Below are 72,089 nucleotides of genomic sequence, written 5' to 3' on the forward strand. Positions count from 1 at the left end.
GACCATTTTCATCGAAGATATCCTAAATGAGACTTGCTTAACCCCCAGCCACTCCAGGAGCTCTGCAAAGTTGCTGAAGCTGCAATGCATAAAGAATATCAAAACTGATAATGAAAGGAGCTTCAATAAACACACAAGCCTTCCTTCTTTATGCTGAGCAGTAGGAAGCTGAAACGAAAAAAAATATAAGAAGATATTTTTGAGAGAGGTGGCTGCTTCCAGACAGTTCTTCCTCACGAATACGGGGCATCTTTTCTTGCAGCAAGTCACGGTACAAATATTGGCAATCATTGAGGTAGTAAAGGCTCAACAATGACACCACAAAACTGCAACCCTTCTGCTCAAGATTATGACACTTATGAATTGGATAGCCCTCATTAAGTCAAATTACAGGTTGTCATAACGAAGATATACTGTATTGGTTGTTTGGACAGGGCTTGACACTGAAAAGCTACTGTTGCTTGATTTGGCTACATGTGAATAATGCATTAATTCTCCTAAGGTGAAACATCTAATTTGATGAGGGGATTTTTTTTTTTTTTTTTTTTTTTTTGTCAAATAATCATTTTATTTTAGAGGATAATTTTCTTGGAACAAATTAAGATGGAAAAACAATATTAACCATATAATCTTAAACATGATCATCATATTTCATTTTGCTATAAGAACACAAAAAGATGGCCTTCTCTGAATAAACGAAGACCTTTTTTTAATGGCTCACTGCTCTAAATCTCTAAATCTTCCTCCTTGTTACAGCTCTGTTTCTGCTCAAAAAGCCTGGCAATAAATGAACGCAGCCCTTCAAGCATATGCAGCTGCCAATGCTGTTTCCACACAAAAACACACAGAGACATAGATTATTTGTTTGGCTCACTCTTGACTGTCACAGCTTTCTCTCTTGCTCAGCAAACAATCCAACCCTGCAATAAATGTTGGACAGAACTCTTAACAACACAAAAAAACTAGAAAAAGTACAAAAAATAAAGAGATAAAATCTACTTCAATTCATCTTCAGATGAAAAAAGAAAGGAGACTCTGGACTGGAATCATCATCCACTGAAAGACTTATCAATTCTACTTTATAAATCAGAAACATATCTGCTATAGGGTGTGACCACTGTCCTGATCTGGAACTCTAAAACACTATCTATCAATTCTATTTGTTTTTGCACTAGCTCTCAGGTCATGTTTTTTATAAATCAAAATAAAAAAAAATAGTATAAAAAAGAAGAGTTGTATTGTACTGCTTATGTGAAAGATTTAATGCCACACAAGTCATCAATTGGACAAATAAACAGGTTTTATAAATGTCTGGTCTGCCACGCTCGCATCCATCAATCCATACATGCACACAAAAATCCAACATCTCTACTTTTTATTTTTTCAATAAATACTTTAAAGAGAACACTTTTGGTTTTATAGCACAATCTGAAAAGCATACCAAGACAGGATTGGTCTCCAGCTGATGGCTGGATTTTCAAAACAGCAACTGTCTATTCCTATGCTTTATGGGGGACTTATTAACTCTTCAGAAGCCTTTGAAATATTTTGAGAAGCATGTCTCTACTGAAGCACCCCTCTCCACCCTCCACACACACACACACACACACACACACCTTCTCATGTCACTTATCAGGAAGCCACAAAGTCAAATTCAGGGCTGGTAAGGAGTAAGACGTTGAAGTTGCATTATTCTTGTTACAGATAAATATTGCCGTGTCTGTGCCAGGCATTTTATTTCTTGAAAATGTCTGTATTCTGAACAGCGATGCCAGGGGCAGTAGTTCAGCTGTCATTTGAGGTGTTATGATAGGGTTTGTCTGGGCCAACAGGTCACAGGATCCATGTTCAGTAGAAATGCTGTATTAATGTATTGTATATGCACATTCAAAAGAGTAAACGAGTGGAGTCCCCACACTCGTTGGCATCATTTTAACATGCTGCTAAAATGTCAATTTCCTAAGTCATCAATAGCTGCATTTGCATTATAAACGTGTGCAAAATTTTGTCAATATTCCGCTAATGTCGAAAGAACATAATGTCACATTTGGACATTCCATTCCATTAATTAAGAAACACAATTAAAGTCACAAATGAATAAGTTTGTTAACACAATAAGTCATTAAAAAACGTGCTCTTCTACTTACTTCCCTGTTGTGCTGTTCGTTGTGGTTTACGACATTGGCAACCTCCAGTTGTTGATTGTGTGAGTTTCCATTGCAGTTACTAAGTGACTTCTAAACAGCAGCAGTTGACTTCAATTTAGGTGTATCAGATTTATAGGGAATCGAATTTGTGGAAAAATTTAGAAATGTATTTCATATCATAATTTTACAGCTTTGAGCTACTCTGTGTTGGCCTACAGCCTAACAAAATAATAGAATACATTGAAATTTGTAGTAATGGTAAAAAATGTTCAAAGGATATGGCTACGTTTGCAAGGTACGGTAATTATACTTCAGTACAAAGCCAAAAGAAAGACAAAGATGTAATCTTCCTTTAATATTTCACACCAATGATATCTAAAAATATTTGTTGACAGTTACTTAAAGAAAGGAAACCCAGTGCAGTTGATTATTGCATAAGTGACGGCAGTTACAAAACTCTCTGACCCCCATCTGAATACATTACACACACTACCTACTACTCCAACATGGAAGTTCCAGTGCCTAGGTACCATTTTGCCCTTGAGCCACTCTCAACCTAAGGTTTCCCAGAGAAAGGCTAGGCGGCCACAACTGCCTGCCGCAATGCACTAGGTGACATTGAGAGGCCCCCCAAGTCTCGGTGGATTTGGGGTATCCATACAGCTGCCCACGCACAAATAAATAATGCAATGGCCAGCTAATGCAATGGGCCCTGACGCAGTGGCTGACGTTGCCTGCAGCTACCTTTGGGCTGGAAAATAATTACCATGCAAAAGAAGGGGAGAAAGGCCCCCACATACAGTGTAATGGGTGAAAATTGGGTGATACAATGCAACTGACCTCCATTCTTCGTTGCCTTTTCTCTCCTGCTCAATATCTCTGACACTCTATATCCCTCACTCTCTTCTTTTCTGTAAACAGCACATTCATTTTCCCTCATCCTCTGAGGAGCACTGGGACATGAATGCTTGTTAGTTGGCATTGCTCTGATAGTCATGGGTCTGTGATTTCTAATGTTTAAATACCACATGTACCATAGTAGACCCTAACCACAGACATGTAAGTTCAGTTTTTTTTTGTAAACTAAACATGTGAAATGATCTAAAATTAGAAAAGGCCTGTATTTTGTCATAATCTCAGCTACAAAATAAAATTCAGTCACAGGTGGAAGTCTCGAGCCCCATGCAACCATGTCCCAACAGTCTGTTGTATTCTAATTAGGCTTTGGCATTGACATTGGCCTCAGTTTAGAGTGGTGCAAACAGACAGGTTGTTGACTAATCCAGTGCAGGCACAGACACGCTGATCATAAATAAAGAACTGATCAATGTTCTGCTGTTTGCACAAGCCCAACAGTGTTTACCAAGACACCTTCAAACACAACCCTCTCTGCTCACATGAATCTGCAGGGGTGCATGACCTGAGACAATGGTGTAATTTAGCTTTTAAAATATACTTGCTTAGTTGTCATTTTAAGGTAATCAGAAATTCATTTGTAAACTGAGTATTTTATCTAAATGTATATGTCATTATATATTTATTATGCCGTATTTGGAGATTATTAAGCATTTATGTTTTTATTGTAACTGTGTCTTACAATTTATAGTATTTTTTTAACAATTCAAAGATATTGTAATGAAGTTGAGCTACAGTCGAAAATATAAAAGTTCACAAATCAGTCTACAGAACAAAGGCTATTTGTTTCCAATCACAGTAAAATAAGGACCAGGATTTTTCTGCACGTCTCAGAATTAGTTTTTGAAGTCAACACAAAACATTACACTTTATTAAAATTGGGAAAACTAACAAGATCTGATCATTACTAAAGCTTGTGAGGGAAGACTTTATTTTCCCACAGACAAGAGAAAAAAGTTTTTACCTTTGTATACTTATGAAACATACAAAATGACAATAAATTCCTTTTTACTCCTTTATCTTTACAAAGTTTCCTGTCTGTTTCGACCACACTTTGATTGCCCAACCACAGCAAATAGTTCATGATAATCGCTCTGAACCAATAAATATAGCTTCCACCTAGCAATGCACTGTTGTTTCAGCAGAGCTAATTGGTTTCTCTTAATTATTAGCAATTATCAGGCTCAGCGAGTATCATGTTTCCACAAAAATGTTCAAAGAGCAATGTCCTTCACATCATTGGTTCAAACATAATACACCATAAAACACTCGGCCTTTCCACACATCTTGACCCTCTATTTTTACAGTCCTGTTTCGGATGTATATAGTGGGGTGTGGGTAAGCGCCAGGGAGACATCCTGGCATCCTGGGACTGGGGTATGCCGCCTGCCACCAGGTCCATTTCACTCTAAGCATCTGCCAGTCAAAACGGTCGGAGAACTTCCCTTTGAAGGTCTGTGAACTCTCTGGAGTGTTTCTTTGCCCCAGTCTCAGCCTCCGCCACCTATTCCCTGACCCATATAGGCTCCACACCTCTCCTTTTTTCCCCCTTGCTGCCCATTCATTCCCCTTGTGACATCCACTTGAAATCCGCTCTCCTCTGTCCCCAAAAACTTATCCTCTCATCCCCCCTTATCTTTGTCTCAAGCTTTGAAATCCAAAAATTGAACTTCGAGAAAAAGGGGCTGAACTGAAAGAGCTTAGTTTTACTTTTGCAAACCAAATAAGGTTTAAAATGGTAAGGCGTCATGAGGGAGTAAGTCTCAAGCCTTGAGACAGACACGCAGGGTGATTCCCTACAGTTCGCTTGGTTCTGTCATTACCGACACTCACAGCTCTGACGTATTTTCCTTTTTTTTTAAAAAAAACTAGACGGGAAGATATATGAAGCTCCATTTAATACTGGCACATACTTCTTGGTAAAGCTGATGAAGACACACATTTTATATGGCTCAAGTGGCAGCAACCAAAACTGCAGCAGATGTTGGTGTGTATCAATTAGGATGTTGTTGGTTTTACAAACACGTATCACAAAAATGATAAATTTGACTTATCAGCAGCACTTTTTTTCCAGTAGATGTATGATCCTCGAGTGTGAGAGGAGCGTGCTAAGTGCTGATGTTTAAGAAAACGGTTTGAAGGTGTATGTATCAAAGACTGCAGTTCTCATGCTGGAGCATTTGACTTGCTGATGGCTTGTTTAAGAAGTGATGAAATGCGTATTAGATTTGTTGCGACTCAAACAGCTGTGTTCACACCTCACCCAAGCTTGTTAGTGTCACCAGTGGATTTCAGGCAACTGATCATTGATGTCTTGGTTACTTACTGTAGCAATATTAGGCTCAATTAAATTACTTCACAAAGCAATCAGTCTGATATTCTTTCAGAATAAACATGAAGAACAACTGCTTTGCTTTTCCAGAGAGTAGTCTTTGTTGTATAAGAGTCATCAAGAGGTTTCTGTATTTTTTATCAGGTTAAAATTTATGCACAATCAACACAAAGTTTAAATAATACATCAATTGAAAATTAAATATTGATAAAAGCTGTTTATTAAAACCAACAATTACATTTATAGCCAGTAAAACAATGTCTATCAACTACAGTTTAATTAAAAAGAAACAAACAAAAATAACACTAAAATAATTAATCCACACACAAATTGAAGAAAGACTAGGGGACGGTCAAAACTATCTAGTACAAACTTTACACAGAATAGAAGAAATATGATAGAATTATCCAACTTTCCTTAGATCTAGTTTATATAATTATTTACATGTAGGAGAGCACACTTGATCATATTGTTGCAAAAGCTTTTTCTGGCCAGCCATCAGGGAGGGATGAAGTATAATTTTTTCTTATTTGTCTTTTGATTGTATCTAGTCAAGTGATTGTGGTTGAGCAAACAGTGCAGACCTGAAGGCACTGATTTTCTTAAGTAACAATATCCATAAAAGAAAACTTTAACATGTATCATCACACACAAGCAAACAAGGTCATATATGGACTCCTAGTGTTTACATGACCTTGGAATGCCACCTGCATGGCCCTCACATCCATGCAGAAGGCCGCCCTCTCATCACTACACTAAAGAAAAAATAATGGGTGTGTATCTACAATGCACGTGTTTATACAAGATCGGTCTTTAAAGTATAATGCGTCACTTCTAAAGGACTTAATTAAAAAATGGTGGCTGAATCCTTGGCCTGTTGAATATGATGTCTGATTTAAACAGAATTCAGGTGAGGTGAAGCCAAAAGAGAACAATTTAACCTTTTTATTCTAGGAGAAGCCTTGAGTCCTGTTCATTAAGAGTGAGCACAGTTGACAGTTGTAACCAACCAGCATAAAAACCTCTGTTTCTGGAAACCCAATGGTAAATCAGATCTTTAAGTAACATTTGATTTCATTTACAGCAAGGCTTTGCACAACTTTAAAATGAAATATTTGCTATTTGTGATGTCATCCAATCAATTTTCAGGGATAAATGTGGCCATTAGAAAAATGACAATGATCCCTCAAGTGGTTGGCTCCATGGTGGTAAGTCATCTGAAACATACAGGGAGGTATTGTGCACCTGACCCTGGGAGCTGATTCCACTTGATGGCTTTTCTCGAGCTCGTGCCTTTGAGGTGTCGCCCCGCTTTTCAGACATGCGGCTGGTAGGGCCGCTCATGGCCACAGGGTCCGCTACTTTGAATAACGGCAGGTTACGACATAATCATCCTCAGCAAGAAGAAGATTCACTTTGACCTCATCACCTTTCTCTCTTCATTCGCAAGCCCTCAGAGAGAGAGAGAGAGAGAGAGAGAGAGAGAGAGAGAGAGAGAGAGAGTCAGAGGCTCAGCAAGAGAGAACGAAAGAGGATGAGAGGAAAGATAGAGCAAATTACAGTGTGAACCCAGAGGCCAAAAAGAGACAGAGGGAGCGATTGAGGGTGAGGGTAGTTAGTCCTTGCCTTTGATGCTTAACTCTCGTCGACAGTGCAAAGACTGAGAATCAGAGAGATGTGCAGCGAAAAGCCTCTCTGTGGGTTGCCACACTACAACCCCCAAGGCTGCACAATCATTCTCACATGTTAATGGGCTGCCATTTGGCTACTAAATCAACTAGGGGCTGGAGACTGAAGTGAGGCAAGCATAAGATAAATATCAAATTCATTATAGGAAGCCAGTAGAGAAAACATTAAAAAATTACGACTGTAAAACTTTCATATAATAAACAGACATTTTCATCAGGCAACATCCGTCCATTGTAGCCACATGAACTGTGAAAGCTCCAATGAAATCACACAAATAGGCAAGCATGTGGCATAAAGGGGTACACATGAGGGAGGGCCACTGCAATTGATGAAGAAAAATTCTTCTCATGCACCTCGTCCCAGTTTTAGCCTTCAAATTCTGTCTCATGCTCTATCTCACTCTCTCTTCCTCTCTATTACTCTCTGGTCCACTAACCCAGTTTAAAAGCAAGTGGCCAGACACCTCCTCCTGCAGTTTGTCTGGGACAGTAGACAGTCCTTATACTGGGAATATGCTCTAATGAGTACACTTCAGCTGTATACATGTCATGTTCGTGAATGTACTGGTCATTGATTGAAACTTTTGTATCTTTACAAGTAGTATTATAAAGCAAAGAAAAAACATTTTTCATTCATGACACTTTATGAACTGTCATGATGGACATATAAATAAGTACTGTTAGGATCTGATAATTTTTAGTTATTGTTTTTAAAAGTGCAACAATTATTCATGTAGTCCTAACAGGTTTTAAAAACAAGATTTATAGATTTAAATTTAATGTTTATCTTCGGCGTTAACCCCTTTAAAAACATCATGTTTTACAACCTTTTTTTACAGAATAAATAACTATACTAATATAACTCCACTCTATCATTGGTTTGAACATGTCCTTTTCAATTTATGATTTATGCCTTTATGTATTTTTTGACTCTGTGGGTTTTATTGGAAATCTGCAACAAATCAAAACTGATAAAAACAATTTTATCACAAACTTTATATTTTGTATGTGAAAGGAAATAATTGAAAATTCCCAAAGATAACAATAAATTCATTTCCATGTGGGATCATTTAAATATTTTGTGTTAGAAAAATCCCCACATCTAAACTGTTTTTGTGTTGACTGCTCTCTAAATGTTGTTAACTACTAAGTGCTGCTTAACAAACCTAATGAGTTCTGCATCCACGAGACATCCGAGTTGTAAATGATTTGAACATAATTGCTTGACTTGCAAATTGTAAAGAAGTATTAAAATTTGGTTGGTCGAATGAGCCTTTAACCATTCACAGAGAGAAGCACTTCTTTCTCCCATGAATATATACCAGCTAAGCAGCACTTAGGATTCAGTAGACTTTCTAGTTCTCAGCAAGATAGTCAGCTAACCTGAAGCACAAAAGCTTTATATGCTTTAGTTACAGAAGACAAAGTCATTATTGCACAATTCTAGGTCACTTATTTAGTGATGTACAAACACAGTCACCTATGCAAACATGTGGTTACCCACTGATGAGGAACAATTTTTAAGTTAATTGATTTTTATCCACTTATTAATTTCCTCAGCCTTCCTTATCGCTCCGTCTCTCTGGCCTCATCAGCAGTCTGTCAATAGGCTTGGAGCTGCGCTCAATCTTTTATCGCCTCAGTAACGCCTCAATCAAATTCCAATCAGTCACTCATGCCGCCGATCAGCACCCAGCTCTTGCTGAGCTCTAACACAAACACAGATGCAAATGATGGATGAAGTATGTAAATCCAAAACACATTTTGGCCTCATACACTTTTGCTATTACTGAGCTCCCACTGGCCGATCAATAAGACTAGAGATCATACACTCATTAGTCTTAATTACAGTAAATAGATTTAATATATTTAACAGAGTGAAGAAAAATAATGGGTTAAACAAGAAGAATAAAAGTAATACGTCTATATATCATAAGTTTATTTACATAAATATTTTTTTAAAAATACATCTGTATTTTAGTCTAAAACAAAGCTCAAAAGTGTGAAAAATAGCTCAAAAATAGCTCATTCCTGTGGAGGGTGGCTGCCTGTATAGGTATTTAAGACACTTTTTCTTCATATGTCATGATAAGGTATCATGAGTTTGATCATCATCATGTTTTATTCAAATGCTCCTTTTTAATCTTCTTCAGTGCAACAGGATCCATTTAGTATAATTTATAAGGTCAATCAATACATTTTTGCTCCACACTGACACATTTAAAATGTCCTACACATGAAACGCATAGATCATTTAATGTCATGTGGTGTCTGGATGCTCATTAACTTGCTACAGCATGACAAAGTTTTGCTGAACTTCCAACATACCTGGACATTTAAAGTTCATAAAGTACAAGTCAGAGGGCATGATGACAATTGAGCTTTTCTTTTAATTTTTTAATATATTTTTTTTTATCTTGAATTACAAGGTTTCTACAATTCACACTTCATGAACAAGTGAAAGAATCAAATACTGTGCCAGACATTTTTAAGTATACATTTGTATCCTACAGCTTTGTAATATTTATATATATATATATATATAATATATATATATATATATATATATATATATATATATATATATATATATATATATATATATATATATATATATATATATATTCATGAACTCTTCTGTTCTCTCCAGTTTCATTATGAAATAAATAAATTTGGCCTGCAGACTTTGGGAGCATTCATCCCTCTCCCTTGCTTGTTCCCTCACACCTACCCTCCCTCCTTTGACTGGTTTCCCCCTCATTCTGAATGTATCCCACAGATCAGCCCCACCCATGTCCAGCTTGCAGCGCTCTCTGGCATCCACCAGTGCTGTTTTGTCATCATTATACCTCCCCTGCTTGCCCTGCTTTCCTTAATATATGTCACCTGCATGGGGTTTGCCATCACCAGCAGTGGAGGGGTTAACTTTATTTTGTCCTGGACCTTATGGCACTGTGTGAATATGCAAGCATGCGATTGCACGAGCATCCCTGCCCCGCTTTGTGTACATGTCCGCACAGGCATGTGTTCCTATCTGTGTGTGCCTGTTTGTGTGTATATCCACGCAGGACATTGGACTATTCTGTGTGTGTGTGTGTGTGTGAGTATGTAAAGGAGAAATTTGCCTGTCCTTGCCTAAGTGAATGGCTAGGATTAAGCTGACAGCCCACCTTAGTGATGGCGAAATAATTGGTTGTTCAGCTCTGTCCTTGTCAGAGCGCTGACAGTTCTGCAGATGTCCTGTGCAGTTCTCCAAAGGTTAGGCTCAGCTGGGGCCGCCATTCATTAATCATTCCGCTCTGACAGTGCACCGAGCAGCCTGCAGCTGCCACCCCGTCCCCCTCAATTTCTGTCACCGCCTTGCACCACCACAGCCAGTACCCTCCACCACAACAATCCCCCTTCTAGATCTCGCCTCCCCCAACCACACCCCCCCGTGAGAGTGTGTGTTTGTGCTCTTCTTCGGACACACAAACAAGTACACTTAAACATAAATTTGCATGAGAACTCAGTGGATTTACACAAGCAACATCATGCCCTGTACATAAAAGGTTTGAACTGGACAAGGTGTACGGTAAGAATGTAAACAAAAACACAAGCTAACAAGGAAATCTCGCAGGCTGCTACTTTTTCATACGTAAAGCTCAGAACCTATACCAGGTTCTGAGCTGGTATAGGACCTGGTATAGGTCCTATACCAGGTCCTAACTCTTGCAAGCTCAAAAATATTGTGCTTTGTAAATAGAACACTGACATGACCCATCCCACTTCTCTCAAGGTATAAATCAAAATATCTGAGTCTCCTAAACAAAGTTACTTTTTATAAAACAGTTTAGCTCCAGCATTAAATGGATGGGCAACAGATGTCTTATAAATATGAATAAGGCCCATATGTTTTTACCAAATGTGTCAACCTATTCCATTCAAAGCCAAGCTGAAAATTACTTTACAATCACAGTCTGTTTAAGGTGGGACTGACAGTATAATATTGCCAAAGCACCATCACCTCTGATCATGTGTGCAGCGTAGCTCTGACCCCTTTCGCTTGTTCACTGGCTAACGAGCCTCCTTCACCCTATTTTGTTACTCATTACAACTGTTCTCTACCTTTACACTTTTGTAGGAGCATTTCTCTTTCCAGTTGAAAAACAAATAAATGTAAGAAGTTACAGAAAGTAGAATATGCGCAGTGTAACGCTGGGACAGAAACTACTCATTTGGGTTATGTTGGGAACCCATTTACTGGGTTGATTTAATAAAAATCAAGTTAGTTTTATGGGTTTGATTTAGCATGCTAAACTAGATTAATGAAAAAAATAGGTTAAAGTGCCTGATAAATGAGTAATATGTGGGTTTGAATCCGTGAATGTTTTATCCATCCATCCATTTACTATACCCACTTTTGTCACAATGAGGCTGGTGACAATCTGCTGCTGCAACTTCTGAAGTTGTGTAACATAAGTTGTGGTAGACCTTGTGAAAGAAACATCACAGAAACATAGGGAAAACCTCTATCTAAACATTCATAGCACAACACATTTTAGACTGAACAAGATTGTATGTTTTTGGATCAGAACTATGTGATTGCGTCACAGTAAATGTTTCATCCGGTAAAAATTATCTCCCCTCTTTTTAGTTCATAGTTTTTGTAGAGGATTCAAGTACACAAATCAGATTATTTATCTCAGTATCACAATAAACTGATGCCCTGAGATCTGTCAGAAAGCATCTCTTAATGTAAATCCAGGATTTTTTGTGTTGAAAGTTGTTTTCGGTTGATATCACCATCTAGTTGGTGGTAATTAAAAATTTAGTTTGAGGCAGGAGATGAAATGGTGCTAAGCACGGGTATCAGTTTTGCACTGGAACGGATTGGGTGGATAAAACCCTAAGATGGGCCAGTCTTATGGCTTGTCGAGAGCTGGCCAACTCACAACATTAACCATCCTCATCACACATTAAGCAGCCAGAATAGTTGAAATGGTTTTGTTTTAACAATAGTTTATCTCTCTTTTCTGTTTCACCCTACAATGAGTGGTTGGTTGGTGTAAGCAGAGGATGAATGACTGTTGGTCTGTGGCAGTGTAAGCCTCATCTTATACGTCATCCGCTTTTAGTTAATAGATCAGCAGCAGCAAGTTTTCTGGCTTCATCAATCATGGGCTGGCACTGGCACACTCAGCTTTGCATATATTGAAAACAGCATCTTACAACAGCAACCCCAACACTTTACAGTATCTACATAGATGAAATCTGAGATTGAAATCCTGCACACTTGTTATGAAAGCAACACTGCTAATGTTTATACCACTTTGAAGCTCTTAATTTATTTTCAGCCTAATTCTTCTAATTCTAAAGATAACAATAAAAGGTTAGATATACATATATAGGCAACAACCTAACATTTTTGTATTTTATAAAGAAACAATTGGATTCTTGTTTGTTTATAAAACTGTTTTGAAAAATTGAATAGTGTATCTTATATGAACATCACAGATATACTTGGCCAGGTTACCACATGGCTTAGTGTGAATTAAATAGGAACCACAGTGCACTGCATAGTTGTCACTGGTTCAATTCCTGGTCCAGAAGCATTTACTGCATACCTTCCCCTTCTTCTTGCCCAGCTACTGTTGAATAAAGACCACTGGTCCCATAAAAATCCCTAAAAAATGTTCCTGATCAAACAAAGTCACATCCTGGCAAAAAATTGATGGTGCTTTGTGAGACACTTTGACAATAAATTTTGTGGCGTTAATATTGCGACATACACCCAGGTTGTTTTATAGTCCACAATGGCTATGTATGTAGAATGAGGCTCTCTTTATTATCCTCTCTAAACCATCTTCTCCTCCAAATTTGCCCAGTCACACTACTGCAGTGTGACACTACTACCATTATTTATTTATTTTTTCCATAATTCTGGCTCACATTTATTTTTGTATATACAGTAGCTTCATGTAATTAAATATATGAGCACAACTATGGACATTAAGTGTAGGACTGAGTAGAAAAGAAATGCAGAGATTTTTGTTTTTCTTTTCTTCTTTTTCGGGCAGTAGAAGGTCAGATCAATAAATGAAAAAAGGGCACTTGCAGAATATGTTACAGCAGCTTTGCCTTTTTAATATCCACTTACAAGTTAAAGCAACATTTTAAATGTCATAAAAATGCTCTATCGTTAGACTTTTCTGTGGCCTTTGACTATACACAAGTGAAAGTCCTTGCACTCTAACCTTGAAATGGATGAATAGAAAAAAGTTCTATGAGCCACTTCTGTATCTTTGAAGATATGGTATAGATATACTTTTGAAGTTTATGGGGAGTTAGATAGAAAGATATGGATGGTGAATGGACAAACATCTGACCAAGGAAGTGTTTTTTTTTATTTTTGAGAAAAATGCTTTCTTTTTAAAGATTGTCCCTTGGTTGAAATGATTACTGAACTATTGCTGACCTCTCCAACACTTAAAAGACAAAACCTCCTCTAGCTTAAAAGTATTTCTTCTTTTTACAATTAGCAGAAACATTTTTATAAACCCATGTCAACTTCCCACCTATACTTGGTTCTTACTCTTTAAAAAAACAGTTTTGATCTCAAAGGGATGAAAAGCTTAGGACAAGGCAGATGACATGTGCTTTCATTGAGCTCATAAGAAATTACTTCTCTCTTCATCAAAGCAGGGTTTTGTATTTAACAAACTCAGTTCTACTTGTAAAGACTGAAGGAAGCAGTTGTGAAGATGCAACAGATAGAGAATGTCACAGATAGAGAAGATTGGTGAGAGGAAAGTGCATAATTTTCTTGGATGTTCTCAAACAAAAAGATGTGTGTGTGTGTGTATATATATTTATATACACACACACACACACACACACACAAAAAAAAAAATATATATATATATATATATATATATATATATATATAATATATATATATATATATATATATATATATATATATATATATATTTTATATGAGATGATGTTGGTTAAAGTATTGGCCTGCAGGAATAATGATGAATGGATTTATTGCATTAATATTCTATACATTATGACTCTGCCAATGGGTAATATTATGGCAATTACACTAATGAACTCTCAGCACACGGTGCCATGTTAACACCACAGCTTGAGGGAAGACATTCTTTAAGTGCTTCTTCTACCTAACCAAGTTTTTAAACAGCACATTTGTTCATATCAATCACTTCACAGCTGATATATATATATATATATATATATATATATATATATATATATATATATATATATATATATATATATATATATACACTAAAGAATTGCTACACAGGTGCAAGGACATCTAAAACTAGAAGACATATCACCTCTACCAATAATGGCCATGCAAAAATGATGGATTCTTCCTGAATTCAAAGGGAAACACTGTGCAGAATATCACTGATTTGCCCCTCAGAGGTTACCTATGTATTATAGCTGTATGTAGATCGTACACACCACTCCACCTTCTCCCCTTACCGACTACAGTATTAGAAAAGGCGCACAAAGGGGAGGCACATACAGTAGATGAGGTGCTCCAGTCACATGGTAAAGCCCATGGAGGATCTAATCAGCCTCTATGTAGATGTGTATGCTGAGTGAGTGATTGCCCATGGCTGGAAATTGGTGTAGAGGGTTTCACAGGGGAATTGGAGGGACGGGTTTCTTTCTCAGTCTCTCCTCACACCCCTCCCTCACTCTTTGTCATACAGGCACACAGCAGAAATATACACACTTATTTGAAAACACTACGGGAATACATCCGTGTACACGCACTCACATACACACACAGGTAGCTAGTCTCACGCACAAATCTCCCTATATGCACATGCACTCTGGGCTAGGATGATTAAGGTCCAATGCAGAAGAGACTCTGAGTGTTACTGTACAGTGGTTGCTTGTTTTCCCTGCTGAATACAAGCCACTGGCTCACCACTCTCTAACAGGAAGGAAACCAGCCATAACAAATGCAAAATCAGAGGTAATTACTTGTAATATAGCGCAAAACATATATCATATTAGCAGGAATGACATCCCCCTCCTAGTTTTGGACTGTGCTACAGAGTCACTTTTCAAATGTTTTACATCTCTTCCACATTTCCTTGTCTCTGTCATCTACTCCAGCTGGACTGGGAAATCAATCCTACTTCAGTATTGATCAGGTAACATTAAAGGTATTGTAGAGATATCAATGTGATGATGAATGATTGATAATGCAACCACTACAATCGATCAGTGCAATACTGCTGATAAGTCTCTTGTTGAGCATCAATTTGCATTCACTACTCAGTTTGCAAGTTCATTGTCTGATATTTACCGAAACACAAATTACAAATGTAGGATTTGTCCTATTTGATATTATGTGTTTTACAATATATCAACAATAACTAAAGCATTAAGTTTGTTTCTCACGTCATTTATAAAACTAGTGCCTTGCAAAAGTATTCATACACCATGACTTTTTAAATGTTTTTCTACAATGTTTTTCTAATAGAATTTTATGTCATAGACTGACACCAAGTAAAAAAATATCTATGGCTTTCAGGATTTTCCAGAAATTAAAATTGGATCTGCATTTTATTGAAAATACATTTCTCTAATATCATGTCTTATCATTTTATGTCTTAGTGAGTTGGGACAGATGGAGTGTTTAGGGGTTTTTTTCGCACCCTGTTTGGGGTCTGTGTTGCATCTTCAATTTTCCCTGCTGCATATTCAGTCCCTCTAGCCCTCTCCCAACACCACCACCCCCTAACCCACAGTTTTGATCAATAGCCAGCCATATGAAACCAGTCTTATAAAGGTGATCTCACCACCAAGGTTACTGTCACCTGGATGCCACATCTGGAGGCTACCAGCTTCCAATTAGCCCTCCCGAGAGAGCCAGTGAGAAAAAAAAACAACAACAAAAAAAAAAAAAAACAGAGTGAAAATGGCGGCAAATAGAAGCAACAGTCCAAGGATCTTTCTTTATAGGTTTTAAATCTGCATGGCAATTTTGGAGACTGGATGGAATTCTTGATTACTCCTCCTCCTTTGTATAGGTGCTCCTTCAACTAGCCCCACCCTTCTCCAATCCTCCTCCTGCAGGTTTATGTCTCTTCAGTTAGCTTTTGTCACAGATCATGCAGCCGCCTTATAAACTATGTCTTGATTACTGACTGTGCAGCAATAAGGTTTGATCTGAAGGACATGGGGAACTTATCCCTGAAGTGTTTTCTCTTGGACTAGACTGGATTTCAGAGCTGAGAATATGAATGTATTTATTTGTTGATTGGTAGGACTGGAGATGGTTTATCAGCAAATTTGAGCAATATCTGCAGTATCTGTGCACAAATAGCTCAGGGAGGGAATTGGACAATTACTGTAAATGAGCTTTGGGAATGCATTGAGACAGCATTCACAATATACCTCATCTAATACATAATACATAGTCAAAAGTTAGGGTGCCAACTCAGAATCGTTTTATTTGAATTTGCAGGACATGCACTGTATGAAAGTAGATGGCTGAGAGGATATATTAAAACTCCTTAGTTTATCATCATTTACAATTGTTTCATTTTAGACCCATGGTGATTATAATTAAGAGCCAAATAAACCATCATGCCAAACTATTCTCTCCCCAAAGGCTCCAGAACAATCAGTCCCTCTTTCACTCACATCACAAGTGCCTAAAAGACAACCATATTTCACAAATATGATACTTATCCAAAACTGAGAAATAAAAAAACTGATACATCTATTCAACGCCCCTGATCTTGTGTGCCTAAATATTTGCATAGAAAGACTAAACAAGGCAGTTTTCCTTCACTTTGTGAAAATATTTAGTTTTTAAGACTCTCCAGCACCACCACAAAACAGTGTTTAAAGCCTGAGGAACAAATATGCCACTTCACCTCCAAGGTTAGACTAAAACAAAGATTGGAGTCTTTATAGCAAATTCAGGCTTAATGGAGTCTGTATTTTACTTAACTGGGCAAAAAGCTTTTTTAAAAAAGAACAAATAAATCATGTTGTGTAACCTTTTTATTTTGTGTTGAGAAACAGTGATTCACACTTTATGAATTTGGATCATACACTATAGACTCAGTAGATTAAATTGTTGCATCTTTTGACATGTCTTACTTTAAATCAGTGTTTCAAAAGCTTTGATTCAATTCACTCTTTCAGGAATTCATACTCTAAATGTGCTACCTAAAAATAGGTAATTTTATGCCTATGATTGGTGTACATAACTGCCAATCACATATTTGTGTGTGTAGGTGTTTACATTAGCTATGAAGGATTATAGATTAATGTATGATCAAACATTATGCATACTGTAACGCGTATTATTTTCTCAAAACCAGGTTTTACAGCCTGTTTTAATTTATTTAGTCTCAAATCCTATTGAGTCAACTGACAATTATGAAATAGAAAAGATTAGGATCCCTGATGAGATGAAAATGATTATATGTGACCTTCTGCTATTATTTATAGGTGTAGGAGCCTATTTATCTTGAACCCTAGTTTGGTGGTACAAAATGTTGCCATCTACTTTGAGACATTTTGCACTGACCATGAGTCACTTGTACCTGCCAGGTGGGGCAAATCTTCTTGACAACTAACGATTTAAGGTCATTTAACATTTTGCAGATAGCTTGCAGTAAAAAAAATGTGATTTTATGAAAATAGTTATTGCAAATAAGTAAGAATATGACAGAGGGGATGACATGTCTCATTTTATCAGAGTGAGCTGTCTTAAACTGGGATCAAAATAATAATAAAAAAATAAATGGAAAAAGTGTAATGAACTGTTATTAGACAATGACAAACAATTCAGGTAAATTACATGTGAGATTTGAGCAATTTCTGTTTTTCTCCATAATTTATTACAATACCTACCTGCTATAATTCATAAACTCCTATTTAATCTTTAAACTATATGGGTACGAAAAGGTCTATTTATAGTCAAGAGAATGGGAAGAATATTACAGTAAATGTGTATGCAAGCAATTATGGTACAAACTGAAATATGAAATGGCAAAGCGCTAAAATGACCAGCACCCATATTGAGCAGAGTCAGACAACAGGATCAAGGCCTTGCTATGCAGAGAGGAGAAGCAAACAAAGCTCTTCTGCTGCTTCGCACCCACCTCCTGTTGACAACTGCTCCCTCCTTTTCTTCCTCGGTGTTTGTGAGTGTCTGTGTCTGCATGTTCATGTTCCAGTTCCTTTTTCACATCCGTTGCTTGCTCAGTCAACAAGCCCTATGGCTGCCCACGATTGGTTGCTAATTGCTGCTGACATTGTTTGGTCTCTCACTGCTTAGTTTAGGACAAACCCCTCATTCATGTGTTGCGGACAGCTCGTTAGGGCTGACCTCCACCTTCCACATCTCCCACCCTGTCTCTTGGACTCTCTGTCTCTCTCTCTCTCCCTCTTTCACTGACCTCCTTAATTAACTGGTAAGGCACTGCTGGGAAATTTGCACACAAAGGCCCGGTATCTAGCCTGTTAGCCTCCCACTACTAAAACTCCCCTCTCCCACCTCCTCCTCCGAATTCTCATCTTCAGCCTACTACCTTCTTCTCTTGCCTGAGCAGAGGTCATTGTACAATCACAGAAAACAAAGATAAAATGATTCAGTATACAAACACATTCACCATTTGTACAGTTGTTTCCATGCGTGCTGCCAGCCGCTTCTGGTTCTTGCCGTCCCTTATGTAGCCTTTCTCTCTGTTTCTGTTCTGTATTAATAGGGTACCTCATTAGAAAGCTTGTTTGGAAGTAGTACAATAGTGATACACTCTTTCAAGTCATCCCTGCCTGTTTGCTTTCTGTTTCCCATTTAGTTTTATTGCTATTATTCTTTCTCCATCTTGCCTATTCGTCATGCCCTCAGCTCCACAAACTCCCCCCTTTGCCTTTCAGGAAGCTTCAGCTGTTTTTGTGGTCTCTGTGGAGTGCTCCCAAAGAGTAGTTAGCTGCCTGTTGGCAACGAGGCTCTCTAAAGGGGCCCGCTGAAGAATGCTAGGGGCAAGAAGTGTAAACAGGTGTAGCCTTTCCATTATATAGGACCCCGCTACACTTGCACACTCCACCTTTAACTGTGTTTTTATATGTTACTGTCTCTCATACACACGTTCTGATGGATTCCACTACCAACCACTCCATTTCTTTTCCCTGAGTATGTGTGCATACAAGTTCTGTGAAGTTACCTCTCTTTTGTCTGTGCTGCTGTTGGAACTGCATGGTTACAAAGTCCACCAGACATCTCCCATGGGGACCTTTTTCACCCAAAATATTTTGTCACTTTCTGCCCAAAGACCTATCATGTGTTGAAAAAACAGGCATGAATCCCTGAGCTGTAAGATTTCAAAAGATGCAACAACAGGATCCACATATTTTTTGTTCATTCATGTTAATTTCCTCACTATCACTTCCCATTTTAGTTGTTACTTCTGCTACTCGTTTTCTTCATTTTCAGTTTATTTTAACCAGAACTGGGATTTTTAAAATTGTTCACACGAAGTACGTGGAAACTTTGACTGCCCACACTATATATGGAGTGAAGAGATTGAACATTGGAGAGCATCAGAAAGGAAAACCTAACTTCTGTTTGCCTGGGGAGTACTCTTCATCCCATCTGCTGAAAATGTGACCTAGAAAAAAAGGATGTCCTTCTTAAAAGGTAGCACAGCCATAGCTTTTGACACTTGTCTATTTGTTTCACTGGAGTAGATGCCTCAAAATAGAACTGTGTTGTATAATTTTCATCTTTACATAATTATCTTACATCAAAAACAAATTTAAATTCTAATTCTAATTGCTTTTAAATGTGCTACCTGTAAATCTTAGATGGTGATGTATACCCTGGAGAATGAACTAACAAATCAACAGGGTTGAAATTTGCACTTGCCACTAGTCAGTTGAGTGCAGTAAATGAAGTGGCAAGTAAATCTGATCACCCTTACAAGCCACTGTACTGATTACAAAAACAGAGAATTACTTGGACTACACTGCTGCACATGCGTCAGTAAAGGAAAAACTGTAACATTCCTAGTGTAAAGCAGTTTGCAAAAACTACCAAACTTTCTCTTTAGAAATGAAGGCAGCAATTTAACCATTTCCAGTATTTATTTTTTTTTTTTTTATTTCATGGGAGCTTGCAAATAAATTGGGGGCAATCAGTCAGTGTCATATTTCCAACATTAGCAAAGAATCCTGGTCTTTAATTGATAATTGATAAGCCATTTTCTACATCCACAGTTTTGGTTATTTTTGGTCAGTTTCAATAGCCAATTTGAAAACAAATATCTCAAATGTGTTTTTCTTAATAAATCAATATTAAGAAGCGAGGGAAGTGAGTTTTTTTCTTTTTTTACTTATTATGATACTATCTTTGCATTTTACTGGCCCAGATTAAGTATTTATCGAAAAGCCTGTTTTATCCTTTTTTCTCTCTTCCTTTACTTCCAAAAAGTTTAGCCATTTTTATTGTCTAAAAAAGATGCACGAGGAAATGTAATTGATGTGGTGAAAAAAAAAGAAAGACAGCTGCCATCATTTAAAATAAAGATGAATGAGGATTTATAATTGACATGGGGACAGAAAAGAAAGAGAAAGAGATTTTAGAAGAGCTATCCTTTGCTTAAATGAGGAGATAAAATTGACTGGGTGAGTGTCCTTTAGAAACTCCACCTTGACCTTGAAGGAGGACCAGGAGGAGGTCCCACCTCTTTTACAGACTGACAACAGAAGGTTAAGTGAGGCTGTCACGGCTGCACATTTCCACACACATTCACACGCACACAAACACAATGTAAGTGTGCACACGCCCTAAACACGTCGCTAAGAGGCTCCTTTTGCGAAACTCTCTGACAATATTATGTTTGGACAAGAAGAACATTAATTTGCCTCCTTTGAAGGAAAGTGCACTTCTCTACCATCTTAAGCCCACTTGAGCGGGAACTGGAGTGGAGTCCCACCATCACAGTGCTTCCCGCCACCCAACCGGTCATTGTCTCTGGTCTTTCCCAAAATGAGGTCATCTAAGCCCAAGCTTATTCTAAAAGAAGGAGGGGTTCCATGGTACATACAACCATTTGGTTTGGCGGCTATACTAAGAGCCAGTTCTTGACTGCCCTTTCTTATATTGTTACTGGTGAGAAAATGCTAACAACTAAGTTATAATTAATCCAAGACTGACATACAATAACAAAAGGCCTATATACAAGGGTTTGTGATCAAGTAGCAATCCATGTAGTGGCGTAGTTCTGCCCATGAGCTTGACGCACTACACATAGGGCATCATGTGGCCAACAATGCACATGAGGCAAGTAAAAAATTATTAAAATTATAGGAATCATAACTTATTAAACATAAAAGCATGAAAAGCATAAGGGCTGCACAGTGGCACAATTAGTACCACTGTTGCCTTGCAGCAAGAAGGTCCTGGGTTCGATTCCCGGCCCGGGGTCTTTCTGCACGGAGTTTGCATGTTCTTCCTGTGCGTGTGTGGGTTCTCTCCCGGTACTCCGGCTTCCTCCCAGAGTCCAAAAACATGACTGTCAGGTTAATTAGTCTCTCTAAATTCTCCCTCGGTGTGAGTGTGTGTGTGCATGGTTGCTTGTCCTGTTTGTCTCTGTGTTGCCCTGCGACAGACTGGCAATCTGTCCAGGGTGTACCCCGCCTCTCGCCAGGAACGTAGCTGGGCACCAGCACCTCCCGACCCGACTAAGGACAAGGGTCAACAGAAAATGGACGTTAATAGATTAAACATACAAATTAAATTTTTACTTCAGAATATGATGAATATTGTCCCCAGTTTCCCCCATACTGATCGATGATGCCTCAAGTTCTGAACAGGAGCACCTGATGCAGCACATATGAAGCTTGACAGGTGTCTGATGGAGCAAACGATGTCAGAATTGAGCGGATGCCTGAACACTTTTTAGCAAGCATGTATGAGATTTAAAGGAGCACGCATCAAATTATTGTTTATTCATAAAAGATATGCGAGCTCAGATCAGCTTCACTGTACAATCAAGTCGGTGACTTACATAATCCAACCAAAGGGGGAAAGAAACGGGATGATGTTTCACTTTTTTTTTTACAGCTAGATAAAAGAAGGATAATTTCAAATGTAGCAACACTTAAATTTGTTGAACAAATCAAAAGCATGAAAAATAATAAAAATACAAAATCAGTAAAGAGATGAGAATCTATAGCATGTCCATCAATTCACATACTTCATAGGGTATAGTTTTGTTGAGAAAAAACATAACATGACATAAAGCTCAAAAAGTCAGTAGCATCCTCCCTTTAAGTAAAGTTTTATAAAATATTGAAATATTCTATTTTAATCTAAGATTTTAATTAATTTGTCTTTTCACAAATGCAAAAACTCTCTAAAACAACATAAAAGTAATAATAAAAATCAATTACAGGATCTGAGGACAGAAAGAACACTGCAACAAAAGTAAAGAAAATGTAGCATAAGTTTAATTTTTAATGCGCTTTAGGTAGCCTTTAAAGGTAATTGCCAAAATTTAAACTGTGACCTGCTGCCGTTTTCCTCCCTTGAACTGAAAACTTTTGTTGGACCTTAGAAATACATAAACTCAAACTGAGAAGAACAAGAGCCCTGGTCATAATCACACCACCTTGCGCTGCCTTCTCTTTGTCAGTCGCAATGTACCAACATTAAATTTTAAGTGCGAATGTGATTATATGGAGGTATTCATTTTTAATGGGCTTTGCCTCTATGTGTTTTAGCATGCAGCAAGGCCCAGCAAAGGGCTGAGTCAGACCCTTTTTCTGCTGATGGCGCATATATTTCGCATATATACATGCACTGCTTATTCCTCCTTCTCATAGGGCTCCACTAGTCTTCCTGCTCCTCCTCCTTGCCTTCATCTCCATCCCTTTATCATTCCATTGGTAGAAGATGGGCCAAGGGGACTGAGGGTTAGGCAGTGCCCTCTGAGGCCCAACTATCCAATAAGGTTGTGTGAAGGTTTCATGTGTTTAAGGCAGAATGTGCCTGCTGTCTTCTGCAAAAAAATAAAATAAAATCAACTAGGAAGAAACTCTTTACAATTTATGTCTTTCATCAAATTAGGCCAAAACCATTAGTTTAAATATAGGAAATATCAGGCCACGTGTGAAAATATACTAAACTGACATCAAACATCATGAGTCAGATTTTAAGAAATGATTTACATAATATTTTGGGAAAAGTGCACATTTTTATTCATAATCAACAGTTAACAATTAATCAATTATCTACCATGCTTATAATAACAGGAATCAGATTAAAATATTCCAGTCCAGGTTTGACCAGTTCATAAATGAAATGACTGACTGAGGAGACAGTCACTATGATGTAAGCTGTATGTTACATTTAAAATGAACCCAATCAGTGATTTCATTAAACACATGTGTCTAACAACTATTCAGAAGTATTATCGTTCAGTATTGCTTGGATGAACTCAACAACAGCGCAAGAATCTGAGAAAAATTCAGACCGAGGCATTTATTTCCATAGCTTGATTAACTAAGCGACTGATATAGGCTTATGTTTCAAATAATTAACTATTCCTCTGATGCAAAAAGGATGTTTAAATTTAGGATATTACAATAATAAAATGAAAATCTTTTGATGAAAATGTGATATTAATGAAAAGTACATTTGACATCTACGTAAAGGTTGTTATTTTTCAAAAGTACCTGACACATAAACCTCATTAGAAAACAAAATAAGTTCAAACCAACTGTCAATGTAAATTCTTGTTTATTTATCTTCAGTCACGTCGATAAAACCACAGTTTAACTAATATTTACTTCTCCTAAATTATTTTTGCTTTTTGAATCCGAAAATACTTTATCTTAATCTGCCCTTGACCCAATCTATAAAATAAGAGATGATTGTTGATTTGAAGATTTGATGCTGATAAGCAATATTATATCTTTCATATAAAGTACCCAGCCGGACTTTAAAAATGGGTTACCTATACTCCTACACAGACTTAATAATGCCTGTAGGAAAAGGTAAAAAAAAAAAAAAAAAAAAGAAAAAGAAATAAAGAAAAGGTTTCACATGAATCACTGAGAGAGCGATAAGGCCTTGAAATTAAAACAGATATACAGCGAGTCCGGTATGGAAATCAATAACATATTATTAACTGAGGGGCCACCCGAAGAGACAGGTGAGGCTTAAATGCATATATATTCATAATAACAATATTGAGATATAATATAAATAAAAGGAAAAGGGGGAGTAAATACCATGCTGGCTTTTATTAGCTGCCAGTCTCACTGCCAATATGTGCTGTGACTCTGATGTCCAAAACGGCAACTGTCCAATGCTGGGTGAAATTAGAAAGACTGACAGGCAATAAGAAACAGGCCAAGTTAAAGTGATTCCTGCACTCATGCACCCAGAGCTCTTTAAATATTAGAGCAAGAGCGACGCACGGTCGGAAAGGCGAGGGTTGGGGGTGAGATGGAGCAGAGGCAACTACCGATAAAGTCTTATTAAAGCCATGTTCATATTTTTGTCCCCCTCCCTTTTCACTTCTTCTGTGCCCCCAGATTCTGATAAGCCTTGACAATGACATTGGCATAGCAAGGACATACAAACAGCTCAGTGTCATTCGGATTCTCTTTGTGTGCTGTGTACACAGCATATGGTTGGCTAGCCTGGTTTTACAAGAACAATTCACTGACACTTGGTTAGAGGATAAGTGAGAATAAAACGAACTCCATAAATTATGAGAGTCATAGCTGTATGAGCACATAAAACCAAATGACTGTTGCCAGAATAAGATTATGATAATTTGTTGTAGAAATAATGTTAAAATAATCTCCTATTCCAGCAATTTAAATAAAAGAGGAAGTGATTTGAAGTAATTTTCTTTATATTTATTGTTCACATATTTTTCCCACTGAGGGTCTTTGTTAGTTCTCTTCCTTTTCCTTCTTGACTTTTAGTAAACAAGGCCACACAGAGCGCAACGGTAAGGCTTTTCTTGTGGAAAAGACAAAATCCACTCCACACCCAGATGCAATTTGACTGCGTCTCTCCTGTGCCACACAGTTTGTTTTCAAATGAATAGCTGAAGAAACTCTTTGGCCTTTTTGCCCCACACATATACCAGTGTCCCGCTAAAACCCCCGCCCCCACCATTACCAGCACCACACACACACGCATGCTCAGCTACAAATACTATAGTTCCCAATAGGTCCATCATTTCTATTCTGTCTTTCACTATCGTGCTCCTTCTGCATTTCTGGCTGGCTCTTTGAACCAAGCATGGGGTCTGGTGGCATTGTATAGCTTGCCTTTTTCCTTCCCAAGTTTTGTCTGTGTGTTCTTCAGGCCCATTGAGGGCTCCACGGCCCTTTCCCACAGCATACAGCTCCTTTGTAGCCTCCAGAAAGGCCTTCATCTTGGACTCGTTTTCCTCAAGACCCCACAATCACCCCACCACCCCCTTCTCTTTCTTTCCCTTCTCCCTCCCTTCAGAAAAAAACAGGAAGTGAATGCAGATGTCGGAACCACCTGAGCTCATTGCTTATTCTCTCTGCCTCTTGTTCTCTAGCCCCACATTTTCTTTTTTTTTTCTTTCTTGCTCTTTTTTCCTCCTTCAGACCCCCACGGCTGGAGAACTTGCTGCATCACACATTGAACACATTGACATACTGAACCTCACTGTAGAGGCTGTCCATCACAATAGCAGCATGCTTGTTTGTTTTCTCTCTCTGTTGCCTTGCTGTCGAAACCTGTGGTTGTCTTTGATGCTACAGCATGCAGGCAGGTAAACGGTCTGTGTCTCTTGTCCATGCCTGCAAGCCAAGATGAGTAAATATGGTATTGCTCTTGTGGATGAAAAAAATATCATCTGACAATTTTCCTGTTTTCCTGTTAAGAGTGCCTTACAAAATTATTCAGGACTCTTGAACTTTTCCACATTTTGTTGTCAGTATATTTTATATATTCTGAAATCCTTAAATAACATGCAATTAGTTGCTTTAAGCATTCTCAAATTGTGTTAACAGAGTCAATCTATATGCAATTTGATAGAGCTTTTCTGTAAGCCTCTCAGAGGTTTGTTAAAACATTGGAGAACAGCATGAAGAAAATCAACAAATATGACACACAGATCAGGAACAAAGTTGTAGAGAAATAATTTCTCATGCTCTGAACATCTAACAGAGCACTGTTCAACCTGACATTAAATGTTAAATGGACTCTACCTGTACATCCCTTTATCTAGTCCAGACGACTCCAAGCGTTTTCCACAACAGTCAGTCAATCAACCCATTCAGACACACGCTTGCGCACAGATGGTGGCAAGTCACATTGTAGCCACAGCTGCCTTGGGGCAGACTGACAGAAGCCAGGCTGCCATTCAATCAATGCTACTGGGTGCTCTGACCACCACCAACAGGCAAGGCGGGTGAAGTGTTTTGCTCAAAGACACAATAATGGAGACAAATAGAGTAGGAATTTAATCGAGAAATCCAACCCAACCCAATATCCTGCCCCATTTATTGACAAGATCTAAATGGTGCACATATGACAAGGAGAGCTGCTAACACTTAAGGAGCTTTAAAGATCCACAACTCAGGTGGAAGACTCCTGTGATATGATAAATATAAGTTCTGCACTCCATACATTTTGCTTTATGACAAATAAAGAGGCATAACAATGTTTCAAAATGAAATGAAGTCCTGTTTGGAGATGTATGTAGAGTATAGTAGGATATTCAGCAAACAAGCAGAAGAAGGCTCACTGGTCAGATGAGACCAAAATTTGACTTTTTGACCAACATGCAAGGTTGTCTGTGTTGTGTAAAGGTAACTGTGTAAAAAGTACATGAATGGAGAATCTCTCTGTATGGATGCTTTTGAAGGAAAATTAGCTCATAAGAAGATAGATGGAGTATGTATATATGCATGCATAATATTTTAAATATGCATTGCTTTGTTTTGGGTGTATTACAAAATATCTCAATGCGCTACATTAACGTTTAGATTTCTAACTTAACATCATGTGAAAAAGTGTGTGTACTTCACAAAATATGGCATGAGCTTGAATGAGATATGGGACAGTAACCGCAGTGCCCCAGGGATCAAAGTTGAAAGCGCAGGCGGCTTGGTGGTGACACATGATGGTTGTCTGGCTGCAGTCACAGTGTGTACTGCCCAGCCAGGGCACGGGAAGAGATGCTGGCACCAGCTAGCAGCAACTGGTAGAGTTGGCACAGAGGACACATAGCATTCTTTCACATACCATTGTGGCATTCAGATACGTTTTTTTCCCCCTTTTTTTGGCAAGAGCCCTAGTTGGGCTTCTGTTCTTGTTTCAGGCAGTCCCCAGCTCCCTGAACTGCAAATGAGTCCAACATTTTGGTAGCCTACCGTTCAACAAGGTGTTGCCATGACGTCTAATGGCAGGGAGAATACAGGGGGTCAACAAGACTTTTGTGTTACAGAGCTTTAATTGAAGAGCAAAGTCAACCAAAATTCACTGCTAATTGTCCACCTCCCTCAGTCCCAAAGAGAATGGCAGCATTTAAATTGCGTGCTTGCCCTCAGAGAAAAAAAGCAAGATCAGTCAATCAACCCCGAACTGCTGTTGTGGAATACCCAGAAAGACAAACTGCAGATGCAAACCTGTGCACACATTCAGTGCTTCTCTAATAATGCAGAAGGGAAAACTTATTTATATGATGCTTGAAATGTAGAACAGAAATGTAGAATGTAGAATAGAATAATTGCATACTTTAACCTCTTTTCAACTCCAACGTTGTCCCGTGAGAGAATGTTGATGCTGTAACTGCAAGCAATGTACCTGCAAAAGGTAGTAATAGTCGGAGTTCTGCAGAATGTCAAGGATGGGTGTGAGGAGGAAGATAGAAGGAAGATGGACAGACGGAAAAAGAGATTGTGCATACCTGTAAGTGTGTGTCAGAGGTAGAAAGGGAGTGAGAATAAATGAAGAGGAAGAGCATGTATGAGTGTTTATGTGTAAGCATATGTGTGTTCACTGCTACAGAGATGGATCACCGGCGCTTGTATCTTCTCCGCGGCCATGCCTAGTAGCACGTCAGCGGCAGCCTCCATTTACATTAGGGAGATTTAAGCTGTCTCAGGCAATGGTGACAAGTCAAGGTGTTTCACTTTAATTACACTGGGCAAGGTCACCCCCTCGCTAGCTCGCCTTCATACAGTAGGAGGAGGGAGGGCAACTGCGAAGAGGTGATGGGGGTATTTACATTCTCTTTTAGCTACCTCTTTAATCCATTGGAAAGCAGAAAAGAAAAAAAGAAAAATGTATACATCCTGAAGGTAAAACATGAGAACTCATGTTTGTGCACTGTATTTTGTTATGTTTTTATATATCCCAAGCAGAATCCAAGAAAACACAAACAAACACACATTCCCTGGCAAACCAGTTTGTTCCAAATAATCCCTAGTGACAAAATAAAAGCCACTGAGTATGAGGTTATAGCCTTAATGGGCCATACACCATTGAGGTGACATAGTGTATTACACACCCTTAATGTGACACCTATTGCCTACTGCACTTTCAGGCAGGTCTCCCTTCCTCTTTTTTCCTGAGGCCATGGTGTTTTACAGTGGAAATGACTGACTGCGGTTTCACACAGCGCCTGCCTGGTGGGAATGTATGCTGACTTGAGAGTGTCAAAGAAACTCTGTGCGAGTGTTAAGGAGTCAAAGGGACATAAAAAAAGGATGTTGTCTTACCTGGCCTTTAGCTACATCAACATTAAGAGTAAACCTTTAAAGTCGCATTTGGTTGGCAATAAAAAACAGCAACAGAAAAGTTCCTTTTTTTTTTTTTTTTCACAAAAAAAACATAATTTAATCCCAAAACAAAGATGTAAAGTATTTCTGTTTTTGATGGAAAATTTTGAGTAAAAACAACTGTCGTTTTCACAACCAACAGAACAAACTTTTGAAAATAACAACAGCAGCAACATTTAATTTAAGTATGGTAATAGATTATCTGGTTGATTTAAAAAGACTCTAATTATCTTTAGGTCAATCACAACTTGTTTTTTGCAAAAATAACTGCAACAATGCACCTTGGCAGGGTTGAAATGTGTATAAAATGCAATTCTGGGCATTGTGGTACGATTAAAAGATTCTAAGAACTGCAAGTCACAGAAGCAAATAAAAACATTTTTGAGGGGACACCAGTCATCAGCCTAATCATCAAGTCCCTGAAGCAGAAACGGTTTCATAGACAGTTATATATTACTATGTTCTGACAATGTTCCACCTAAAACTAAGTTTGTCATTTATTTTCCAAGCTGTATCTGCCTCGACACATACAGCTACAGTCACCAGTATGCTCATAACTTACTAATGATGTTAATATTTTTGCCCAAAGCAACTTTGTAAAGTGGGAAGGCAATGCTTTTCTTTTATATGACTCTCTGACAATTTCAGTGCAGTTCCTGTTACACGTGTTCGGACAAAACCTACAGAAATCGTCTGTCACATAAAATATTTTTAATACTTAGATGTGAAGCTTGTAAAATTTGCAACTGTCACCCAAGGAGCAAAGCAGGTCAGAAGGCAGAACCAACACCTGTATGACTGTCATTGTCAATGGTGATAAACACAGAAACTCAGATTTGGTCAGGTCAGCAAAAACATATGCCCAAAACATAATACAATTTGCAAGCCATGCACATGGATTTTTAGAAAAATAGTCCAAACAAAATGCATCCGTAACGCGAGCTAGGGGAATGAGACCAACAAAAAAAAAAAAAAAAAGACAGACATAATCTAAGTCAGAAAATCCAAAACTGGAATATTTTCACTGACATCCACTTGTTGGGATTAGATCAGGTCATCCCTGTCTGTGTCCAGCTTTTGAAGTTATTTCAGGTTTTACTAAGCACCAAGATCAAATCAGTTCAATAAAAAAAATCACAGCTAAAGTCATTTCAGGACAACTTCATTGGAAAGAAATGAACAAATAGCCTTAAGGCAACCACTGGAGAATGTTCAGACTGATGTCATAGATTTTGTGAAATGTAAAAAAAAATTGTTTAATGAAATCAGGAAAGTTATAATCTTTATTAAAAAAATAAAATAAAATAAAATCCAACTCTGTGCCACACTCTTTTATGTTAAGAGTTTAGCTGTAGACATGTAAATAAAAATGTAATTCTTACAAGGCTAAAGTGCAGCTGAATTATTATTTGCAGTATTTCATTTTTGCTGTATATATACAATCAGGCAAAATGCTTTAAAGGTAAAGTATTGCATATTGGAGGGTAGTTCTGTCTTAATGCACTTGTACTGAACCTTTACAAAACAAACAAAAGAACACATTGACGAGTGGATTTTAATATAGAGGGGGGAAAAATAAGCCTAATCTTATTTTAGAAACCCTCTATACGGCCAGACATGCTCTTAAACCTCTAATCATTTGTGTGCCAAGTGTTTGCTGCACAGATTTGATGTCAGGCTGTCAGTTAAAAGCAATCTTACCTTTCTTATCAGCATCACAGCTTTACCCGTGAAAACTGCAGTCATTTATAAAATAAAAAAATAGAAAGAGCAAGAGGGTGGGAGTGAATGAGAGAGATGGGAAAAAAAAAAAGACGAGGAAAGGGAAAAAAAGAAGGAAGTGCCTTCGGGGGAAGTTATTAAAGAAGGTGCAAGCTGGCTGGCTTGGCAGCAGTTCAAAGGGGTGGATCCCCCTTGCCGCCCTGCACCCAAATGGCAGTTGCTGGCACCACTGCTAAACACACAATGCCTTGTGGCAAAACTGTGTCTTTCATTGACAGATGAGTGGGGAAAGGCAAGAAAAAGAGAGAGGGAGGAGGGAAGACAAAATGCTGCCATTCTATTCAGTTTTTTTTCTCTTTTGATAAAAAAAAATAAAAAACTAACCTGAGAGAGGTGTGATCCCCTAGCCAGTTGTGCGCAGCTCCTCTCATACACAGAAGGACACACAAAGAAAATATGTTTTTTGTCGGCTGTGGGATGAGAACAGGAAGTGATGATGAGTTATGAGTGATTGTCACAAGTCAATTAAACAATGAAATGCCAAAAGCCAAACCGTAGACTTTAAATGCATCAAAATAAGAGTGTTAAATGAGACTGAAGTGAGTTTTTTAAATGTACATTTATTCACTGAATACATATTAAAAAGCTTCACACCAATTTGATTTTTCTGCTTCTGCCAGCTTGATACCATTCCTCCCTCAAATGCACAAGGTTAACATATTTTATTGAATACAAGCTGCTGAGCTCCAGTTGAAGCTCCTGTTCAATACTTCTTATTAATAAATGGATTTCAGGGGATTTATTTAATTCACTGAAATGTTGAACAAGCATTAAAGTATACCAGGCAGTTCAGCTAACTGTACATCAGTAACACATGGTTATGATTTCATTATTTTTTGGGACTGACATGATAGTTTTCAAAGAGCTGTAGTGATCATCTGTTCTGATCACAAAATGCTACAAGTATTACATGTATCGTCTTAATTTTGGCACTAACACTACATGATGCTTATCCAGAATCAGACAAAAATTGGTATGCAGAGTCAGCTAACAATAAGCTCTAGGAAAGCATCGAAGATTAACTTGTTCTTAATGCCACTAAGAATTAGTTGCAACTTTATCATATGATATTTTGTCATATATTTTCTTCCTGCAGAAATGTCACCTCTTGCCACAGGAGGCCATTTCAGTGGAACCAGCGATGCAAATGCATTGTCTCTGAATGGGCTTCATGCTCAAGTGTTATCAGAAATAGTAGAAAACTTTTAAAGATGTTTAAAAATTAACAGCAACCCAAATCAAATGAATGGGTTATATGGCCTCACAAAAATAAACTTATGTCAATTTTGTTGTGATGCAATAGTGCTGCATTGGTGCATCTTGTAGCAAAACATCCACAATGTCAATCTCAGTTGCAATGTGCAACTATAAAAAGAGCATGCAGAAAATGACTGTAGCATGCAATGATTTTTTGAGAATATTTCTAAGACTTCAAAAGTGAAGTGTAGCAAGTGAGATGTTTGTAATTGTAGTGTTAGATCTTGTATAGTTTTTATTAGTATTGTTTCTATATGTGTAGAGTTGTGAATCATCAGAACTCCATTATACAAGTCCTGGTTTGCTTTAGAATTAGCTAGGTTAGGTATACATCTAAACTCTGGAGGCATTGGCATTCCTGCCTACATATGTAAAAAGAAATATGTGATGTAACCATTTTATTCAGAATCATGTTGGTTTTTTCTTCTTTTATATATTTTTTTCATCTACTATGGACCACGATTCTGCATCAATTAAAAACATTAAAATGTTTGAATTAAACCAAATTGAGTCAAAGGTGTTGCTTTAAAAGTTTGTTACCAATATTTGATAATCATTTGCATATTACCTTCTCAAAAAACTGCAGCCTTCAGCCACAAATATTTGCCTTCATAGACTCAAGGACATATCTGTCATCACCACTGTGCAAATCATGTCTTGGTATGCAAACAGTAGCATTGTTGTTGAGTTTCAAAAGTGATTTCCTCATAGTTGAGACTACGTTAAATATTGTATGCTAAATGTTTCTTGATCTCAGATACGTTTATTCAAATACAGTGGGTCAGTGCTACCAAAATTGTTGAGATTAGGTTACTATAATATCCAATATAGAGCCTTTTTATATTTATTATCATCATGATGGTGAGGTGGATGAAATATTGTTTTAATATTCTATAACAACTTTTTAGATGGAACAGCTTGTAAAAAACTCAATAAAATCCTACACTTTATTGTAGTCAACATTTCTGGACAGCAGCTTAGTCCCAATTTGTGAAACTGAACTAGGTCAGATAATGGCACACCGATTGTGGCGTGCATAGAGTGAGAGTGTCTGGGTATTCTCTCTCTGTCTGTGTGAAACAGAGACAGTTGTCAAGCCGTGACCAACTCAGTCACGCTGCTGCTACACTGCAAACAATGACCTGAATGTAATGACAGATGACACATAGGGAGTGTGGTGCAGCACAGGACAGACCTCAAAACCCCATCTGTTACTCTACCATATTGGTGAAAGGTAGCCTTTTTACAAAAAAAAAAAACTGTTTAAAACTTTTAGATTTAAGTGTGTTGTACTGATTTAAATAAAAGTTTTGTTTTTTGGTTTTAGCACTTAGTATGAGTTTGATTTATCATTATTTGCTATTCTATTCATTGACCATATTTTCTGTTGTCTTTTTGCCATCATTACACACTGTTGCCTATAGACTTTTGTAACTGTGTCTCATTGTAAGTGAAATCTGTTTGATAGGAGTGGGGAGGGTGAAAGGCCAAAAGGCCATATATATATATATATATATATATATATATATATATATATATATATATATATATATATATATATATATATATATATATATATATATATATATATATATGTTTCTGCTCTCTTTTCAAAAGATGCCCGTGGGTGTGAAAGGTTACAAAGACATAGGACAAAGGGTGAAATTAAAGTTGGTGCAAGTGAAAATTTTATTGCAGACCTACAAAAATACATACATACCTGTTGCTGAGGGTCTCTGTGTGTCTACATATGTTTTTATTTGTAGTACATACTTTTAAAGGTCTGTCATGAGTGAGCAGTTTTGGCCAAATTGGCTGAGATGAGTAGCTTTCATAGTGAACACATCTGCTAGAGTTGGCAGCTGAGAGGGAGGGCCATGGTGGCTCTTTTAAATTTATTTTCTACAACACTTTCACAATTAAAGGCCCTTTTTACACATAGCACTCTGCTAATAACATAATGGCGAGTAAAATGTCATTGAGTGGTGTAATGTACCTAAATCCTTCACCCGCATTTTTAATGCTTTCATAATTGGAGTGTACTTTGGAACATAGTGGCACACAGGAAGCAGCATTGGAAAGGAAAAAAGAAATGACTTGCAAAGATGTCTGCGATGGAAATAATAACTAGCCTTGGTGCTAATGCAGGGCTCTTTGCAAAAGGGGAGGAAAAAAACATGCTGCTAATTGAGTTTGCCTGAAAAAAGACATTTAAAACTCATCATTTCATTTTACAGTCCTTTCTGTGGCATATTGTGTTTAGAAAGAGGAAGAAGAACACTAGTGGTGTTTCACATCCATTTGGAGGTTAATGGTCAAGTTTCAGGCTTTTAAATGTGATAAAAACTACACTGAAAGCATTTACTTTAATTAATTGCAAAGTGTGGATTTTTTTTCCCAGTACATGTGAACTTTTGCCATTTAAAACTTTTCCACAGAAATCACTGCACTTATGCATGATAAATAACAATTTTAGTCCCTTTTTGGTTGTAGTAAGGGTAATATGAACATTTTCTCAAAACACCGTGCATGACTTTTTTCATTTTTAATTTGAATAAGTTAAACTAAACTACTACACGCTAAAAGTTTTGCATCTAAAATCCTTTTTTCTCACTTTCTTTTTTCTTTGCTCTTTCCTAAAACAGTACTGAAAGTGGAGTGCCTCTGATTTGTGACTTCATCCTGACACTATACATTATTTTCTATCACAATGACCCCTGGCCCTGTCTAAACACAGGCCCTAATGACTCATGGTTTCTGGGCGCACGCCTTGGTTATAGGGCTCCTCAGGCAGTAGACAGGGCAAGGAGAGGACACTGGACCACAGGATTGAATGGACTCCACACAGACATTAGCACTGTTGCTTCTGGGTTCCATTGCATCAACGTCAGGTGGTAAAAACATGTCCTCCATCTTACAAACCACACCCTAAGGGGTGACAAAAGCACCTGCAGACCCGTTATCTATCAAAAGATAATGACCAAAGTGAAATCAGTCTTTCTCTGAAAGCACTCAGCTGTTGTGCAGCAGCAAGATGTGGCAAGAGGTACAAATTAGCTAAGACCTCGTTACGCCAAGATAAGCTATTGTCCTCAAGCACTGCTACATCCTTTGTTTCGCTACCAGCTTTTTCCCACAAAATAAAAATAAATAAATAAATAACTGCAGGTGTACAGCAAAAATGCATCTTCAATAAAATGAAATGCCGAAAACGGAGCTTGAGGTGAGGAAGCATGGAAATCATTTACAGAAGCATGATAAAATGTCTGTTCCTTGAAGCAACAAACAACTTAACAGGTGCCTGAAGTAAAGGAGTTGTCCGATAATCGTAAAAGCTTTCTTGATCGTTTAACCTGTACATCCTATCAATTGGCAGGGGGATGAAGACATGATGGCATGTCTTTAGAGAAACGACACAGTGAAACACAAAATATATCACACAAATGGTTAATAGCTTGGAGAAAATCTAAATGGATAATGTCTTATAAATTTAGAAAATAAATGAATAAGATAGATTAGAGGTATTAAAATACACTGTGAACAGAGAAGGGCTTAAAGAACATGTTATCATTTTTAGTTGCACTTGTTTTTCATGTTTTCTCTAATAATATTAATTTATATGTACAGAAATAAAAGAATACAGCTAAAGGTTGCTAAAGAGAGCAATCTCACATATGTAACACTGGGCATCCATGCATAACTCACTGGCCAACCACAAGCAATATCTTCATCTAGGAATGCAAACTCATAACATTAATATTACATTTATTCATTGAAAAGGAAAAAGTCAGAAAAAACTATTCTAAGAACCTCTGTCACGATATTCTTAACTCTATAAATCTATCTTACTACTGAAATGTGATTTCATTTGATTGTTATACTTAGTAGTTTCCAGAAAAGTAAAATACTTCTTTACAATACATTCATTTGTGGTTGTGTTGCTGGAAGAGAACTATCACAATTATTTATTTTATTTATTTGTACAGTCTGCTGTTATCAGAAGTTGCGTTGTGCTGACAAAAAAAAAAAAAACAAATATTTGAAAAGATATATGTGTATTTTTTGTTGAAAAATATTCACAGCAATCTCAGTTGTTTAGCTATTTCTCAATTTACAATTATGGATAGTTTCACTATGTGGTTCCACACAACACCTTAACATCCCTGTATAGTTGTGCCTTTTTCATTTAAGAAAAAGGTACAACTGCCAAAGGCGCTTCTTGTTAAAGTGTGTTATTTTTATCTGGTTTAAAAATAATTTGTAATGTAGATTGTGATTAACTTGTGTTCCAGATTTTTAGATTTTCTTTCACATATATTTTCTCATTAAGTTATAAATTTATGCATGTGAATCACTTAAAACCAACCTGTGCAATAAAACCAGTAAAGCATAATAAACCATTGACAGCACTACATTGTGTTGTAATGTTCTGCTTTACATCTAAATCATGGGTGATCTATATTTACTCAGAGTAGCACAAGGACCCCAGGGTTAATTGCAATTGATAGGAGGGGAGTGAGAGGGAAATGGGTGGATCACAAAGGTTGTGAGAGGTGAAATTGATGGCCTAGAGAATTGCCCAGAAACTCACCAGCTGGTGGTGAACCAAGTGCCAACTGCCCATCTAGAGTGTCAGCTTGCTCCAACATGCCAGTGGAGATCTGCGAGGGCTCAGCTCATGACCAGTGTAATGCCACTGGGTATTAAATGTCAAATCACAGAAATTAATTTACTCATGAATAAGACAAAGCATAAATCCGCTAAATTCATTAAATCTATTCAAAAGGAACTAAAAGTTGTTTACAACTAAGAAAGAAATTACAAAGTTTCCTTCCTTTTTTTTAAAAAAAAAAAGGCAGATAAGCTGTTTGTTTTTTTTTTGTTTTTTTTTGTTTTTTTTTGCAATTTAAAATAAATATGTACATTTTTTGAAATTGAGTTAAGACTTACATGGAGAATCCAGAGGGGTTTGCTGATATGGGTTGCATTTACTCAATGCAAAAAGGTTTACACAAAATGCCCACTGTGAGCCTATACCCAATTTATACCAAGGTATGTAGAATATCATCTCTCAACAAAGAATATATCCCTCGAAGAAAATGACCTACAGCAGCAGAAGACCACATTCGGTTGCAGGACTAGCAGCCAAGAGCAAGAAATTCATGATTAACACAATCACAGGTAAGTAAACATCACCTGGTGTAATTAGTTTTGATTTCAGCTGCACATTCACATGATAAGGTCAGAATTGATCATATAAAGCATCAAAACATTGGTCCATCCTGCCTCTTGTAAACAGTGGTGGTATTTTCTTAGTAATCTAAGGGCTCCACCAACCAAGTATTGTAAAAGCTTGGTTTTACAGTAAAATAATGGATTTGGTAAGTAGGCTTACCAAATCCATTATTTTTTAATCACAGTGTAAACATCTTCTGAAAGCTACTCCAGAAGGAAAAGCTTTCCTGCTTGATCTTTGTGCCATCTCACAAGTTTTATTATATTTCAACTGCCTTTTTTTTTCATGACAGTATTCTCAGTAGATTCCATTAAGGAGAGAAGAATTTTGGTTGTCCAGCCAGCACAGCTACATGAACATCATGCCAACGCAATACAAAATCTCAAAAATATTTTTGATGTTTTGTTGAACTAGTGACATGAAGAATTAAGGCAGCTTTGAAGGGATATGTTCAAACGAGCATCAGAAATTTGGACCTGATAAAGTGGATGGTGGATGTAGCTACTAGTAATGCCATGATTGCTTGTTCAGAGACCAGGCTTGTTATCTGAAGACAAACTTCTCGCCTTGTTATATAACTGCAGCAGCTAAGCTGTGAAAAGTATTGAGAATGAAGTACCAATTATAACCTGTTATTGCATTTCACTTATTTCCAAAAGTAATAAAACATTCAGGCTAAAGCCATAAAGTTAATTCTAATTAGATGGTGGAAATGTCACTCTCAGTACTAGTGAGTTTTATACACTGGTTAAGGACCTGTAGAGACACTTTGCACAGACTGACACTGACATACACTGGCAGAGATTCCAAGTGAACCTCAGCTACATGTGGAAAAGGCAGACAGATCAAGAATGTCGTGATGAGATGGAGAGGAGCAGTGGAAAAACACACCGAAAAAGAGAAGGGTAAATTCATAGACTTGTCAGTCATGGCAATGAACGCTGACAAGCTAACTCCGTGGATAATGTTTCTGTCACAGAGCCCTCTAATCATAGTGTTCTTAGTCAAAACCAATCCTCTCACATCAGAACACTTGCAAAGTGCAACAATATTTACAGCAAACAGCTAAAAGAGACATACAAAAAGGCTGTCGAGACAAGCAGACCCACTCATGTCCCTGCCATTGTCACCCGCTGTTAGAGGAAAATCGAGAGGAACAGACAAAAACAGAGGAGAGTTGAGAGTTCTCTCTAAAAGGATGGAAAAGAAAAGAGCTCAGGAAAAAGATGGCAGTTTTAAACACACCCGAGCAGGTAGTGCCTGTCAGAACACATTGCCATCCTCTAATTGGGTCATTTTTGATACCCACTTGCAGTCCGTGCCAGCGTATTGATGGGGAGGTGTCGAGATGCCAAGAGCCTGCTAGGCCTCACTGGCACTGAATCAAAGCAGGCACAAACGCTGCCCGCAGACAATTTGGCAAGCCAGAGCACATGCAGGGGTGAGAACATCCAAACACGGCCCCATAGCTCCCGCCTGTACCACCGGGGCGTAATTGGTACATGGGCATTCCAGCGCGTTTTCAAAGGAGGGAACTTAATCCACATGTGTACTATGAAATTGGCCATTTTGTACCCAGCTTCCCCCTTCTCTCTCCTCCTCTTACACTCCCCCAGTTTGAAACCCTGTAACTGATTTTGCTCTGTGAATGTTTCATATCGCTCCTATCCTTTCTGTCAACACATCAATTGCATGTCTGTCTTCCTCCATGAAAATTGCCCCAGGTTTGACCACAGCAGCTTGGGCTGTGAGGGCGGACAAGGATGCCTAATCTGCACTCTTGACAAGATTTCCATCGTCTAAGTTTGTTTGTGACTGCAGTCAGGCAGGCATGTGTGTGTGCTGGTATGTTCCTCTCCAATGTAAATATGCAGATCTGGAGAGCCTTACACAAATTTGATTTGTTCAATTTGAGCTTGCATAGAAAGCTCTGGAGTCAGGTTTAAGGGTGTGGGATGTGGACTGATGCTTACAGATGTGGATGAACCAAACCAAGAACATCCCACTCCTCTTCTTAGACATACAATTTTGACATCTGAATACTCAAACAGTTACATCGTCTCGCGTGTAGTGTGCGTTCCTATATTGAAGAACAGTGTGTCATCCTCACTGCCTTTGTGTGGCGGAGTGTGCCTCCAAGCCAGCCTGGCACTGACTGGCACATGGAGTAAACTGACTCCAGCTGCTTTCTGACCAAGGGGAACTTGTTTAATTAACCACGCTCCGGTTCCAATGAAAAGGTTGGTCTCGCCCCCAGCTGTTGACCAGTCTGTGGTACCCAGGGGCCCTGATGGCAGCGGGCATATCGGCCGTGGTCCGGTCCGATCCGTGTTTCCCAGACAAAGATGGACTCCGCCTGTCATGCCAGGATGTATCACGCCTGAGTCCTCCCTCATAAATTAAACATGAGATCTGGAGGAGTTCTTTTAAAAAAGGAAAAAAGACCCAGAGGATGTTTCTCTGCTTAAATTCACCCACGCTGTTTTTCTTTCCTTCTTTTTTTTTTTTTTTTTTATGACTCGGACTCAGACAAGGAAAAAAGGAGGAATGGGTAGAAGGTATAAACAGGTGCAGAGGTGAATTAGAAAACAGTGCCCTTCATGACTTTCTCAAGAGTGTTTGTGAATACTTGTGTGTGGGTAATCCATGGTGGCCTGAAAAAGCATTTCAAAGAGCTTTCTGATCTGATGTTTGGCCCTTTCCGTGTGCTTATGGGGACATACTCATATGTAAGAAATAGACTTAGCTTTAAAGCATTACTCATCATCATGTGTTTTAAGCTTATAATTTAGCTGCAAGTGAAATAGATTTACCTTGAAAGCAGGTGTTTTGTTTTGTTAATCACAGATGATCCTGTGCTACATAGTGACTGCAATATCATATCCCTTTTTTTTCAAAAAAGAAAGAAGAAATTACAAGAATATTTCTTTTTTTAAATCAATTTCAACATTTGCTCATTGCTTGTGCTGTCCATGTCAGGTACTCTGGCTCCCTCCCACTGTCTAACATGTCATTTATGTTTTTTTTTTTTTTTTTTTATATTCTCTAAATATTGTTTTCAATTAAACCATTTTGTATCTTATTCTTTAAAAAGCATTTTGTTGAATTTATTGATTTGTTTGGTAACTAAACTGACTGTCACCATGTTGCTATTCATTTCTGGTATGTGCGAAAACACACTCACCAGACTTTCAAAGATACTCTGGAAACTGCATCAAATCCAGACCATACACCTAAAAAAAACTCTGGTTTCTGCAACTTTGCATTGATCAAGGAATTTCACTCAAACACATGAGTCAGATATCCATTGCCCATCATCATCAGTGGCAAAAGAGTGGAAAAAATGCATCTTGGAGTTGACATCAGAAATGACAGCAGTCAAGAAGTCACTTTAGAGGCTCCTCTACTTGGGATACTTGAAGCAGGTTCATCTAAATGGCAAATGACTTGTAGTTGCAATGTTTCTAGTCTAAATTACTCCAAAGTGCTATTACTGCAATTACTCATTTCCATCAACTGGTGGTCGTAAGCTACTAACAAAGTAGTTGCAGTCAGTCAGTGTTCACATTACTGTACTGCAGGATAATACTTTGGCTGTACTGTAGAGAAAAGAAAAACTCTTCATTGTATTGTCTGGACAGCTGAGAGCATCATCAGCATTCAGCTCCCAACAATGGAAGACATTCACCTCCGTTTTACCAGGAGGGCCGAAGGTATCATTAGGGACAGCACATTGGACACACACTTTTCACACTCCTGGCCCCTGGAAGATTTAAAGGACATTATATGCCTGAGTGTCCATGCTCAGGAAGCCTTTCGATCACAGAACCGTTTCCTCTTTTCTCCACCATCCCTCACAATACTAACTTCTTACATACATGAAAGACTTAGTTGTTTAAACGTATTTTTTTTTTTTGTTTTTTACGTATTTATTCTCTGGCATCTGTGGTTACTCTGCATTCCAAAATATTCTGCAGTGACAAAGTATGTTATTTAACTAATGTATCAACACACAGTAGATGAATTACAATGATCAAATGACACAAAGGTTTATCTTTATGTTTTAAAAAGCAAATTTTACTCTGCTATTGTTCATTATGTACTGTTATGGAGGTATAAATATGTGCATTGTGTTTGCATACTTGTACCAGACAGGCAAAAGTCATGCAAACATCTTAATTGTTAATTATTATAATTGCCACTATTTTCTACTTAGTGTTAAGTCTTTGCATTGCTGATTGCACTGTTCAAAGGATTCCACCCTCTTCACCACCTTGCCTACATCACTTCAGTTTTACAGGAGAAGGTGATTTCTAAAGTGACAAACTGAAGAGTAATGTCACAACCTAGCCTCACCACAAGTCTTTCTACATCTAATAAGGGCTGCTGTGCCACTGTGACAGCATCTAGATGACAGGTCGTACTATCACCAAGAGCAATTGTCACCTTTACAAGTTGTCAAGCAGCTTGTGTCCTTGATGCAGTGATTATACATAGTGGGTGGGTTTTTATGTTATCACCTGCACCCCTCAACAAATCTCATGTGAACATATGAAAGAATTAAAGCATATCAACGCCCATGAATGAATAAATGTTCTGAATCTGATTTCTATATATTAACTTTTTCATACATTCTCTAAGCTCCAACAAGACCACTTTTAATGATTATTCCTTCAGAGCTGAACTGGCTTCTTCAGCTCATCTCTATCGCCCTCTTCCTACAGCCCCTAGCCCTCATCCCTGATCCTCCTGTTGTCCGTGGCAGGGTCCACGGGAGCCCCATTTGCCATGACATATGGTGAACAAGGCAGGCTCTGCGAGCGAGTGGCCCTGTCTGGAGCTGTGACTTAGTGTCATCCCTCAGTGCCTCTGGCAGCGCAGGGACAGAGGGATGAAGGGTCTGGGGAAAAAAAAAGAAGGGAGGAACAGGGATAGAGAAAGGGTGGGTGTTGGGGCACAGGGGGGAATTCAAGCTGGAGTTTTTGCCCTGGAGACACACTGGCAGTCCTAAGATTAGAGGGGTAATCAATCTTGGCGTGGAGCTGGCCAATCCCACCGCCCCACGGCCTGGCAACCTGGCCTCCGCAGGTGGGGGCAGGGCAGCGGGGAGCAAAGAAACCCTGACAAGGGGGACAGAGGGACGAGAACAAGAGAGATGAGGAGAAAGACTATGCTTTATTAAGAGTCATTTGTCCTTTAACAAGCCTTGGTGCTGGACAGGTGATGAAGCATAGCACCACAAACACATATGATTACTGTCATCGTTGTTTACTGGCTTAGCTGCCTCCATCACCTCACTAGGGAAAACTTGTTTTGGGTTCCTCTACCACATCACTGCCTGGAAGTGTGCAGGAATACTCTTGGTCACAGTAATTAGGGATTTAATGATACCAAATTCAGTGTCAAAAGTACAACAATTATCCGCCATGTTACTTCTACAGCTTAAAATCCTTTTAAGACAAAGTGCCTGAAAGACCTGTTTTTTTTTTTTTGTTTGTTTGTTTTTTTCCTTTATGGTACAGCAGAAATCACTGCAGCACTGACCAATGCACAATATGCATATTTAGTTAACAACAAATAGTAAATAATCCAATGACCATATTGGTAATTAAACTAATACAGTCATTATGTTTAAAAAGTACTCCATAGACAATGTTGAACAGAATGACACTGCAATGACTTGCCATCAAATTTAACCAAAATGTGCTACGTTAGAATAGGTTATCAGTTGTGGATAAAAGTTTGCAGGTCTTCAGAGCGCAACTTTACCAAATGAATCATGGAGGGTTTAGTATCATAGTAACCTAAACCTTGATTTGGTATCAAAATAATTTCTAATGAACAAACAAGTTTGGATGAATGATAGGCATTCTATCAGGATTTATTTGATAGAACATTCCAAAAATATTTAGTAGATGCATAAATAACTAAGTACCAAATACGATACCCCACTATGCTCACTATCTGCAGAAAATTGACATCCTCAAAATGTGCTTCAAAGGTATAACTCAAGAAAGAAATGCAATGTTATGCAACAAGTAGGCTGCTAAATGTGTATTAAAGAAGTGAAAATGAAAAAAATGATAAACACGTCCTCATGAGACCTACTTTAGATAAATGAAATAATTAGACTAAACTCCCTTGTGGTTTTACAGTTTTATTTCAGTTTAAAGAATATAATTATACACCCTTTTCTTTTGTTAGGCTTCCTATTAACTATTTGTTATCTATTTTTCCAGATGTTTAATAAGTGCTGAGCTTTTTCCTTTGGGCAACAAGGTGCTTCACATCAAGGTATGACTTGCAATCAGAGCTTATTTGCAACATGTATCAGAAAGTACGAAGAATTACTGATTTTCTTCATCAAATGTATGCATTTATATACAACTGAGATGTAGCACTGAGGTAGGGAAGACTGTTTTAATTGGGCTGAGCGGTCTGAGCAGAGTCCCATCTGCGGTGAGGTAGGGACTTAATTACAAGCAAACATGGCTTCCTATTGATACTCCACAAAACCTCAGTGAGGAAGAGGGTTTAGAATAATCTCGATGCCCTGCGGGTCATCGCACACTGTAAACAACATGGATTTATCCAAAAACACAACAGACAAGAAGAACATAACAAGTTGTATGAAATCAATATGAGCCAAAGCAAGAATCAAAGGTAAATCAGGATAAATTGGACTTTTTGTTGTGTTCGTTCAAATTTGGTGGAGCTCGACAAGAACGTCCATAGAGAATGGTGATAACAGGCTAATACCTAAAAGAAGAGGTTGAAAACCTACATCCAAACACAGCCAATTCAGCTCCTTATGACCTCACACAGTGGACAAAGGGAAAGATTTGAGAAATACTTTATGGTACATCTCATGAGCCTGTAAAACCATTTCAAAGCAGAAACAAAAATAAATACTAAGCCAATGGATTGAGGGAGAAAATTCGATGTGTTAGCGTGTTGTTCGCCTCCAGTTGTGGTCCACAACATCTAAGGCTAGCAGCTTGGCTCATCTGTGATCCATGCTCCCAGGCATTTGCATTAATTGAGCTTGTAATTGAATAGTTGTCTTCATTAGTTCCAGTCCCCTGCTTGCGAGTCTCAGTTACGGATTACAGGAAAAGCATTTGTGGTAACATCCTCCAAGTATGCTTTTATGAGAGCATTCCAGCTCTTCTGTCTTTGATTTATTGTTGTTACCAAACTGATAAAGAACGCAATTACTTTTGAACAAAGACATATAGTATATTGTTTCAGCAATGTACTTAATCCCTTGAAAAAGTTCTTAAAGACCTTGAACTTTAAAAATTCTTCCTATTATAACCACACACTTGACAACAGCTTCATCTCAATCAGACCACATGTAAAGCCTTTATAGTCTTGTCAGTAATTCTCTATTATGTTTTAGGCTGAACTTTGACTTGGATTTTCTGACACATTAAGATGCTTTGATATAAGCCATTCCATAGAAGCTGTAGCTTTATGTTTAGTGCCACTGTCCTGTTGGAAGGCGAACCTTCACCAAGACAGAATCTTTTTTTTTTAGGTTTTATTGATTCTAGTGGTCTTTATTGAACAGTTAAATAAAGACTATTTAATAGTGAATTGACTGGAAAAGGGTAATGAGAGAAGCATCAAAGGTCATCAGGCTGGGAATCAAACCTGTGACAGCCCCAGCAAGAACTAAGGCCTCCATATGTGGGTTGTGCTTAACCCCTATGCCACCACAGCACAAAGTTTGAGTCTTTTTAGCCAGAGCACCATATTCCACATGCTCTGTGGTTCCGTAACAAAACTGTCAGGATGAGTGGAGAGCCATGTTTTGGTACCTTTGCTATTTTATGGTGGGGGATGAAAGCTGTCGTATGTGACTTTAATAAACAATATCAGTGTTAAAACTGTCACTATGTCTTGATAGTATGATGTGACAGATAATCTATGAAAAAAACAAAACAAACGTGTGCTTGGTCAGAAACAAACAATCAGAGCCAGGAGGAGAGTCTTAGTGATGTCAATTTACAATTTAGTTATTTACAAACAATCCTCTGAGAGCACATACATTTAGATAATATTTAATTACTCATTAGGTTACTTCTGAGAATCGTTGATTTTACTGTAATTTTGTTTAGAAGTGTTGTTTAGAAAATATCCATGGCATACTTTTACATTTGGGTTTTGAAAAACTGCTCTTTTCCTTCCACTTCACAAACATGCTCCACTTCATGTCGATCTGTCATATAAATTGCATTGTGCCAAACAAAATACATTGAGAACTGCTAAGAGAAAATAAAAATATTAATAAATAATAAAAAATAAGTAAAAATCAAGGGATGTGATTTTTTTTTTTCAAAACATAGACCTTCCAAGACACACACCTGCATAATGAAGTAACTTGTGCAAAGGAAACAATCAATTGAAGAAATGATGGCTCTGACAAAAAGCCATTACCAGCACAAAAGCTCTAAATGCCAACTAAACATTAATGCAGACCTAAGAAAAAGCAATATTAAGGTATACCAGATTTATAGCAAAACCATAGGCCAAATTATGCACTGTCTGACTGAAAAGGAGAAATAAGTACACAAATAAATAGCATGCACAGACTCATGCCCGACATCTGTACAATGGTGTGCTTGAAGTTATGCAGCATGGCTGAAAAGATAAAGGGAAATTAAAGGAAAGGTCTCTGACCCTCTCTGATCTAAGCTCTAAATGCTTGGCAATTTCTCACAGAAGAAGAAAATCTTCCTTCACAAATAAAGGACTGTGTCTGACCTCCTCCAAGAGCACAGCAAGTTTAAAAGAGGTTGGCAAAAAAAACACTCAAAAAAGGGGAAATGGTAATTTGACTTTCCAGTAGACATTCGTAACCCCTTTATGATGCACTTTAATAAATCTTTAGTAATTTGCATGTCTTCAGCTCAGCCAATTATTACGGCATGCGTCAGATTGATGCAACATCAACAAAAAAGTCAACCACTGTCAAATCTGAAAAACAAAATGGAAACAAAAAAACAAAAAACTAAATAAGTAACACAAGTAGAACAGTTCACTAAGAGGGATTTTAGGACAATTTATACTTCCTTCGAAGTATAAATTGATAATAATTATCTTTAAGTGCTCTTGGATTTGTAACAAAATCAAAAGCTCCCTCAAAAATATGAGTTACTTAAAAGTGTGCCAAAGGTTATCTTCAGATTTCAAGTAGTTTGTGTTGGTCTTGGAGAATCAAGGCACACTTTGAAAACATTCCAGTCTGCTATAGACAAATAACATATGTCTTCCTTGGTGCAGCACCACCTGTCTCGTTTCACCAAAAACGGATTCATCAATTTCCTGGTCCCTAACAGTTTCACAAACTGAAAGTGACTTTGGCACCCTGTAACAAACAATGCCTGAAAGCTTCAAAATTGATGTTATATGAATATTCAACATGAGAGCACCAGAAACTGATTTTCTCATTTTCACCTTCCAGCCTTTCCACCATTACAGCTTTTTCTCTAACTGCATAATTAATGTGTGAAAAGTAAAGTGTGAATTTGTTTGTGTTGTAATATAAAGAATGGTGGAAAAGTATGAAAAGAATACAATGCAATGTTTTTGTACTCTTGAGAAAAGTTGTCCACATGTGGTTAAATAAAGTCAGACAAGTTATTATTTTTTTTAAGCAGTAACATTTTTTTAGAAAAATGTGAGGCAATTTGAGAATTCATATTTAAATGTTTTTTTTTCCCCCTCTGCACATCCAAATTATATCTCGACTGTATGACTGCCGTACATGCAAGTCATGCAATAAAGGAATCATTTTATCCTTTTTTAAAACATTGAATTTCAGAGCATTCTATATTGCTTTTAAGAACAATAATGATAACAAAACTGTTGAACATGATTTACACCTCTGGCTGTTTACCAACAGATTTCTTAGAAGCCTTCTGTATTTCAGATTTGGAATCAGGAACTCTCCAGGTGTCGATCACGCCTGGCCCTGGTTGAATTTTTATAGCAGGTAACAACAGATAGAATATACAAATTAATGTACATCTATATTCTTATTCCAACAGAATTTCTACTTCTCATATTATAGAAATAAATCAAAACTTACATCCTGAATGTTTGGTAAAGCCCTGTTAGCTTAAAGCCAAACATTGTCTTTATCTCCTGTTTGTCAGGCTAAGCATGGATATTGGAGTATAGGCTCAGCAACAGACAGCCCCCACACACAGACATACACACTGTGTCCACCCACCAACATTACCTCCTCAGCTTGTTAATGGGGACAGCTAGCACACAAATGCCCTTGCGCAAGAGAAAAATCTCCAACCTTTTGCTCAGAGTTGTTCCTCTGACATCAATCGTTGATCCGTCAATTTTTTCCACCTTTAAGGGGTTATTCGGCCCAGACACTGATGTGCTTTTAAAATGCATGTGTGCCATTTGCCTCCAAGTACACAACTGGGGGATACACACATAGGAGTAAAGAGAATGACTTGTGGTGGTAAAAGGTTTTGCAAGGTGCCGAGATACCCTTAGGTATAGATTTACTGGCCTGGAATCATGTGTCAAGATTTGATGTATTCAGAAGTTTTGCAGAAATTAATCTAGACAAAAAAGCAATTGTGATTCTATCAAATATGTGAGTTTCTGTGTTGATGTGGAAGGAGTTAGTATTCTGAGGGCAAGTCAGGGGGCCGGCAGGTAAGTAGGAGACAGAGGAGAGTAATCAGGCTGTCCATAGCCCAGCGGCACAGAAACATGCACAGACACACACGCAGACCTGGAGTCGTTCATTTTCCTAATGATCCACAGAACAGCACGAAGCAGGCAGAGCGGCTTTGTTGACTGGGAGACCTCTGCCTTAACCCTCACTGAGAGCAGCATTACTAATGATACTGTCAGTCTCTTTCTGATGGGTACGTTGGACAAAATAAAAATCTTCACAAGTTTCAACACATATCTCTACTTTTACAATTAATTTATAGGTATCTGTTTGAAATACACTAGTTTCATTTGCAAGGGTATCTGAAATCAGAAATAAACTTGCATCATATTATCAATTTGCCTTGCTAAAACTGTTCAGAGATTTACAAAGAATAGAAAACAGCTCATGGTGGTCATAAAATATTCTCTATGACCACCATCAGATGTACTGAAAGTTCTGTAAATATCGCTTATGGAGTAGGAATTAAAAAAAAAATAAATAAAATTACTCACCCACCCAACGTTTAGGCAAATATCAGGACGGCCGTGGAGGCAAGGTGGCCCTGGGTGGCCATTAGGATGCAGTGTGCAGCGTTTCCATGCAGACACCATCTCCACATGGAAAGGTCACCTCCCTCCCTTCGCGGGTAAATACACAGACATATACAAATGTGGTTGTGTGCTAAAATGGCTCACCTTAAAAAGGCATTAGACTCTCTTTCCACTGAACTTTACAACTCCCCCTAACATTATTTTAACCAATGGCATTTCCACCTCCCCTTAAGTAGTGCACTGTTTCTAAACTACTATGTATCTATACAAATCTAGAATGTGTCTTTCTTTAAAAAAGGATCGAGCTCAATAACAGCTGATTTTATGATCGAACCACCTAGTGTCAAAGTAGTTAGTGATGTGAATGAAAAATATGAATGTAATGTGTTTCTTATTCTACAAATTAATAGTATCAGAACTACTTTTACACTGTAGTTAGAAAATTTGACTTTTTTGTGACAAATGGCCCATGTACTATTTTAAACCTAAGAACCCACAGCGAGCTAACCTGTCCGTTGTTGTCATCATGAAGCTGCAGAGCAACGGGGAGTGACGCTGATTGACCAGCAGTTCATTCTGTTCGACTTGAGATGTGACTCAATCCTGCTCAGTGCACTTTTCTCCCCTTTTGAGTCTTTTGTGCTTTAGGTGCACTGTAAGGCCCTTAGCACCCAACCTGCCAACTAGACCCTGCAAGCCTCTCTGCTGTCATATTACATCTAACCAAGAGACTAACCCATGCTGTCAGCACCCTGTGCCTACTACCAGCACACCTGAGCAGGGCCCCACCTTCCACTGCAGCCCCCAGCATTGCCAGGCCACCAGTTAACTCAGTCTGCTGTGCAGAGGTGGAAAGCGAGATGGGTACTTCTGCAAGAATTCTTGCTTTAATAAAACAAGGAGAGAAAGGGAAAAATAAAGGATTTACTTCTCTTTCTCTTCCACTCTCCTTCCAAGTAAAAAGTTTTGTTCACTCATTATCGGCATGAATGCAGTAATTTTGGGTCTTTAATCTTGTGTTTGTTCATTATTTTACAAGCAGCATGAGTTTATTTCAAAAACCAGAACAGACTGCAGAGGTTTGTATTGAATGTGGATTCCCTTTAGACCAGGAACAGAACTATATATACATGGTCAAATATATACATTAACCCAAATTATTACTTGGACACACTTTAGCAAGTTGCATCTCCTTCCAATGCTTTTAAATCATCAACGAGGATTTACATTTAATTTCTCTGGACATGTAACCACATTTAGCAAAAATTATTGAAACTGGTTGACACATAAGCACAGTCTATTAATTTTAAATATAGTTTAGAGCAGGTCATTTCTTCATGTTATTGTGTTTTACACATTTCAAAACCAGTTTTGATGCATCTTAGGGTTCATTGCCCAGTTGGAGCACTCCATTGTGTTCAAATCTGACCCAAACTATCATTATCAGATTATTTGGATACTGAAGCGGGCCAAGATTCCGACATTTCACTGACCTCAACCAAACTTTAAATATTTAAATTATGCTTAAAAGTCAGTCTAGTACCAGAAAATCATCCATCTTTTATACTCTATGCCTTGCAGGGTTTCAGAGGCACAGGTAAACTAACCAATTAAAACAAACCAAATGTATGATTAATAAAATGAGATTGAATAAAGTCAGAATGTCTTTGATTGCTATGTAAAGAAGTGTGTGATTTTGCTGTAAATTGTTCAGGGACACTGAATTATGTATTAGACAGGATGTTTATATTTATTTGAATATTTCTAAATGATGGAAAATCCATAATAAATTCCAACTTCTGCAATTTGATTCTTCTCTTTTAAAAGTATGGGTTGTTTTGTACATCATTGCACACTAAAAATAAACATACACATATATATATATATATATATATATATATATATATATATATACATATATATATATATATATATATATATATATATATATATATATAAAAACTGCAATCTTTCAGCCCACCCCCATTTTGATCACGTTAAACCAAAGTTTGAACAACTTAAGACTTAACAGAAAAACAAAAACAAAATCTGCATGGTGTAAAACCCAAGGTAACTCCAGGCACAATATATAATTTTATATATATATAAAATTAAAGAATAAAAATTAATATGACATATTCATACCTATGACGCTTCTTTATAAACATTTCATCAGTAATATATGTCTCTCCCAATTTATTATTGCTTTCCTTATATCCTGTATATATTCTTCTATGTGCAAAAGTGCAGTACAAATTCTAATTTTAAACAGTTTTCACTGTTTAGATTAACATACATTTTATCCTTTCTTTTGGCCAAAGTTGGTGTGGTTTTCTTTTTTCTTCATCTTAGCCATTTTTCACTTTTAAGGAAGTTGTTGTCACCTTCAAAATCCCCTTTCTGTTTTTTTTTTTTTTTTTTTTTTTTTTTTTTTTCTCTGTCCCTCCTTTTGTCTATTTTTGCCAATTTTCCATTTTCCCCCTTTTGTTGTCTCTACTCCACTAACTCTCCTCGTCCCAAGGGATGGCCTTTTACCTCTGGCACCAGATCCCAGAGGATGGATAGGAAAGAGATCTTCCACCGCTATGTTAGCTGCTCTGCAGTTAGCTTCATGAGCAATCCTGAGTCTTGTTCCTTTGGCACTTTCTCCCAAAGGAAATTCCCACCAGAGACAATGGGCAGCTTATCAGGGTAAACAACAACCTCCTCTATGCCATCCTGCCACAAAGGCAAAAAAAGGGATAAAAAAAAAGAGCAAAAAATATTCCAATACAGCAGAGTAGCAGAAAATAAAAGCAACAATGCACAAAGCAGAGTCAGAAGGATCCCATTCTGTGCTTTTAGACATTTAGAATCAATAGCAACACAATCACACTCACAATATGTAATTGTGGCTCCAGCTGCCTCTTTGATTTAGTCAAACAATTGCTTTAGTTTCTGGGAAAAATCAATAAGAACTAATTTTCAGTATCACTAGAAAGAAAGAAAAAAGAAGTCTCATCAAGAAAATGCAATGAATTATGCCACCATTCAAACCCAAGTGCAGTGAAAAACGTAAGCCCATTTGATGTTGTGATTATGTCAAATCGTTTAAGAGAGGAGGCTGATGTAAAAGGATGGTTTGGTCCTGAAATTCATATCCACTTACTGCCAGAGCAGGCCCGTATACCTCTTCAAGTAATGGCTGTTTACAAGATAAAAGAAGAGGAAAAATATCCACTTTTCCCTGCTCAGACATGAAATCCTCTTATGAAATTAGGTTGATAAAAGGGCCTTGTGACGTCGGCCATTTTTCCCCATGTCAAGAAAACCTTGCGTGTGAGCATTATTAATGGCATCCTTGTGGCATGTCATTTTTCTCCATCTCCAATGCATTTCTAACAACAGCATAGGATCAGTGAGCTGGCTGGTCGCTTTGTCAGACAGAGCAAACGGCAGATTCACCAAGCAGTGCTATCAACTTTCCTAAAGCAGGTACTGTACAACAGCTAGCCATAGAATCCTGTTTTCCTTGCTCACAGGAGTCAGGGGTTAATTTTTTGTTGGTTACTGGTAGCCCTCAGAGGGGGTAGGGTGGAAAAATGAATCTGGGCTGAAACAAATAGCAGCGTCGGGAGATACGTGTGGCCTTCAGTTAAACAGAGCCATAAATCAGGAGAGTGACACGAGCCAGAGAGGGAGGGAAACAGAAGGGAGAGGGAACCAAAAGTGAGACAACAACTGCATATCATTAGCAATGTTTAGCCCCAACAACCAATAAGCTTTGCTTCTGAATGAGTTTCAGATTTCCTTTGTAATTTATATTTTAGCATTTCACAATCACGCAACATATTAGTCCATGTTTTACTCTCTTTAGATCTAATACAAATGTGTTATCTCCCCACTGGTACTTATACATTGATACTCATTCTAAAAGCTGGTGCATCTCAAACTCCCACCTCAGTTGAGATGCACCTAGGTGGGATGTACATCTCAAGAAGTTAATTAAAAAGTTATTTTATTTTAATATTTCAATGCAAAGTGAAACTCATGTTGTAGATGTTCTATTTCAAACACATATTTATAAAATCTTGATTTTTGTGTCACAGTAATGAAAACCCAAACTTACATACATGCAATAAAAAAATGTATCATAATTAGGGAAAGTTTATATTATTTTAATAATGTGCCCTACACAACCATAAGTGAAACTGCAGTTATCCCTGTTTGTGTTCATTTTCAACTAAACTTTTTCCTTCCACTTAACTTTCAATAAATTGAATTTAGCTGTCAGCTGTAAGCTATAATTATCAAAGTGAAAATTTAATGCATTCATTTAATGCATTAATACAAATTGACGTATTACATAGATTAATTTGTGATATAATTCATCTATATTTTTTTTATTAAATTACTGCAATAAATTAGCTTTAAAATACATTTTAGGGGTGTAAAACTATTTCTAGTTTACCAGCACAATGAGTGACTAAGAATCCCAAATATAGTATACAAAAAAAAAAAAAGAAAAGTACACCTTACAAAAAGTCTGGATGTTACATTTGTTGTCATTTTAACATATTTATTTCTAAGTTGGTTCTAATCCCAAAAGAAAATGTTTTTTTTGTTTGTTTTAATGTACATAAATAAGGTTTCATAATCCCAAACTGTGTCTTAGTAAAAATGTATTTAATCTACAGATGATCAAATGCTTCCTAAATTCATACACCAAGCAGAAGATACGGTACATGCTAACTTCAGCTTTGTGCACAAAAGTTTTACAGAGCTTGCAAAACGTTTATCTGTCATTCTATTCTATTTTTCGAATTGATTGATTTTGTAATCGGCTAGTACAACAACAGACTTTTGGTTAACTATGTCAACAAAAAAGAACAAACCTCAAGAATTACTTCATTTCTTAGTCTAATATAAGAATCTCTAACATAGATACAACAAAGTTTCAAATTTAAAACTCTCACCTTTATAGTGAATAATAGCTTACTTCACTTTATATTATGTAATTTGATATTATTTAAAATGTATGTGTCTGCAATATTTGTAAGCTTGGGCATTTTTCTTCCATCTCCACACACATAACAATTAACAAGCTTCTGCAGAGCCTTAAAGCTGAAGGGGGTGAACATGCATGTGGATTATTGTGAGCATCTTCCCGCAATGATGCTTTTAATGAAGTCCTGTGAGTTTCAACCTGCATGTGAGAAAGGCCCACACCGTGTAGCGCTCCAGTGCACTCGGCCACAAGGCGTGCCAAATTGCAAATGCAATCCGAGTCCATCTGTGAGCCCAGGTAGGGGCAGAATCTGGGAGATAACTTATGCACGGCGGTGCGTGTTCCAGCAGCGACCCACCCTGTGTCCCTCATTTTGTCCTGACTTGTGAGGGATTACCGCAGTGTGGGCTTGTGCTGAGCTGCCAAATAGGAAGGGATAAAGGAGGAGAGGAAACTACACCAGGCTAAGCGTTTTTTGTGTTTTACATACAGGTCAAGTCTTCAGGAAACCTGTAGCAGTTTGATTGGAGCTTGGTGAGGGAAGCATTCATGTTGGTCATATATTGCTATTAAAATCAGAAAAAATCAGGTAAATAATAGGTTTATAGGAGTAACATTGCCAATCTTTTTAAGTAAAGATGAAAAAAATTCAAACAGGATAGTCACAGGTATTTCAACGTATGCCTAATAGTGCATTTTCAACAACAGCCCAACAGTGAAAAAGGAGATTTAGCATCTTTGTGTGATACAGCAAGGCATGCAATTGCCTGCTGGGTTTCCACCGTTTAAGCATAAAGTATGTGCAAATTATTTCATTCACCTGTCACCAAAGAACAGCGGATGTCTGGCACTTTCGTAGAAAATTAAATTAAGCGCTCAGAAAATGTTACAGGAAAACTTGGAGGATATAGAATGGATTTATGCCTTTAAATCTGATGGAGCTTGATACTAATGCGGTATAAATCCTTGCCTTTATTATTATAATGATTAAAATGGAGGAATTATTTTTTATGACATTCCGTTACAGAGCAGTTGTGCACAGCTTAACTTAATTAATAAAAGCAACATATAGTAAACATAGCAGCAGCACTATACAAAGCAAGGGTTTTTTTTTTTTTTTTTTCAGAAATATATAAATCAAAATATATGAAATAAAAAATATATTTTGTATAGAGTTTAATTACTCAGACACCTAATGATATTTTGTCTCTGAAAAAAATCAGGGCTCCTTATCGGCTCAGATATTATTCTTACAATGAAAATTTATTTTTTGATGGTCCTCTTTTTAAACTATATATTAATGTTGCACATAGTAGCTAGATTAAACTAATTAAAGGCTATTGTCATCCATAAAAATCTTATTTGTGAAATCAAGATTAAAGAATGGATACAACAATATATCTTTTTATAATGTGAAGGACCACTTCAGAAAAATCAAGACAGAATTGATAATACTCTGATGAAATCAAATCGTTAATATTTGAAATATTTTATGAATTTGGTTAAATCACAAAAACCTCAAAGATTAAATACTGTTGACAAGATGAGCACAGAGAAAATTTTTACTTCATGATTTGTCATTGCTCTTGTAAAATGATTTTTTTTCCAGAAAATAAGGTGTGTATATATATATATATATATATACACAGGGTTTCTTTGGATTAATAACATGAATGTAACCAAATAAGTCTGTACATGCAAAGCAAAAAAAAAAAAAACACCAATGAGTAAATTTGATAATTTGCAGTATTTCAAAACATGGGGAAAAAAAAGGTAAAAAAGGTACTGAATATGAGAAATCTTCTGAAATTAGTATTTAAAAATAATCCCAGTTGTTTTCAGGCCTATTTAATGTGAAATGGTTTAGTAATAATAATGGACTGATGGAAACAAAAAGATGTTACAAAACCTTTGCAACCTAATTGTTTTTTTTTTAAATACTGGTAAGAATGGTAGTAGATGTATTTCTAAAAGTCATATTGTTTAATCCAACTTAGAACCAATTTAGGGTCCTGCTGGGCTCATAATCCAGAAATATAAAAGAAAAAAAACATTATTTTCCCTCAAAGCAGCCTAAACCAGGTGCCCACCGCAAGAATTTTGACAGAGGAAACAAAATATTAATAGTTTTCCTAGAGCCAAAGAACTTCAGACAGACTTGGAATTAGTGATTCTTCAATTCTCTTATAAAGACAAATAGTGTACTAATAACTAACTGTCCTCAGTATATGGAAGTGCACTGCTGATAAGACAGCATAGTTAAGCTTCTTTACATTTTGAGGCAGAACATTTGAACACACCAAGGAAGTGTTGGGAGAGTATAATCTCAGATGAGATCAACATTTAGCTCGTTGAACTTATTGTATACACCAAGTTTCGAGAAGAAAAGGCAACTCCACATTGCCCCAAAAGCTTAGAGGCATTAACATTATGGTGTACTGGCTTTTTATAATATTGGAAGATTTTACATAATTGAAAGGAAGGATAAATGAAGCAACGCTCCCAAACCCAAGTTCAGTGATCTACAAATTGGTGTCAGTGAAAGAAAGACAAGCTGCTTGAAATGCCCAGTCAATAACTTAACTTGAATCTTGTAGAAACTTTGTGGACAGAACTGAAGACCTGAATTACAAGAACATGCCAAAAGAACCTTCAACTTTTGAAGACAGTGTGGAAGAACTGGTAAAAATCACACCGAGTTTTGTTTGCAACTTTTTTTTCCCCCCAATAAAAGGTTTTGAAGTTGTCAACAAAATCTTTGGAATTAAAATTCAACTAATTATGCTTAGTATGCATTTCACTTTAATGCACAAAACTTACTAGCTGCTAAAATTTAAAATCCAAAAATAAAAAAAAGCACTAAATACTACAACTAGAAAAACAAATAAGTTTCTAACATTAAAAAGACGAGAAACTATTGTACATCTCATGAAGCCAATGAGTTTGATATCATTAGGCCATGCTGGTCTGCCTTTTTCTGCAGGTGGTGGGCACAAGATGGGGTTCGTTTTGTCCCATCTTGTTCGGTGTGTGTGTGCGTGTGTGTGGAGGGGTGGAAGCGGGGGGCGCAGATGCATTGTGCCCTATGGCGTGGCTGCGGCGGCAGCACGTATGGGCTCATTGTGCTGCGATTATGTAGGATGAGCACGCCGCCTGCTAATCCGCCTGTGGGAGGGTGCATGCCTGTGAATTATTGCACTTTGGGAGAGGAAAAAAAAATAAAACAAGGAAAAGAGAGAGAGACAGAAACTGAAAGAGAGGGAAAGAGAGGCACGGAAAAATGAAGAAGAGGAGGAGGAGCGAGAGACAGAAAGAGAGAGAGAGAAAAGCCCCCTTGGCTGTGATTATGAAATGGTCTGTCACAGATTAAGGCTACAGGGATGCAGGCAGAGATGAGCCAGAGCCTCCCACAGACACAGTGGCTAGTCAGGATGCATCACTGAGCCTACCTGAGGTTATACACGCCTCGCATCCAACGATGGATGCATGGCGCACTCACACATTCAGTGGGGGAGATGGTGGAGGGAAAAGGAAATAAGAGGGAGGGAGAGATTGAGAACGAGAGGAGAAAGCGTGAAAACAAACATGCTCCAAATAGGCTTGCAATTGAGAGAGAAGAGAGAAAAAAGAAAATGACTATAAGAGAACTGGGCCCAAGGAAAAACACAAGAAATAAAGAAAAAGAGGGAGCTTGGGAAGGTTGGCAGCCACAAAAGACAGTGACTAAAATAAGACCTGAGAGGTTATTGTCTATTTGTGGGAGAGCATTCCTGATAAAAAGCCCAAACTGGTAATCTTTCCCCTGTTCAAGAAAACTGCATATTCTTTATTAATTTTTCCTAATGTGTTCAGGGAAGCTAATACCCCATGTTCTCAAAAAGATACATTTTCTGTGCATCTGTTTAATTATGCACTGCATGTTTATTCTAAGTATTTATAATTTTCACACCTGAAAGCTTTGGGAATGTGCAGTCTTCTAAGACTGGTCGGAAATAGTCAGCCCTTCACTTACTGTTTGACAGCTACAGCCTGCACTGTTCTGTTCAATCACACGGTCCACTGTCAGGTTGATTTTTTCCGCCGCTGCTTCAAGTGAGAAAGAAAATGAATGGCTAAAGTTTGTTATAGCAAAAACATCTGTGTTTGATTGGTAGACTGCCTGTCTTTCTCAGGTCAGACCCAACCAATCAGCTTAATTAGACCAATGGTATTTCGAGATTTTGTCTCTACAATACTGGGATTTGTAGGCAAGATTTAAGTTTTCGCCGTTGGCTCAAATAATTATTTGGCTTTGTAGGTTTCTGACATCATAAATTGGAGAGTAGATATACGTTTAAAAGGAACTGGCAAGACTTTCACCGGGTCGTTAGGTGTCCCCTTTTCATAATAAACATAACTTATTAAGCAAATGAATACAATATTTTATGTCTGCTTTCTCTTCTTGATGTGGCCAAATATCTGACAGCCATGTGGTTTTAGCATTAAAGTACTTTGTACCTTGTATTGTACATTAGACTTCCAAAAACTCCGTAAATATTTCTTATTTTTATATTTACTGCGCGATACATTCATAAATTTTAACTACATTTTCTAAGCAGTGGCTTTTAATTGTTTTTACAAATTTAACTCCTTCACCCTATTTGTGGATGCCCTTCTAGAAATAAACTGGATGCCTTTGTGTTACCAATATTTGGAGCAATTATTAGAATTTTTCTTTTTGAGTTTCTTAAATATTTTTATGTAATTAATGCATAAAGGATGTGTTAATTCTAAAACAAAATACTTAAAAGTGATTCCATGTGTAAAATTAAAAAATAAGACAATACTGCAGACAACCTGCTGGATATAAATACTATTCTTACCCATCAGACCACATTAAATGAGCAGGGATAACCCTTTTTAAGTGCTGAGTTATACAACATCTTAGCTTGACATGCCTGTGACAACTCAAGCTGATGCTAGATAATTGCTCTCATGCTTGCCATTTAATGAACATAATTACAACGTTTCTTCTGTGTTCACAATGTGATTAATTGTTATAACATTTTCTTTGTTGTGTTGCGACAAATTACCCTCTCATACCACCACCGCCATTTTCACATCAGGCAATCATAAAGCATGCAAGCAGGCACTCATAAAGACAGCTTAAAGCCACTCGAGAGACACGTTGGGATTACTGGAAGGCGGAGGAAGTTAAGGACTTGCCAGTCAGTCAATTACGATCACCAGGGAAAGATTTCTGAAGCCAACATTTCAAATGGATGGAAGTGGAGTGGGATCTGATGAATGTTGAAAAGTTGTTTTCTTTAAATGCACTTGGAGACAATGCCAAAGTGAGAGTCCAAATGACTGCAGATGTTTCATAAATCCTGGTTGTGCACATCCTGTATCTTGTTTTTTTGGGGCAATTAGCTTGGCTATATTTCACAGACAACCTAATTGAGACGCTGTCACCCACTTAAGCGAGGCTTGTCTTAAGAGCATTTGCTTAATAAGCCATGGCCTAATGCAATAAGGTGCCTATTCCCAATCAGCCATGACAAAGTCTAATTTATGCCAGGCCAAATGAACAAGAGGAGAGAGTCACGGGACTGAGTAATGATTGTCACCACCGGAAAGGATGATTAAAAAAAAGAATGAGTCTGAGGCAAGGAAACCTGTCCTACCTAAAAACAGTTATTATTCCAGTGTAAGAATAATAAGAAGCAAGTTCAGTTTGGCCTCCTGTTGAGAGGGGTTCCTTTCCTGGCTTTGCACCCACATGCACATATAATCACGTATTTTAACGCACAAGCGCAGTTTCATGTTCACACACAGTGTACAGTACACACAACCCGCAGCGCTTCTGCGTGATTGATTCAGCAGAGCATCAGATCGCTCACTGTGACAAATAGCTGGCTGACAGCCGAACACAAAAAAGCCCACACCCTAACACCTAACCTGTGAGGAGGACTGGGGGCCAAGGGAGGGGGCTGACCTAGCAGCAGGCCACCACAGCTGTCTCCATCAGACCACCTATTCACTCTCACCTCTTTCTGCCTCTGTCTGAATCAGTTATTCTTCCACACTTCGTCCCCTCTGACTCATTTTAAGGTTGTCTTTCTTACTTTCTAGCTCTTTTTTTTCACTCCCCTCCGCTCTTTTCTTCTGCGTCCTCATCAGTATCTCTGTACGGTATTCCGTCCCTCCCACCTTCTCTCTTTTCCTTTGCAAGGAGTGATAGATTCCCCCTCAGTTCATTTATCCTGGAAGCGGAGGAGACGGCAGTGTGATGTGATCCATCTCGCCGGCGATGGAGGGAGCGCGGCGTCCCTGATCACAGGCCCTATCAATCTCACTCATAGGGGCCGGATCAGCGCTGCTGTCAGACAGCAGACACATACAGGCCGTTTGAATGGCGTGGACTTCCTACTGTACCTTGTGCACTCACGCTCAGCTGGGATATAACTGCAGCTTAGGCAAAAGATGGTGCCATTTCTGAGCTCAAGAGAGAGAAACACTTAAGTTTTACCCACCCAGTGACATTTGGATGACTGTAATAAAAAGTGGAAAAAAAAAGCTAAATGCATTACAATAAATAATTTGCTGGAAAAGCAGAAACACTGCTGTGAAAGTAACTTGTACTTGAAATCTTTCCTGTGTTTTATGTTGTTTTGTAGTTGCTGTCAAGATTTTTAGTTGCAGTTTCTACTACAGCTGAAGATCTACAGTTTACTTTAGATGCTCTGAAGAAAAGAAATTGACTTGTGATCACATTTCGCTGATTTCATGCTTGACCTACTCTAAGACTAGATCAACAAGTGAAAAGCTAAAAATCCAAGCAAAATGTCCCAGTCAGCAAAGATGTCACAACTACAGCAATCGGCGTGGAAGCTGTTACAGTACTTTTAGTGACTGGTTTAAAAATTCCAGAAAAAACATAATATAAGAAGATTCTAGTAAGAAAGCCATTCCTTACATGTTGCTAAATTTGAAGCCAGGAACCAGATTTATCTTTTGATATACGAAAAAGTGTAGAAATTAGCAAACATGTAAAGATGATGAGCGTCTAGCTATCAATGTACTTGGTGCAAAATTTGAAATAAAAATAGTGTTTGATAAACAAGTCTAATGAAATATTTTTCTTATATAGGAATAGTAATGAGAATTGTATAAAAAGCTGAATAAAACTGGGTTGAACTGGGCCTGCTATCGCCAGCATTTATATCTAGTAATACTAACTGCACTAATTGTGGTGGTAAAAGATGCTAAAGATGATGTAAAATGCCAACTTTGTAATACGTTTGTCTTTGATTTGAAACATTATTGAAATTCTGTTTCTCTACAGATTTCGGTGACACTGACTGCTCTCCCACAAATGCAATATATCTAAATGAGTGATGTTTGATCATGACGTTAAGCTACTCAAGGCTAATTTGTTCTTAAAATATTTCACAATCCACACATGACATGAAATTAAAGCTTTTCTTTCTCCCTAATATTTAATTTTTCACAGTTGTTAATTATTTTTGAAATATGTGATCTTTCACATTTTAGGGTGCAAGAAAACTGTGAGCTATGATTTCTCTTGTAAAGAAATTAAATGCAATGTGCCGTTGTCAACGTCTACTTCTCAAAACCTGGAAAATTCTACTGTATTTACTTAAAAATATATAATTAAATCAACTGTGTTTTGATATTCATAAAGTTTAAACAGTTCTGTTTTAACTGGAAAACAGGCCATCAATGTACTTGGTGCAGAAGTACCAAGTGAAGAGCTAAAAAGCATTGGATTTGTCTGGGCTATGAACAATATTGACAAGACAGTTGTCCTCTGAGTAGCAACAATTCAACACATCAGGTCACAATTTCCAATATATTTGCCATATGGTGTATCAAAACACATCAAACTCTCTTTGACACTCAAATACACAAAAATCACCCTCGCCCCATGACATACACCACCCTTTACACACACACCCCTTTACACACTCTGACACCCCTCAAAAAACACTTCCCTACTGACGTGTAACACTCTCATGCACTCATCCACAGACACTTCATAACCTGACATGCATCACCCTGACACGGACACGCATGCACACATGCACACACATCAAAATCAGTGGGCTGTAAAGTGCTGTCCCTATCCACCCCAGAAGGCGTCGACCAATCAAATTAGGCCTGATCAAAACATGCCATTCAAAGCCGGGGCTTGAGGGTTAGGAAAGGGAGTCTGACGGGGTGGGGGTGGTCGGCGTTCAGGGGAGCGCAGCCGATGTGCTGACCTTGGGAGCAATTAGCATGACCAGAGAGAGTGAGAGACAGCGACTTTGAAAGAGAGAGAGAACGAAAGGAGGTGTGGGAGGGTGTGCAGAATATGGAAAAAGGTGATGCAAAAGCAACCCCCTCTTCACTAGACCTGCAAATAGGGGATGGAGTCCTCCGAGGACTCACACAAGACACTGATCTCACAAACCCCCCTTCACCTCCTCCATGGTTTCTACCCTCTTCCTCTTGAACAGTTCTCCAATGTACACCTTCAAATTTATTTCCACCTTTAACATTCTTTACTTCAATCCATTTAAATACACAACATAAAATTTTAAAGTGACAACAAAAGTCTACATGTCATCCTGACTTCAATCCATTATAAAAAATGCATTGACCATTACATCTGCAGTTTACAAACAGGCAAAAAGGTCTTGAATTATTCCCTATTCCTTTGTGTGTTTTTCTTATAGTGAGCCAGGTTCTTTGTAATCTCTTGACTTGGTCTTATGCAATATTATTTCTGGCTTTCTAAAGGATTATCACTATCATCGATAAAACAGTGTATGCTGTCATCAGGGACAAAATCTTAACAGAAAATGAGCTACCATCCAAACATTAAAATATCCTGAGAAATCTTAAGATAAATATTGATCAAGACCACCCAAAAAAATGAGACTCAAAAACATAACGAAACATTGCTTGAAAACTATTGGTCTTTCCAGTAAATCTTTATTGCTTTTTTACATTTCAATAAGAATATTTGCCATTGAATCAATATCCTAATTTGTACAACACACGGCACTAAGTGCAGATCTCATTTCTAGCAAAACACTTCTGTCTTCATTCAATGGTACAGCATTTGCTAGCATTTGCCAAGAGTGTTTACACAACTATGTATTCCTCCAGCGTAGCAACTGCACTCCTGACACTCCACCCGATTCCCTCCAGCGCTCTCCCGTCTACCTGGGAATCTAATTTCAATTGACTGCTAGACAGAAGAGGCTTGAGGTTAGAACCATACAGTAAAAGGCCTGGGCAGGGCTGCCTAAGAGGGGTGCACGGGTTCAAATTGTTTTCTATAAGTCACCTCTACGGGGGATTTGTGTTTATCCCTGACCATTGATTTGTTGCCGGGGTCCAAGACTTGGGAGAGAAGGGGAAGTAAGGTGGACGAAACATAGGAATCAGAGAACGGGTTTTAATCCTGCTTCTCCTTGGGTTTCAAGAGTAAAACTTAAATCTAAATTTCAAAACAGTCAAAATAATTACTATTTGTCAGCCTTAAATCTATTTCCATCCTTAATTTCTGTATTTCTGTCTGAGTGCAACTTTGGTAATCGATTGCAAAATGAATTCAAAGGACTGCCAGAAAATTGTAATTTAAGACATAAGTTTGAGACCTTTGAATGGCTGTTTTTATTGTAAATACATAAATTATATAGCTTTCTATCTACCTATGGTATAAGGCTCTTAAAGAGACAGAAGCCAATTTCAAGGCGTAATATACAGATGTTATACAAAGTCAAATTTATTTTCAGTTGTTTATTATTTATCCAGCATTTCCTAATAACTGAAGGAAACAGTTACATCATTGTGCTATAAAATGGCACTACGTGTCTGCAAAATACAAAACTTTCATTTAAAACCAGAATGCAATCTGATCTATTTGTAGCCATGTCCATTCAGTAAATGTATTCCTACTACTACCAAATCAATGGTTGTACAAATCTAGTGCTGTTATCTAGAACATTTATTTATTTTGCTTTTCAAAATTCTCTAAAATTACAAACAATTTAGCATTGATTTTAAAATAAACGAGCAGAATGTTCAGAATAGTATCAGCAAAAACGTTTACTGTTATGAAACAAACTTTTCGAAACCTTCTGTACCTCAATTTTGGTATTCGGCATACCAATGCTGAATATATTCACCATACCAATGCGATGCTGAATATATGCTGATGTGGCTATCTCGCCACTTGATGTGGACATCTAGCCACATCAAGTGGCTAAATGTCTTTTTTCAATAAGACATCAAACCACTTTATGATCAAACAGCCACTTTAAGTTTTATGAAAACAGCATTGCATAATACTGTACTTATTGTACATTTTGTTTTCAGTTTTTGATGTAGGCCAAATGGCTTTCCACCCAGGGAGATATGATCTAGTTGTGCGACTTATTTTTGCATGCACATTGATTTCTTTAGCATGTTTCTTTCGAATGTATTGTAAACTGGAAATGCATGGGTGTGCTCTGTGCTGCATGCAGTATTAACACTGTTAGCAAATACTGCTGTTCAATATGAGAGACTTGCAGGTTTGTGTCTGATTTGAAGATCAAGATTCAGTGCCAAAGAGCCAATTTTGTACTTTTTAAGAACCACTTCCTGAATTGAATGATCTCAAGATCAAAATCTTACAAATATAGAGCAATCAGATTTTTTTTACACTATGGGCTGATGTCCTTCATGTTTAAAATGTCTCTCTGCTTGAACACAGCTGAAGCAATTAGCTCCTCAGCGTGAGATAAAAAATTTTAAGGAACTTATCCCTCATTTCCATTGAGAGGTATAGCATGGATCAGTGCTGTAATTTTTATATTTCCTTTGTATAAGTGGCCCATACAACTGACATGTACCACACCATTCCTGGGCCTCCTTCAGTTGTAGGTCCACAGGATAATGATACAGTTAGGACGGAGCTCATTTGGGTTTAATCCTACCTGGCCAGTGAGTCAAAAATCTGACTCACTGTCAAAGAGGGATTTTACCAAAGCCCTCTTTTGGTAAAATCTCCAAAGTGGGCTCTCCTAAATACGTTGGACAATCAAATAGCATGTCAAACAGCACCAGCCCATGCAGAATCACTCAGTGGTGACAATGAGCCACATATTTGTTTCAGTTCAGAAGAACTGGACAAACATGTAAAAGAACTGGAAGACTGACCCTTGAAGGCAAAATTGTGCCCCCCTCCCCCATTTATAAATTCCATCCACCCATCCATCAATAAATATGTCTTGCCATCATCTTTGTCTTATCTTTCTGTCATCTTTCACTTTCTTCCGAGGTCTAAACCATTATGGGTGCATCATTATAACATCATGTTTTCCATATATTACGGTAAAAACCCTGGAATTCATCCAACCCCGGATTATTGTTTTCATCTGTTCTTTTTGTCTATTCTAGTTTTGTCTTCCTGCCACAATAGGATGAACTTGAATGGGGGAACGGAAAAAAAGAGGGGGGAGATTTCCGTTTCTCTCCATTGTTCTGCCAAGCTCTTGTCTTTCTCCTCCTCTTGTTCTCATCTCGTAATGCTGCTTATTGAAGCTCGCCCCATCGTTCTGATGTTTCAGTTTCACTTATTGGCTTAATTACAGCAGAGCGTCCTTAATGCAAATGATGAGAGACAAATGAAAAACAAATACAATCAAGACACTGTCTTATTAACCAGGTTGTCTGATCTAAATAAACACAGCCAAGCCAGGCTGGGTATTTGTTGTGTGCAGTGCAATGTGCTGATGGAGAAACTGTGAAGAAAATGCAAACACAAGTCTACATATGCACACAGAGCAACACTGATTTGTGATGGGGTGACAGTGAAGAGGTGTGGACCATCATCAGGTCAGTCAACAAGGCAAAGAGCAGAGGATGAAATTTGAAAAGAAAAATAGCTCACTGGTCTTACAGTAAAAATGCACATGGGGAAATGAATCCGTCAGATGCAATTAAAAGCCCTGACATTATGTTTATAATTAGTTTAAGTGTTTGTTCTCACATTAAAAATATAATAAAATATTAATTATACCAGCAGAACCTTTGGACTTGTAAAGCATAAAAAAAAGTCAGCCATAGGCTTGTTGATTATCCTTTGCATGTTTCTACTGGTATTTTGCTGATTTATCTTTGATGATGATCATAAATAATTTTGAATTTTTAATCTAAATTTAAAATCTGTACCTCATCAGTTAGTTACAATTGTTCCTCCTTTATGCTGTGTTAGTTTTATCGGTATTATCAGTATTTTACCTCTTTAATAATAACATCTAATTTCCAATTCTGCCTCGATCGTCAGTCTTTGAAACCTTTACTTTTTACATTTTCTATCCTTTTAATCTGTTTTTCCCCTTTTAATTTGGCTGATATAAACCACTTTTTGTTGCCTGAAAAGTGTTTTGTAAAGATTTATTAACTGAAAGAAATAGCTCAGATACAAGGAGTGTTAAAAGCGGTCAAAACTAAAAATTAAGCAAAGTAGTAATTAGAGTAGAAATAAGTAAATAAGTCCTAGTGGTAAAACATTTTTATGTCAGATATTTTCTAAAACAACGTTTTACTTTTTGAGTTCATACATCAAAAGACATTTTTAAAAAACTTTCCTTACCAAAGTCAACACTCCTGTCATGACTGAATGTTTGTAAAAATCAACCTCAACTACTGGGAAGTTACAGTGGATCTATGGATATATTTTGGTGCATGCTTGATCAGTCATGCATGTTGCAGATATCAACTAGTGTGTATTCATTTGTGTTTGTTTAGAGTGGGGAGCAACCCTCAGCCTGACAGTCATCTGGAGAGGCCTGTTTGCTGCGGCGATAAACAAGTCAGGTCCAAATTAGCTGCTTAGAAAACCCGTGGCCTTGAGTGCTGCTGTCCTACCCCCCAGCTACATTATTGAGCAATGCTAATGATCCAGGCTCTACTCATTTACTCTCCCTTTAACACACTTTCATTGGCTCTTGGTTTGGATTTAGCCAGTCTGAAGTTGCTGGAGCTGTATCATTTTAGATTTTACCTCCAAAGCCCCCCCTTAAAAAAAAAAAACTCCTGAAAAACACACACCCACTGGGAGTGGGACTCTTCACTCTGACTCTTGCTGACTCTCTCTCTCAAGGTTTTGGTAAGCATTTCTGCTCCTCCAGGTTTTAATAAGCAGTGGAGCAGAGGGCTTGCCTGTGTGTGTGTGTGTGTTGGCAGACTGTGCACATGCATGGTTGTTTCAACATGTGCATGTTTGAGCTGGGAGCTGGTAACGAGACACAGAGCCCCATCTACCAGTAGCACTACCAGTGCCGCACCACTGTTTACTCTAGCAAATCCTGAACGAGGCCGCACTGCTCCGGAGAGAGCTTTGCTCCTGTTAATTGGTCATTAAAAGTAGTGGTTTGTGGGCCTCACTAAATCTTTAAACAGGCCATGAAATAATAAGAGGAGAGGTTTGTCACCGGTGTTAGCTCCCCAGAGCAAGCACAGAAGCAGAGGGGAAGAAGAAAGGAGAACAGGACTCGGCTTTTGATCATTATCTGTGGAATTAGCATGACTGATAATAATTGCTCTGTTCATTTCAGACCTTGTAAATACATCGTGGATATGGGGCGGCACGTCGGCAGATGAAAGGAGGTTGGCATTGATGTGTGAGGGCGTAGAAAGAGGTGGGCTGGAGGGGAAGACTGTGGCAGTAATTATGATTAGTGAGAAAAATACAAAGTCTTGTTAGACACAGGTTGAGCCAGCAGTGGCTCAGTGTTCATTGCAGTGAACTTTGAGTTCTGCACATTACTGATATGAAATATGCCAGATTTAGCCATGTCAACCTGTCATCATTTATGACAGGTTGATCATTTAAAATAGAAACTAAACACACACAACAACAAAAAACTAACTACAAAAACAACCTAACAAACCAAGGACTTTAACTTTCATTCTAATATACTGTGATATTATTTGAAATTATTATAATAGTAAAGCTTTTTAAATATTCATCAAATCAGGCATTTTGTCTAGACTTATCCCTACTGAAGATTCAGTATTCACAGACAAGCCAAATCTACCAAAAAGCTACTTAACACAAAGGATTGGAACTCGATCACAATTCCACAATATTTTTCAGATTTGTTTTTTTACAGAATGGCATAAGGAACAGGCACAAGACAAAGAGCAAAGCACAGCACTCATCTGATTCTTACTTGACAGCAAAGCTGAGGCCTCCACAGTTGGACCTTCTCTGCCTAGTTGATACCTGAAATGACACACAGGCACATTGAGTTATCACTGCGTCGTAGACCGAGTCAAACGTGGTGATTTTCTAGAATCAACTGAAGCTTCACAATTTCATCAGAATGTAGGTAAAGTTGGTGAATGTTCCAATGATGCTATGATTTGTAATATAAAAAGAATACATGTCTAGCACAAATGTCATTCTTATATGGGTTTATGCAATCAGAAATCCCCCCCAAAAATTAGCCTGGCCTTTATATAATTACCACATATGTATTGAAATACAATCAGTTTTTTTTTATTTAAATTGTCAAATATTTATTTAAAAACTTTCATAATTTATTGACTTGTGGCCCTTTTGATACATGACAGGATATCTGCTGAGAAGGGAAAATCTGCCTAGTGACTACAGGCTACCAAATATATGATTGGTTCACCATTTTTCTAATGCAAAATCAGCAGGAGTGGGTGTCAGATGGAAAACTCTGAATCAAGTTCATTTTATTCTTTTTAATATAGAAATGCTTTTTTTCTGATCATCTTATTTTGAATAATTTATGACATAATATGTTTGTTTGCTGTTGTTTTTATTTAATTATTCATTCAATTTCTTTCTTGGACCCTGAGGGGCTTCTCTGTTGGCCTTGAGAACTGCCTCCAGAGGAGCGTAGAGATGGTTAAATGAACTACATGACTTATCTGCTTCATTTGAAGAGAATGGTTGGTGACTTATCTGACTTATCTGAGTGATAAAAAAAAGGAAACGTCTATGAGGTGGTTAAAATGTGACACAGTCAGTCCTTTTCGTATCTGAAAAGATTCAGTCCTGTAGAATTAGTAAAACTGCAAAATCACAAAATTGAAAAGAGCAAAATGCTTTGTCCCTCACCCATTTGAACCTGGTGACTTGTGAATATAACGAATTATGGTCCCGAATGAAAATTAAAGGGAACCAATCATGCTTCCTTTTAAACAAGTCAGGACAGGTGTATAGGCTAAACAAAACATGTTCATTACAAAATGACTCTCAGATAATGAGATTTCTCCTGCTGAGTTCTGTCTATTTTGAGCTCCTTTTAGAATGAGCTGTTTTATACAAATATAAGTAATCTATAAGAACATCTCAAAATCAGTATATGCACATAGAGTTGTTATTTATTCATTATTTTGTGTTTCATGTGCTACTTGGATATATGTAACTTCCCTGACAGATAAATAAAGTGACACTTAATTCATCTATCTATGATCTATTTATCTAAAACCTGGTCATGCCTAAAACTCAATATTTATACATTTGAAAATGGTTGCAAACTGATGTGCAAATGTACAACCATATATTTTTGACGTTGAGTCTTCTGCACAACCATCAAAGACGCAATAGTAGTTTCTAAATGATAAATTAGCAACAAACCACAGAGGTACAACCAGGTACATCCTCATCTGTGGGCAGAGCTCCAGTGAAGGGTAGCGAGGTAAGGAGCAGTGTCCATTGATCGTGACAGAAGTTTCTGAATCAGCTGGTTTTTCAGCTACCAAAAAATATCAACTTATTCCCAGAAAAAGCCTGAATGTTTTTTTTTTTTGTTTGTTTGTTTGATTTTTAGTCTGTGGACTGTTTCTAGAAACTGTAGAACAAAAACATGAAAAGAGAATTATGCAAAACAGGTCCACTTTAAATAATTATAAGTGACCTTCTCTGAACAGGCACTATTTATTGTAGTGAAACTGGTATGATATATACATTTATTACACATAGAGGTAGAGATGGAGCGTTTTCTGCAAGTTGTAGCTTAAAGTAAAGGAAAATCCAAAGTTCATAGACTCTCACCTAAACTCTTAAATAGGTTATCCATCATTTTCTCAAGGCTGCAGTTATCCATGTTAGTTTTGTATATTTTGTTCACCACAATTTTTCCCAGCATGTCATTTTCCACAAAGATACTTGGATAAACTAATCTGTGAAAAGCCAACTTCTTTATTTATGACTTTATCCTCTTTGTGAAGAGTGTCAAGTAAGCACTCTTTCCCATGTGTAAGTCATGGTACATTAAATAAAAATTTGGCTTATATAATTTTTTTCTAATTTGATAAAACCAGAATTTTTGAGTTGTGTAAGTCAAAATCATCAATATTTCTAGAGAAACTGAGGAAAGTATCACTCTGTAATAAATCTATATGTCCAAGTTTAACTTTTCTGTGTTAAAAACAGTGTTTCTTTAACTTACACAATATTAAAATAACTTACAACCATAGGATCCAGACAACAGGTGTCAAAGCATAGATAAACACAGGACCTCACATGGACACACAATACACTGTGTATCATAACCTCGTAAGCCCTCTGAGAGTAATGATTCTGTTATACTTGCATGGCTTCTCATATATTGATTTGTACCAGGAGGAGGCCCCTCCCAAGAGGGCCCCCCATTCCTTGGATCCCCGTCTCCCGCTCCTATTGTGTCTGAGTGTGCATCTGTGCAAAATACCAGCAGTCTATGTGTGGGCAGACACTGTGTGAGTGGATGAAAATAAAAACCCCAGAAAGACCAAAAAAGAAAAAGGGAAGGAATCTGAAGCCACAAATTTAAACTTGCACACAAGCATGAGTTCTCACAGGCACATGCATCATGTGACCACGCACACCCTCATTGTTGGGGTATCAGTTTGAGCCGTCAATAATGGCGCAGTGGACTGTGAAGGGACAGGCATGACCCAGACTGCCCACGCTGCGAAGTGAATACATGCGTGTGGTGCCATACAACCACGCAAGTCCACCAAAAGACTCACACACAAGATTAAGAAAGCCTGATCGCTGACCTGCATGACCTTTCCCTCCTTCTGTCTGTGCATGTGTGCCACATACCCCCTCTGCTGCTCCTGCTCCCCTCACTGGTCCACCCAGACCTCCCATTGTTTCCTCCTTCTCCTCCATTGTCTCAACTCAGAATAGAGGGATGAGCAGGCAGTAAAAGAAGGATGCGGATGCAGATAACCAGTTCTTCAAACAAGCTGTAAAAAAAGAAAGAAATTAGTTTGCTGATGTGTTTTTTCTTTGCGAAGACTTGCTAAAAGTTGGACTTTAAAATCCATTTGAAAGCCCAATTTCAATGCCCTTTTTTATTTTTTAATTGGAAACAAATTCATACTTTAATTGGAATTAGCATAATTCTTTGCCTTTCTATTTAATGCACATAGACCTTGAGTGATTCTCGTTTTTTAAGCCATTCCCCTCTAACATGTTCTGCATTTTTATCTGTGGAAAAAATGATAAAGCAGGCAGCCTTCATTCATTTTCTCACAAATCATAAAAATCTTCTTTCTTCTATTTTCATAGCAGCAACTACAAAACCATGTTCTCTTCATGTCATCCATCATGTTTAGCTTCTTATTTATTGCAATGTGCTGACAATACATATCACTTACAAAGAAACAAGCCTTAAATTTGTCTTGTTCCTACTCTAACTTATATGTCTTAAGTGATATGAACACATGAAGGTAAAACATAATTCTAACACAGAAGAAACATTTGACCTGTGAAGTAATATTTTGAAAATGGGCCTGTAAGTGCACATGACAGCTGACTAGGTTTTGGCTGCCATCTTCAGGTTGTAGTGAGTATTATTCTGAGTCCATACATGTGATCTAAAAACCCCAAAGCTAAACATGCCGATTGTTCTTTCATGAAAATTAGACATCCCCACCCCTAATCTCTTTTAATTTTATTCAAGGATTTGTAGGAGCCATAACCCTAAGACTTACATTACACATATTCATTAAGTGTGGCACATGTTTACATAAATCCACATCAGCTTGAATGTTTTTTTGTTTGTTTTTTTTACAGATTTGCACACATGTTAATCGTTTTCCTCAAAAGCGTAAATGACGAATGATAAATCTCTGTTGAATGATGAAAGCATAAAAATAACTGGTTTTACAGATATCAGTCTGTTTTCAGGTGCAGCTCAGGCAAATGTACCCACGTTTACTGTTAGTATATTGGCAAATGTGTTTTTTTTTTTGTTTGTTTGTTTTTTTTTTTTTATGTGCAAATCTATCTCGAGGATTACATATAGAGAGAAAAGAAGTCTACTCCAAATCATGCTCTGAACCCTCGGGGAGTTGTGGTATTAAATAAGACCTACATTTGGAGCATTAGTGGAATTCAATATGTGCAATGTAATTATTCTGCTCAATAAGCCACTGGAGGAGGATATTCCATTTACTACAAGCTCTAAAGCAGGTACATTCAGGTGGTGTTACGTGTTCATGCAATATCAGCCAACTTTCTTCGAGTAAAAAATGAGAAAAAAATAAATGCATGTTTGTTAGTAAAAAAAAAACAAACATGTTTAAGCACACAGGTAATGTATTTTTGAGTTGTTGGTAAAAAAAAAAAAAAGAAGAAGAAGAAGAA

This window comes from Poeciliopsis prolifica, unplaced genomic scaffold (genome assembly GCF_027474105.1).
Source record: "Poeciliopsis prolifica strain line A6 unplaced genomic scaffold, Auburn_PproV2 SCAFFOLD025, whole genome shotgun sequence".
In the NCBI taxonomy this organism is placed as follows: domain Eukaryota; kingdom Metazoa; phylum Chordata; class Actinopteri; order Cyprinodontiformes; family Poeciliidae; genus Poeciliopsis; species Poeciliopsis prolifica.